Below are 71,742 nucleotides of genomic sequence, written 5' to 3' on the forward strand. Positions count from 1 at the left end.
AAAACATTAAAATACTTTGAAAGCAAACAAAAGAGTAGCGTGTTGCTACAGCACATCACGGGGCCAGACCCGGTGAGCACAGCAGTCTGTCCTTCCGACCCTGAGAGGCTTGAGAGGCAGGAAGAGAGAGAAAGAAGAGAGGGAGCCCTTGAAAAGATTTTTTTTTTTTTTTTCACTTTTTCCACCCGAACTCTCAGTTTTCAGCACTAAAATACTGCTTCACTCGCCCTCATCCTCTCGCCGCCCCTCAGGCGATCGGCAGCTGCCGGGGCGGGGAAGAACCCTCCCGCCCGCTTCACTTCGCGCCGCCTCGTAGGGGCGCGGCCGCGAGATCGGACGTCAGGCGAGGGCTGGGGTTTGTCGCGCCCGCCCTCGCCGCCGCGCGCAGGGAGGGGCGGGTCAGCCATCTTGGGCTCGCCGGGCCGTGCCTGCGAGCGGAGCGAAGCGGGCGGGGGAGGCAGCGCCCGCCCTGCGGAAGTGCCCTCGCTCCCTCCCTCCCTCGCCGCCGCCGAGCCCAGCCCCGCCGGAGCGCGCCCAGGGCTGCCCGCCGTCCCCAGCACCGCCGCTACCGAGGAGCATGGCAGGGCGGCTTCCCGCCTGTGTGGTGGACTGCGGCACGGGGTGAGCGACGGCCGGGCCGGCCGCTGACAGCTCGGTGCCGCCCGGGGCGGGGCCGGGCGGGTTCCGTTTGCCGCAGATGGCGGCGGGGGTCGCGCTGCCCGCGGCGGGGCCGGGCGGCCGCGCCCGAGGCGCCGCGGTGCCGGTAGCGGGTGGGCCGGGCCGGTCCGGGCTGGGCTGGGCTGGGCTGGTCTGGGCTGAGGGGAGCAGACGGCTTCCATCCCTTCCTCTCGCCGCCGCCGAGCCCTGGGGCCACCCCGCCGGGCCGGGGCCGCTCGGAGCAGCCGCCTGCGGCTCCTCGGCTGGTGGCTGCCGGGGTGCGGGGCAGCCGGTGCGGCTGCCGGAGCCGGGGGTGGCCAGTGGGGACAACGACTCTGCCACCCCCCGAGATGCCCTGGCTCGGAGGAGTCACCGCGCCGTCGGGGGGTGGGGTGGGGGGCCTCTTATGTGCTTATTTAATGTGGATAATGTCATTTATTCTGTGTTAACTTCTCACTGTGGAAGGGGAAAAAGAACCCCTCCCCCTCCAGCGAGCAAGCGCAGAGGAACTTCCTTAGTTTTGTCAAAGCCTCTTCCTGCTTTCGGGCTTTTCTACCTTATAAGGCAGTTTTCAGTGTCAAACCTGAACCAAATCCGTTTTAGAAACTCTTCTTTTTTGTTTAGCAGCCACCAGCTGATGAAGAGGACGCGGTGCCCGTGCTCTGTAGCATAAGCGGTGGTTGGGGAGAAGGCCCTCGGGATCCAGGCTGCCTTCCCCGCCGTGGCCTGGCTACTGGAGGCCGGGGCTGGGGAGCCGGCCCGCAGAGAGGGGTTACACCGACCTGGAGGGGTTACACCTGGAGGGGTTACCTGGTGCCGCTTGCAGGAGCGCCCTCGGGAAGTGAAAACTGCTCCCTGACCTGCCCTCTGGGGTGTGATCATTATTATTATTATTACTTTTTTAAAGATGAAATATTTCATTTTAGGCGTTATGCATCAGGCTTCTACTGGGAAGTACTGATGTACTTTCAAGGCTCTTCCTCTTTAGCTAGCGCTGATGGCATGATGATTCTTTAACTTGTCGTTTTTCTTTCCCCTCTCATCCATCTTGCTAAACATAGTCAAAGAAATTTCTCGGTGACTGCAGTGTAGGTACAAGTATTGACAATACTCTGAAAGGGCAAGTTCTTTTGAAATCCAGGCACTTGCTTTTTGAAAGCACATGCTCATCTTCCCTTCAAGAGAATCTGTTTGGTGTAGGACATGAATAAATTGGTCATTAAGAAGAACAGGCATATATATATATATATATCTGTAATACATGCATGTTTAACAGTTGTATGAGGAAGTCATACCTGTAGTTAGAGCAAGAACTAAAATCTTGAAATTTGTGGGATGAAGGAAGGTTAACACAGCGGGAATAAGAGTCTGTAGCTGAGTGTAATGGAAGTGTGAGTTGAACATGATGTCTACATGCACTGTTTATCATTCAAGATCTGTAATGTACTCTGCTGCATGCCACTAGAGGCTTTTTCCCATCCCATGTGTTTGTACGTTGCAGGTAGTCCCATTAAAGTCAGTAATTATGTCTTTATAGGTTTGCAAAATACAGGTTGTGACCACTGGAGTAGAGAGATTGACTTAAAGCTTTCAGTGATACCAAGCAAGAACAACGTGCTAGCCTATAGCTGTGTGAGAAATGACTTTGTCTTTTTAATGTGAGAGGTATAGTGAGGGACCCGAGCGTTAAAGCAGACGTTCTTGGGGAAGATCTGTAAGTACTCCATTAATCCACTTCAGTGCACAGGGCATACTCTGTGATGGTCTAGTATATAATGTTCACTAAGTCTTGCTCCTGTTTTATTTATTTATTTCCCTCCCAGTCTTCAAAGATCTCTCTAAGATGCTGTTCCATTGTGTATCTGTTTTGTTTTTTTTTTTTTTTAACATAGACCAACCTATTCTGCTCTCTAGGCTTTTCCCTTCTGGTGCTCTTCATAGTTCAAAGTTGTTTTTCCTTGAAGTTCTGCTTCAGGAAACTGTGTGGGCAAAGATTTTTAGCACTGGAAACATTACAGAGCGTTGGGGTTGTTGGAATTAATTGACTTCAGTACTCAAAGGTATAAAGTGGTGAATTTACAAAGGAGAAATCTAATACTTGAGGCAAATAGGGGAATAGGTGGGTACTAGCGCAGTGGGACGTGATAGCGTAATCGTGCTCATAGCTTTTTTTTTTTTTTTTAATTGGTGAAGCCCTCCCTAACCCCATCTCATTTTTTGTGTATAAGCAAGAACATGACATGTAAATTCTGTCAGCCTTGTGTTCTGTGCAGATCAGTTGAGGTCTCACCTAGGGTACTGTCTTATCTACCAAAATGGAAGAAAGCAGGCAATTTAAAGATAGCCCCTGAAAACAGGAAAAGAAAGAGGTTTTGAAAATACAGCCAAAGCAGAAAGTTGGAAAGGAACTGCCTTTAGAACAGGGAAAGCCTTAAAAGTGCACAAATTTTCCAATAAGTAGGGTTTTTCTAGAGGGAGGGGATGATAATTAATTTACAGTCCAAGCAGAATTTACCTTAATCAGCAAAAGGGCAGACGTAGGAGAGGTATTAAGGGTGTCTTCCTACGTGTCTTGTGCGTGTAGCCACAGGTTCAGTTTGTTCATCTGAGTGATTTATTTTATTTTATTTTTTATTTTTGGTGTGTGTGTGTGTTCATTTTTGCCAGGTAAGATCGAGGGGAAGGGGATGGATAAGAGGTGGCAGAGTTGTACTTTTCAGCATCAGCCTGCACAGATCAGACAAATTTTAAGAACCCTTTTTAAAGCATAAAGAGACCAAAGCACAGCAGAGCTTGGGTAGATCATGTGGTCCCCGTTGTTTGAGGTTTTAACAGGTTAATCAAACTTTTTAGGGATCATCCAAGTACGTGTCACACAGCTGGAGCTAGCAAATGAGTAAAGTCAGTGACATGGCAATCAGATTATGGGCGCAGCAAAAATTCTTTCAGTGTTACATTTGTTATCTTGAAATTTGCATTCTTTGCTTAAGCAAACCTGATATCTAGAAAATAAGATAATGGTTACCTGGTAAGAGCGGGTAAATATGTGAATGGGACTGACTTCAGATTGGCGTATCTAAGGATTACATGCCTTTTAAAATAAAAATACAAAAAAACCCAAGGAAAAATTACATGGAATTCTTTCCATAAACTGTATGAACAGCCCACCAAAGAAAGAAAAAGGCTCTTACTGATATTTTAATCTCAGTAGGCTGCAGCCTTTTGCTCTGTGGCTTTTTGGGTATTTGAATAGTTCTTGCTGCTTGTTCTACAGACAAACACAGTGCAGCCTGCGAGTCATGATTAAAAGCTCTTCCTACGCCACTTCAGAACTTAGCTTGATTAGGTTGACAAGTAGATTTTAACTGTGTCTTTCTGTGTGAATGCATTTTTTTTTTCCTTAGTATAAACTTGTATAACACTGAACCCAGCTCATTTGAGTTGGCAGATAATTGCAAGTGTTCAAATTAATGACTCTTCAGCTGAGCTGAAGTAAGTGGCTGTGCAACCTACTGCAGTTCCAAAATGAGAGCTTAATTTTAGCAATGAAAGTGATTTAAAGAAAAGTATTTGTATATTCTGTACCTAAACTTTCCCTTTTCTATAGGCTTGTGTACAGTTTTTCTGTGGCTGTCAGGTGGATCCTTTACCAACCAATACTTGAGTGTCGTAGGTGACCAGCTTCTCCAATGTGCCCCAGAGTCTTTTGTCGGTAGGGTCAGTATGTTGGTTCTCTTGAGTAAATTGGTTATGTGATTCTGTGTGGAAAAAAAAATAAATAAAAAATCTGTTGCCTCACATCCTACTTTCTTACATCTCTTCTCGTGTGCCGAGCTAGGCCCCTTTTTCACTTCCCTTACACAGTTTACAAGAATGGGTGTGTTTGGGTTTTTCTCTTCCTTCTTTCCTGAAGACTAGGTGGGGATGAAAGGTTTCAGAGTTGACTGGAGAAAGTTTGTGGTAGGAGCATGAGAGTCCCTCGATACCTCACGGCTGTCTGGGTTCCCTCGGAGCTGAGAGCCTGGAAAATTGAGTCCGCTCAGGATTTTTTTGCGTTAGGGAACTTCTCTAGTCAATCTTCATACAACACCTGTATAGCTTCATGTTCTGAAGTCGAGTGAAGTATTATGGGTTGAGTGTCCTATGATGTGAGAAGTTATGACAGGATTATGTCGTTCTCTTTCTCTTCTGGGTTTTGACCTGGTAGTGTAAATGAGTACAAGAACCATGAAAACTAATAATCTTCAATAATGAACAGCAAAGATACATTAGGTGAGAAATGCAGTGCTATAAAAAGAAGGAAAGGGGAAGCAAGAGCCTGGTTTGTGTGTTGTTTTTTTTTTTTTCTCTGCAACTTTTTTGGTCTTATACTGGACCTTGAAATGATTTTTCTTTCCTAATATTCCAGACATGGGTTACTTCCACAGATTTTCAAATCATAACCTCTATTTAGTATAAATATATCAGCACCGTGGTGTTCTCGCAGTTAATATTTCAGTTGGATATCTTGTCATGACCTTTGACGGTTTCCAGTCTTCATGAAAATGTTCTCTTTTGGGATGAATTTTCTCTATGTTGTGTCATCCCAGAAGTAACTTTTCAGTATGGAAAGCATGAACAAAATAATTCCTTAATCGAATATGGAAAAAAATACTCTTCCAGGATTTAAGAGTATCTTTTGCTTGCCAGTAGCTGAACTGGTTAGGGAGGGAGAGGGAAATGCTTCATCCTTAACATGGAAAAAGGAGTTGTGCTAGATTGAGAGTTGTGGTTTAATATATGTATTTTTAATAATTGCAAACAGGTTCTGAAGTCCTATGATGACCTGTGGTGTCTCTTAAATGATTCTGGTACATCACAGTCCATGTTGTAACACTAAGTGCGCAGAGGTTACAATATAATTAGGAATAATAAGAATTCAGTTAGGAATATATATATATATTTTTTTCAAAACACACATGTTTTGGAATTCCATTATAGGAATCAGTTTATATTTTATTGGAATGCATGTCAGAAGCAATCCAAGATGCACAGCACCTTCCAGTCCTTTTGTTTCTGCTTTTCTTTTCCTGTGTCTTTGTTAGGCTTGATACATATATATTAAAAAAGAAGGGAGAGGTGGCATTTCCAAGTTGAGGACAAATCCACTTGCATCCATGGGCTGGCTCTGTAAAGTTAAAGATAAATGAGCCACCTTCTGCGTACATCAGAGCTCACGTGTGCGTGGGAAGCTTGCGCAGTCGCTGGGACCGGAGTATGGCTCTGGTTATAAGGAAGGGTTTGAGGGAGGGTAGGGCTGTGGGTGGGACAGGGCAGGTTCTCTTCTTGTTTCTTGGTCGTTTATTACCTGGCTTGAACGTTCTGCCCAGAAAGCATGTTGATTGCAAGAGAGTGATCATGCAATTTTGCACATTTGCTCATCTGAACTCCTAGAAGCTGTATATTCAACTAATCTAGAACTACTGCACTAGTTCCTGAGTAGTTATCCAGCCTCTATATTATTTTATAGCACGTATAAGAAACTTTGCACTTGGTCTTTTAGTTCATGCAATTTAAAAGTTTCAACATAATGTTTCAACATTTAATTTTGTCACCGCAGGCTTTCTCGGGGAAATGCAAAAAGGCTTTGACAATTTCAAACGAACTTTTTTTTAAAACTAATTTTGGGCAAACATTCTTTGTTTAAAGACTTTAATGAGGAAACATTAAATTTGGAAGTAAATAAGTGAAATACTGTTTTAGTTTGTTCCAAATAAAACTGATAAGATCTGTTCTGCTTAGGAAAACAAATTTTTATTGCTTTACTTTTTAATTTTTGGTTTGTTTTAGTCACTGAGCTAAAATATATTTAGGTCTGCCAATCTAACAAAAATCATCCTTGGGTAGGTGCTTAAAAATACCAGTTTGATTGCAAACTTGTTAGTGTCCATAGCCGGATTAATTTTAACCATCAAAATGAGGCATCTGTCCTTTCCAAGTGCTAGTGCTGATATATTGCTTTCTTTTTATATATTTTTTTTTTAATCGGTTACAAGGAGTATTATATCCAAAATTGAAAAAGTCATCATTTCATCCACTGACTTAATGTAGGGTATAACATAATTAAATTTTTTTTTTTTTTCATTTTTGTTCTGATCATGAGTTTGCATTTTTAAGACTAGACATGGAAAAACTCTAGATAAATTTAGCTATTTTTTTTTCTGGGGTTTCCTTTTTGTCTTTATTATTCTCTTGTGGTCATTTTGAGTGTTTGCAGCTGTGCACAGGATGTGTTTTGGCATACTCCATCTGTAGAGAGCAAGATGCAGACAGGAGGTTGTCTGTTGATACTTTATTTTGATTGTACCCTGCTATCAATGAATGAATCCAAATTTTAATTCTTTAGTTGATGCAGCATCTCTTATTTACCTATTTTTTCAGTATTAACGTTTTATTTGTCATGTCTTGTCTTAGATTTATCATGCTGTTTATAATCTACAAGAGCCTTTACGATATAACTGGTTGCATATTTGTAGTCAGACTTCAGAATCTCTGTGATCTTGTTAAATGAGACCTGCTTTTTATATTAAACAAAATCCAGTGGTATGGTTTTTTTGTCCACAGCTTAGTGGGGCATTTTTTTTTCTACAAGGCAACCGTTTGTAATTGGAAGCTGTCTTATATTAGAAGCACGGGGTAACATGATAAGTATGTAAACTGGTGTTTTAATGCAAGCCTCTTCTTGATGGAAAACATTTGGTTGCCTGCTGAAGTGGTGACCAGTGGGCAGACGGGAGGTGTGCTGGGAGTCTCCTGCAGCGCTCGCTGTGCGCTCCTTCTCTCTCTCCATGCTGTAGCTGTCTGTCCGGATCATCTGACCCTCTGCTCAGACTGGTGTGACTGGGGCAATAGCATAGTAGCTGTTGGTTCAAAGCTGGAGCTCTCAAGTGCTGAAATTGTGCAAATAGCAAGCACAAATGCTCAGCTTTTTAAAACGTGGAATAACTTTACAAGTTTTAGTCACCGTATTGCATTTGTTTGGAAAAACTTCCAAGTTAAGTCAGATTTGTATCAGCTGTGGCTCTTCCTGCATCATATGACTCAAATTTTGCCTGTTTAATTTCTTCAAGTGCAAGATTTTATTTACTTGTCAATTATGTATTTGATTTAATTGATCCCTCCCTGTTTCATCTGCTGAAAAGTATGTATAGTTAATCTATTCTTTTGGGTTTTTTTTCTTCTGACAAACATCCATGCAATGTTCAGCTTATTTGGGGCAAATGATGTAGACAGTTGCCAAATTAATCTCCCCCTCATAATAAGCTAATAAGTAACTTATGCTATTAAGTAATTAGTCATGCAGACTTCCAAACTTTTGGGGCCTTCCTTCTTTGTTATTTGCAAATATCACATGGAGTAGTCAGGCTGTGGAAAATGCTCAGACAACTTCCATGGAAATGAAATATAAATTTATTAAGAAACCTAGCAGTATAGGTTAGTATTGTGTGGGTGTGGTGTAACACAGAGGCACTGTTAAGACACTTGTTAAAATGAATTAGTCTAGAAGTCTCAAAGGAAGCAGTAAGTAAAAAGAGAGCATTCTGCTTTTGCCAACACAAACTACTTTCATTATACAAAGATAATATCCAAAGCCGTTTGCTCTTCTTACTTTGAGAAAAATGTAGTCAAAGGAAAGCTGACTTCTTCTGTGTTAAAGTACATGTCAGCATTAAATATTTGAAATGGATTTTACAAATGTAAATAAAACTGACTAGGATTACAAATTTAGATGGTAATATCATCAGAATGGCTGAATTGGATTTTCTTAAACACTTAAACACGGGCTGGTTTTCAAGCACGCTTTTCATGACTCAATCATAAGCTGGAGTTATTTGGTAATAAATACATCTTATCTTCCTGTTTACTTTTAGGATAAGAGAACTTTTCCAGAGTCAAGCTATCAATGCTTGTTTATTTTTTTTTCTAAGATTTTGATGCAAGTAAATATGGAGCAAATTTGAAAGTAGATTGCAGGATCATAGAATTGCCCGGTTTGGAAGGGACCTCTTAGATCATCTAGTCCAACCATCTACCTAACCCTGACAAAAACCATCACTAAACCATATCTCTAAGCACTATGTCTACCTGTTTTTTGAATCCCTCCAGGGATGGTGACTCAACCGTTTCCCTGAGCAGCCCATTCCAATGCTTAATGACCCTTTTAGTGTAAAAATTTTTCCTGATGTCCAGTCTAAACCTCCCCTGGCGCAGCTTCTACTCCATCCAAACGTTAGTAAAATTAGAAGCTGCACAATGTGGTAGCTTTCTCTGTCCTCCAGACTGGTATAAAAATTGTCACCTGGAGACTCCTGTTACAATGCATGTGAATTTATTCTGACTGCTGTGTAGCACAGGCTGCTGTTGCCTCTGTGTCCTTCTTAGTCACGCACCTGGAGGGTTCAGCTCTTGCTGTTTGTGGCCGTGACTTCTTGTTTTCTCACTACACCTTTTAGCTAGATTTTTACAGCAAGCAAGCAAAGCAATGCTTTTAGCGAGCATTACAGTCACATCTGTGCTTTGGGTTAAGATGCAGCTGCTGATAAAAAGCAGCACTGGATAAATATTCTATACAAAAGTATGGATGCTTTTAAAGATAAATTAACTATTTTTAGAGGTGTATTTTTTCCTATTTAGGAAAAAAAATGTTTGTTAGAAGCATTTCTCTTTCAAGCTGCTTTTGAGCTTACTTTTTAAATTGCACACCACTTCCATCCGCTTATGGTCTGTTTTACTGTGGCAGGTAGATATGTGGTGAAGAAGTATTTGTTGTCAAGGTGAAAGTTCTTGTTCGAGTGGACTGATATTTTGGGGGGGAAATATTTTAAGAAAATAGTTTCAGATACGCAGTAATGCAGTTAATTTCAAGGCCAAGGTTGCAGACTGATGGATTTGTAACATCTGTGCTGTCTAGGGGTCCCATATGTCCTTGAAATATCCCCTTTTACCATCCCTTCACGTGTCTCATCTACAGCTTATCAAGATTCTTCATCTGAGAACACTTCTAATTTTGAGGGCTTTTTCCATTTATAGAGCTAATTCTTTGGCTTTCACTATTGATTACTTAAAACATTTTTTGATCAACAGGTGTTTTAAAACTTGACAGGAGCAGTTGCTATTTAAAAATGCAAGCTAGTGATGTGTAAAAGTAATATATATTTTAGCTAAAGATAGAAAAATATGAAAGGCGTGACAGATTTAAAAGTCTTTTGCTATCTTGTGTTTTATCAAGGACATCTGAAGAGAGATAGTAAACTAATTTATTAATATAAGTCCCATTTTCCTAATATAATCAGTTCCTTCGGGGACTTCTGATCTGCTGCTGCTTAACCAATTTGCACCTGATGCTAGAGCTGGGACCTTTTTTAAAGGGACAGGATGGCTTTCCTCTTTCGCCATCATTTTCTCATTATTACTCTTTACAGGGATTTGAAAAGTAAATACTCGGTAGGCTTTTCAGTGTCATCTAGTGTACAAGAAGGATGGCAGAAGAAAAGCAACAAATAAAAGCAAAGACTTGTTCAGGCTTTTCAGTCACCTGAGGCTGTATGTATGAAGACTAATGCCTCATCCATGTTTCAGAAGTTTTCCACTTCTTTTTAAAGCATTTTTGTTATCTAAGACTTCAGGCAGTAAAAACAATGTAACTCTCTTATAAATTCTGTCTATGTAGAATATGTCCAGTTAAAACTGGAAAGTTTTAACTTAAGAAAGGATATTAAGCCCTTTTTGATGAAGTCTTTGATGGGCAGACTGTCTGTAAGGAGCTGGGAATTGAAGAGCAGAATCCTTTCCGTTCTGTTTAAAAACTTGGAATTTTTGCCATTTGATTTGTTTCATGCCCTTCTGAGTATATTACTACGTGTGTGTGTGTGTGTCCCTAGAATCTCCCTGCTTTCTGAGCTCTTCTGTAGTGCTTCCTACAACCTGCTCAATTACAATTTTCCTAGAGTTAAGGTAACTTAGTCAGCAATGACTGTTGCTGTTGTATGCACACCTGCAACGAAGAATTTACATGCTTCGGTGAAGTTAAGTTGCATCTGCACTATCTTGGTGTGCCTTCACACAGTGGCCTGCTATGAAACACTGAAATAGTGAAACCATAAAATAACCTTTCTTGGTGTTGTATCTTCTATCTTGATCCATTCATCATAATGTTATTTACTTAATAGTAATTTAAAGATATAAGTAATGCTTCAAATTTCATAAATAACTAAATGCAGTTTAAGTTTCTGTAAAGCCTAATCCCATCGCTGAATATCAGACTTGGCTTGGAGCATGACCCCTTGGATGGGTCCCTCATAGGACTTTGTAGAGGTGCGTGTAGTTAGAGAAGCCTTGCTGGGCTTGGTGTGCAGGCTGTGAATACACTGAAGCAGAATTTCAGGACTTACACACTCCAAGCTAACGTGTATGCTGTACAGGTTACTGTGCTTGGGAAGCCCATTGCATCTGCAAGGTAAGATACGAGGCAGTGAACGTGTTGCATTTTGAGTGAGAGCTTGCACAGAAGGTTTGCTGTGGCTCAGATGGTGGACAGTGGTACAAAGCCATCATGAAGAGACAGCAATTTGATGAACAGAAACAACCACAAAAGCTCTCTGGGGGAAAAAAATAAATAAATTTGTTCTTCTAACATTATGCACCTTGAAGGTAAACCAGAAGGAGACCATTCTGATTTCAGCCTAGTCCTGACTTTCTTTCCAGAGAGTTTCAGGTTTGTTACTCCTTCCTCCCTACAGAAAAGTGGTTCTTTTTGTTTGTTTGTGTTTGAAGTTGCATTGCACTTTTCTAATGAGGCCAGTGTTGGAGGTACATCTTATTCCTGTTTGTGCGTGCATTTAAAAAAAGTGTCCTATGCATGAAATTGCTTTTAGTCCAGGTCATTGGGAGTGGCTGAGGGGTCGGCTGTAACCTGGGTTTGCTCTACAAAAGTTGAAGACCAGGTGGCATTTGTCCTCTAGTGCTCATCTCTGCTTGTGCTTGGCTAACTCATGTCTTTGCATGGAGGTGTCAGCAAAATGACAAGGATACAACTCGTATTGGGCCACCCTGTTTCTGTTGTACTTCTTAGAGCAGCTGAGCAAAGGTGTTGTCTGTGAAGCAGTTGTCCCCCTATTCCTCAGCCCTTAGTTAAAACTGCAGTTGTGCTAGAACTAGGGTGTATAAATTGGGAGAATATTTACAGAATGACATCTATTGTGGACAGGAAAGAAGGGGAGCAAAGGCGCGTGGTCACGGTTTGTGGTTTGCAGATGGAGGTTCTGTTAATGATGTTCTCATTAGAAGTTCTTACCCTAAGCGCCGTTTCCTGTGTCTTTAAAATTATCTGCATGACTAATACGTAAGTAATTCTTCAAGTTACATTGCTTTCATGTCATAGCCTCAGAAATGTCTGTTCTAGGTGAGAGAGCACATATAAGAAATCCCATTAGTGCAGCTGAGAACATTGTGGAGAGCCTTTTGGCTGTCCTTCCAGAGATCTCTCGGGCACGTCAGTCCAGAGCTTTGCAATATCAGGGTGTGAGTTTGAGGTGGATGTGACTCTGGAGTTCTCTAGAGATATTTCTCCACAGATAGTTGAGATGTGGGTTAGTAGAGTTAACTTAGAAGGAACCTTCATTACTTGCTACCCCCACCCCATTTGTGGTATGAATGTCCACTACAAAAAGTCATATTTTGTTTGTTGCAGCGTTGCATCCGCATAGGCCAGAGGACGGTGTATGAGACCCCACTGCCTTTTGGAGAAGACGTTGCAAGGAAGTCACTGGGGAATATCAGCACCATATATGAGTCTATCGATAGATAGTATAGAGGGGTGTGTATATGGTGTATGTGTATATGATTCTCTATATACCTACACGTACATATGTATGGAGACTTTGTGGATTGCTATTGGATGCTTTACAGCTTAGCTTCTAAAGTAAATGTGAAGGTCATGATTATCAACAAATTTTTTTGTGGTGTGTTTTTTTGTTTGGTTTTTTTTTTTGTTTTCTCCTGAAATGAGCTACTAGGCTTGCAGAAACACTTCAGGTAACTAAACATGGAGAAATAAAGGAAAACATTTGAATGATCAAGGTTGAATTCAGGTTTTCACCTTTGGGATTTTGTAAATCAGTTCTGTGTTACAGATTTTTTTTTTTTTTTAATAGAAATCCGCTTATACTTTTATACTCATCTGTACAGTGCATTGCTCTCTTACTGCTGAGTGCCCCAAATTCAGTGTGGGAAAGCTGAGTTCATGTCTCATTAAATGGCATGTGCCTGCCTGTCTCCATGGAAGTCCCTCCTGCTACTCTCAGTGCCGTGTAGCAAGCACTGATGTGGAAATCATGTGCTGATATGCAGCAAGCTATGATTTATTGGAAAACTCTGATCAAGTATTGGTACTGCCTTATGATATCTTTAATATCAAGGGTTTTATTTCGTGTAGTGGTAGTGATTGCTGCCCTGAAGAAGACAGGGTGTGCCTCATTCCCCTGTGAATCATCCATTAGTCAGAGACTTTGCTCTGTATGAACTGCTTGTGGAAACTGTATACTTGTGAAATGTAGCTTGCCCGTGGTGTCCTTTTTCATGTCAATTAAATGTTTACTTCAAGTGACAGAATAGATCTGATCGGTCTGAATAAAGCCTCATCTTTACAAAAGTTAGTTTTTAAGAAGTTAATTTTTTAAAAAGCCCGCTGTTACTAGATTGATGAAAATCTTCAGTTCTTCAAATGCACAATTTTTACTCATTTTTTAATTCACCTTATTTGTCTCACCTATTGCATTTTTAAACTCCACTTTACTTTTAATTATGAAGAACAAGCTTACTGTTTGGTATGTGTATTCCCATAGTGCCTGGCAGCCTGAGCTCCTGTCCAGAGCCCCATAGTACTAGTATATATATATATAGTACTATGCCGAAGGCTGGCCGTGCCTGCGAGCGTGGAGCTGCAAGGGCAGGGGGTAGGGGGGAGTCCTTCCCCTGACCCATGGGTAAGCCGCGGTGGCATTCCTGACGCAGAAAGGAGAGTGTGGCAAGGAAGTCTGGGCACACTAGAGATGTGAAGCCTTGCATTGGAGACTCGCAGCTATAATCCTTTAGTATTCAGAGACCAGAAACCATGTGGGTTTGTGTTTTTTTTTTTTTTCCTTTTTTTTTTTGAAACCTAAAAATGTGACTTTTTTTTTTTTTTCATGAGTCAGGAGACTTCTTGCTGAGTAGGCCATAGTATTTTTAGATATGCTGATTTTTATGTCTGAATATGGTCTTCTTATGTAAAATGCATCTTTCATTTGACTGTTTTCCTTTCAGTCTGCTGGCTGTGTGTGCGCTGGGCAGCCTCCCACACCACAAGCGGCTAACAGCCCCTTACCTGCAACAGTTTAGCGTTTGTTTTCTTTGAAATACTGAGTTTAGTAATCAAATAGTTTTAACTTTTTTGCTTAAGGCGCTTCTGATCTAGTTGTAGGTTTATGTAGACTTCAGGCTCCAAAGTTCCTCTGTAGATTTAGCTTTAAAATCCATGTACCACAGTTCCAGATTTACAGGGGAAGGTAGAAGGGAGTGAGTCAGTATTTGCTGGTTTTCTTATTAGTTTTCTTGTGGAACTAAAGAACTAAAAGCCTTTTAATGTAGATACAGCAAACAGCTTTATTCTGCGTGACAGGCTATAGAAGCATCAGATTGTGGAAGTCTTGATACTTAAGAAAAAAATTTAAAAAAACTTTTAAGTCTGCAAAGTCTGAGTTGCGTATCATGAGCTCAGGCACATACAGTATATAAGGCTGATCTCTTCATAAGGTGTGAATTTCTTTCTGGTATTTAGTTTCTGGTTTTTGTTTTGTTTTTTTCATTATTCATATTATTTCACCTGTGAAGTTTTTTTTTTTCAGTAAACATTCCCATTGATCAATAAGAAGTCAAGCTTTTTGCATGGTTACTCCCAACTGTTGCAGTGTGTTACGGACAAGATCAGGTTTACAGCTTTAAAATCACTTGTTTTGCAAGGCGTTTTTGGTGTTAGATGAGGTCCCGTGGTAACAACTTCATTATTTAGAGAGAAATATACCTTCCTGTTGAGGATACCGTTTCTCCTGGCCCGGCACTAATGCACACAACCAATGTCAGCGATAGAAATTGTGTAGGTGTTAGCAGACACGTGCGCAAATTGCCAACCCCTGCATCGGTAGCATCGCAGCAAAACCTGCGGCAGCACCACCCCTCTTCTGTCCTCCGAAAACCAACCTCTTGCTGTACTCATTGCCCCTCGTTTTGCTGTCTTATTGACGTAGATTTCTGGCTTGGTAAAGTTAACTACTGCTTTATACAGCCTAAGATCTTCCAGGTTTATATGTAAGTGCTGAAAATTGTAGGGGTGCTGCTACAGCGTTCCATGCTTTAGCTGATGCTGCTTATTTAGTCAGTGCAGCTGTCGGGCTGTGTAAAGAAAACAAGAACTTTCTCGTGTCTGTCTTTATTAAAAACTTGTGCATAGGCTGTAACTCTTGAATGCAGCGTGCATTTTGGTCTGCACGTTTTAGAATTTGCCAACGCTGTTAACTCTCTTGTGACAACATTTCTAGCAGCTGGATTGTTTTGTTACTGTGAGTTTTGTAGTCATTTTTGTGAATACAATGGTAATTTCTTCAGTTTTCTTGCATCATGACAGTGAAAGTGATGCATGGATCTGTAGCACATGCTGAAAATCGGGTGGGCGAAGGTGTGTAGTTCTTTTCCTCTTGCTTTCCTTTGTCTCTTAAGCACATTTTCAAGGCTGTTTTCTGTTTGTTGAGTGGAATTTCCTTTGCTGTCACGGTCATTATCATCTGTCAGTACTTGCCACCTACAGTAGTATATCTTGGAATGATGGCCAGCCCTGCTGCATGCCCAGCTGGCAGTATTTTTTTTTTTTTTTTTTTTTTTTTAAGGAAACTCTGGATCTTTTTGATATGGGAAGAAAAGTATGTCATCAGAAAAGGGAGATATCTTTGGTATTTGTGGCATTATATATTATAACCCAACCTTTTTTTTTTTTGCCTCAATAGGTACACAAAGCTCGGATATGCCGGTAATACTGAACCCCAGTTCATTATTCCTTCATGTAAGTATTTGTTACTCATGTATGAGTGCTGAAGTTCCACTTAGAGTTTCTGTAATGTGCTATGTAAAAAAAAAAAAAAAAAAAAAAGTTAAAATGAGCAACTTGAAAAGATCTCTGAGTGATGACACAGAGTGATAGCATGGCTCTGTTCTTTTTTGCTATGGATACTCAATTTAGAAAGATACATTCATTAAAATGGTATGTTAATATTTGAAGTTAATGGCTTGGAAACTGAAACCATACTGAAATAGCCACAGGAGTGTGGCTATATGTACTTTTTAGAAGGTTTTTCCCTGATTAGGGACTTCTCAGGTTCGTTTAGTTGATTGTAACTAGAAAAAAAAATCAAATTGGGTGTTTTAATATCTTTAGGGTATAAAAATGTTATACTTCCTAGATATTTTTCAGTACTTCAGCTGTGTTACTTAATTTACTACGTTTTGTAAATAGAACAGGGAAACAATTTATTTATTCTACATGTAAAATTGCTTATTTGCTCCCTGTCTTCTGAACTGTTTCTCCCCTTGAAGTAATACAGCTCTACTCTAGAGTGGAATTCTATCAGCTTCCTTTAGAAGTGCTTCACCTTTTGACCTCGTACACCACTTGGCATTTTGTCATTGTTCATCCGTGCCAAAGTAATCACGTATTACATCCTGGTAAAAAGGAATAATTAGTACACCCAGTTTTCCTTGTAAACGCAACAGGAAAAGAGCTAGAACTAATAATACTTAAGCATAGTTGCAGTAAAATAGAACTTGATAGTTCAGGCTCTATGTTAATTTTTCTAGAAAATATGCTTCAAAAAGCAATGTTCATGGAAAGCTAAAGTTAATTCACTCAATGCGTTCTCCAATTTTCATACAAGTGAGAGAATCCTTTCAATCTCTTCTATATGTAGTTCTTCATTCATTTGAATTTCATTTGGTTCACCTCAGTGGCATATAAAATATACTCTACAGTTTTTTGTTTTTCACACAAAACATAGTTTTACCATTACATTTTAAAAAAGCTAACAAACCACTGGAAAAAATAACGCACTTATATTTCCCTTTAAGCTTAATAGCAATCTTTAATTTAAAAATGGGCATATCATTATTTTATTTACTTTCAGATAAATAGGGTTTATATACTTTTTTCTGCATCTTCAGATTTGGTTTCTTTAATTTTAAAATTGCTTTCTTGCTCCAAAAAAAGGAGAAGAAAGATAATGACACTTTAAACAAATTCTGGGAATGAAATGACCTGTCATATCGTTAAGCAGAGAAATTTATACAACATGGATGCTATTAAAGTAGAAGAGAAAGGGGGGAAATGAGATTTTTTTGACAGCTTTTTGATACATTGTGGTGTATTTTAAAAAAAACAAAACCAAACGTGTGCTCTACTGTAGATGCTCCTACAGCTGAAATGGTCCTTGACTGCATTTCTCTTCTTGAAAAAGGCATTTTTCTCACGTCTACTGGACTTCAAGCTAAATAATTACACTGTGCATGAGTTTGCCTTAATCCTCTGCCTCAAATGAAATCAAACAGCACTGGTGTAATCCACATTAAAAGAGTATAGCAGTACCTAGTTTCAAAGTAAAATGTTAAGGAAAACTGTGGATCATTCCAAAACTCTTTGCTGTCTTTAATTTCCTTAATATTATCCACAGAGGAAAAATGGATTGGTTTCTCCTTTGACTTCCAGCAATGGTAGCTGCATGTTATCAATTTGGTTGTCTAAAAAATGTTTGCTGTGAAACAGGTTTGAGCAGCATTCCTTCTGCCTTGTTCAATTGCTGCTTATCTTATTCACTTCTGCTCTTAACAAATTTTTATCTCCCACTCCTCTCCTGTTGTGTTCTTGATTTAATTCTCAATATGCTTCTGTAGAGATGACAAATGCTTGTTTGAAAAGTGAAGTAAATGGGAATATATTGGGCCGATTTTTTTGGAAAAGACTTGGGTTCACTGCTTTCCTTCCGGGCTGCTTTTTAGATCCTAGCAGATGATTAATTTTGCTTGATTTTTATTCACTTAATCCTTTTTTTCCTCTGTATGTTAAAGTAGGAGTCAGCTTCTTTCTATGACCTGGTAGTTCTCTTGATGTGTCACCTATTTTAGTTTATCTGTAATAGTTTACATATTAGATGGCCTTTCCTTTACCTTTAAAAGAGAAAAAAAAAAAAGGCTTAAGTAGTGATTAAGCACAAAAATTGATTTGATGCAAGTATGTCCTCTTTTTTTGTAAAAGCTCTTAATTCTTGTGCCAAGCAAACCAAAGGCAAATAGGCTCTGAAATACCACTGGAGCGCTGCCCATCTTTAGACACCGCAGTAGCCTAGCTCTGGTTTCAGCAAGATTTATTTTCCTGTTTGTATTTTCAGGATATGAGTCTTGATTCAGGTTGTTCCATGGTCATTTCAGACTTTCAAACCCAGGGCCTCAAGGTCAGCAAAATATTGAGAGGTCCCGTCTTGTTTTAGGCTTGTAACAGGGTGAAACCACTTCATAGAATCATAGAATCGTCTAGGTTGGAAGAGACCCTTGGGATCATCGAGTCCAACCATCTACCCTACTCTACAAAGTTCTCTGCTATACCGTATCCCCCAACACCACACCTAAACGTCTCTTAAACACAGCCAGGGATGGTGACTCAACCACCTCCCTGGGCAGCCTATTCCAATGCCCGACCACTCTTTCTGTGAAAAATTCTTTCCTAATGTTCAGTCTAAACCTACCCTGTTGGAGCTTGAAGCCATTCCCTCTCGTTCTGTCATTAATTACCTGTGAGAAGAGACCAGCACCAACCTCTCTACAGTGTCCTTTCAAGTAGTTGTAGAGAGTGATGAGGTCTCCCCTCAGCCTCCTCTTCCTCATACTAAACAGTCCCAGCTCTTTCAACCGCTCTTCATATGAAAGTTTCTATAATCCTGTGGCAAGCGATGGAAGTTTACTTGAAACTTCTTGAAGATAACACACATCTGGACAGAATTTCCCAAAATGTGTGAGCTTTGTAATGATGACCTGAAAAAATATTTGGCAAGATTCTTCTTTTCACTTGCAGCAGATGCTGGCCTTGCGACATCTCCTTCCCCACGATTTTAGTTTCTACTTCTTATCTGCCCCCCACCCCCATCCTTTCAGCTTCCTCCAGCCTTTTGCTTCCTCTCTGCTTTCCTGCAAGCTGCTACAGAAGTTACAGGATGATTCAGTTTTCTTCCTGAAGAGCTCAAAATAATGTTTTCTGTTTTATCCTGTTCAGTCTTTCACAATATTTTGGCTGCGCAGCTCTGCTTTTGTTGCTCTTTATGGGATGAGAAAGGAGAAGGATGGGGAGCATCAATGAACTAACAGTGCTTTACCTTAGCATGCTATTAATTTCCAAATCCTAAAGCTGTCCCATCTGGTGGGCTTGAAGCTGCAGCAGCTTTTTTCGTAACTTTTTTTTTTTTAAATTTTAGTTGTGAGCAAATAGAACTTCTTACTGAAGGTGAGAATTAGAAAAATAATTCTGCCTGTGAGCTTTTGGAGCAAGACCTTTGAATAACTGAGGCTGATATTAATGCTTCTTATATATATGAATTTCTTCATTTGTGTAAAGGATTGTGTTTAAAGGCAATTAGGAAGAGTTGAAAACATACAGCAGGTATTGCTGGCACTGCAGCCCTGTTAGCCAGGGGGCTGATGCAAGAGATGAGGAAAGGGAACATCTGTGTTCCCATGATAATCTAATCACTGATCCATCTTTCCAGGATCCTGTGTTTAGCCTTAGCCAGTATTTTTCTGATAAAACCTTTTTGCTTTATTTATGATGAGTAATTAGCATGGAAGGAATAAATTGCCAAGGCACGAACTCTTAACTTCTGCCAGTTATTCCTTGAAGTGAAGGAGAGATTTATAGTCTGTCTTAAATGAAATTCTCCATCCTGTTCTTAATGATAAGATAGGAGTAGGGTTTAAAGAAAGAAATTAAACAAAGACTTTGTGAAAATCTGTTTGAAAGCATCTAAAGATGCATCATGGGTCCATTTGTCCTGGAAATGCTCTTTCTATTCCTGTCCAGTTTTCTTTTTCTGTATGCTTTACATTTTCTCCTACTTCTTCCTTCCTGGCTTTTTCTACGTGTTTTTGCTTATTTAGTTGCTATTCAGTCCCTTTTTTGTGTGCCATATCTCACTTTCATAATATGTCCAGAAATCAAATTGGTGCAAGTGAAGTAGAACGTCTGTTTGTATAACGGCAACATGTTTTCTTTCTTGCTCTTTATAAAACTTTTTAAAAAATTATTACTACTAGTGCGGAAAATTAGCACACTTGTTGAATAAAATGAGATCTGTAGAGATACCCTATCTTCGTGATTCTTTTTATATTTTATCTCCCTGATTGCACTTTGAGTGTCTAACAATTAAATCTGTTTTGGATCTGTATTGTGTTACTTTATAAATCCTAATTATGTTTACCTGTGATTGGAATTAAAATTTATGTGTGTTTTATTTAGCTTTTCAGTGCTTATGCCTGAAACAGGATGAATGCAATTACAATGTGTTCCTATTTTTGAATGTTGGGTTGTTTTTTTTCTTTTTTTTACTGTGCAGGATATGTACTTATTGTTTGTATTTTCTGTTAAAGGTATTGCTATCAAAGAATCGGCAAAAGTGGTCGATCAAGCACAAAGGAGGGTTTTGAAAGGTGTCGATGATTTAGACTTCTTTATCGGGGATGAAGCAATAGAAAAACCAACTTATGCAACCAAGGTATTAAGAGAAATGTTTAATTTTCCAGTACTCCTAGAAAGCATCAGCTATATAGTAAACAGCTGCTTAAGAGTGTTTTCTGGTTAACTTTAATCTTACTTTCTTATTAGTTCTGTTCTAATGGAAAATAAGGTTTGGTATTAGTTTTGTTGACCTCCAGGAGCCTGTGGGAATTTGCAGAAATGTATGTGCAGAAATATAATGTGTATATTTCTTTTGAAGTGGAGGGAGGCTGGGAGAGTGTTTAGCGGAAATGTCACATTCTTTCATGTTCCTTGGCATCTTTTATCAGCAACATGAGAGTCAGGATACTGGGTTAAGGGGGGGCCTCTGGTTTATCCTAGTGCCACCATACTGTTGCACTGACAAAAGCGCAATATATTGTCTCTGCCATTAAAGGCTGGAATCTGAATTTCAAACAGGTGTCAGACCCAGATAGGGAAAACCTAATGCAACTTTTCTTGCATATGTAGATCATATGCTTTTACTGCAGTTGAAAACACTGATTATTTTTTTCTTTTTTGTTTCCAATTATATTTCGATATTCTTGTGCAACAGTGGCCCATCCGCCATGGTATAGTTGAAGACTGGGACTTGATGGAGAGGTTTATGGAGCAAGTAATCTTTAAGTATCTAAGGGCAGAACCTGAGGATCATTATTTTCTTTTGGTAGGTAAAATTATCTCCTACTTAACAAATTGCATGTGACTGGTAAGAATGTTTGTGTTGATTTATGTAGTAATTCTTAAATAAGAATATGCTTATCTTGAAAACTAAAGTAAATATAAATTACTTGAAACTTTCCTGACCTGGCTTATCCCATCCGGGTTCTATAATCTGCTAGAGATGTCAGAGTGTCTGAACTGCAAACTTTTTTTCTTTTCTCATTTCCATCCAAATCGTGTCTGTTCTATCCCTTTTTTCTATTACTTACCCACTGAATTCAGTAATCATGTTGACGTTTTTGAGACAAAAAAGTATCTCTGTGTTTTGACTTGACATAATTACAATTATTTTGTTTTTACAATGCTGCCACCTGGATAGCATGTCTAGACAGTGATTTTTTTTTTTTTTTTTCTTTTTCGTGAAATCAGAAGAATTGATTGTCATGTTTGGGTTAGACCTGAATTAAGGTTAATGTTAATCCTTAGTATTTTTTATTTAAAGCCATTGAAATAGGCAATTTGTTTTAGTGTGATGTTTATAGAGCAAGTTTGGAATTAGAGGCGTTGGCCATACTTGTTAAAGAACATGTCATCTAATGCAGCCTCTTCTCGAAGCAGGTCCACTTACGTCCAGCTGCTCAAGGCTGAAGTCAGCCAAGCTTTGAATACCTCCAAGGATCAAGATGCCATAACAACTCTGGGCCCCTTTTCCAATATTTGACCACCCTCATGTTTCCTTTTTTCCTCCTAACACCTACCTAGGATGTCCCGTGTTGCAGTTTATCTCTGTGGCCCCTTGTCCTGTCACCTTGGTGAAAAGTCAGGCTCCCTCCTCTTTCTAGCCTCCTATTACATGGTTATTGCAGTGGAAGAGTGATTTTTTTTGTTTGGTTTTTTTGTTTTCCCCCACAAATATTCTGTAACACTATTAAAAATAATCTTTCAGAGGAGAGACTTAATTATGTGCGGTACTTTAATGAAAATTATACCATACTATCATAATGTATTGTATGTTGTTGGTAGCTTCTCAGTTGAGTACGTTTCTGCAGCTCATCGTATTAACTTGTTTTATAGTGATTGCCTTCTGAAGAAAAACAGCTTTTTTCTTTAATGAGTCACTGAGATTTTTTTTAAAAATGCTGTTCTTTAAGTGTGCTAAACTGCATCCTTTGACATTTTTTGGTTGATAGTTCTTGATTCTTTCAAGTGAAATCTAAAGGTATAATGAGCTAACCAACCCACAAAGGGGGCCTTCGATGTAAATTCTTAAGCAGTAATTACTATCATGTTTTTATTGCACCACTTGTTTTTGCAATGCAGATTGCATAAATTCTGTTATTGTCAGAGGAGTTTCTAGATTTTCTTAATTGCACCGTTTGCTTTTAAAAGCACCTTTTGCACATTACTATTTTTACGTGCTATTGTTGAGTAGAGCTCATCTTTCAAAACTTAGGATTTGGTGATTTTTTTTTTTTTTAATTATTTTTTATTTTTAAAGTTAAGTGTTTGATTTGAATGTAACACTTGGGTTTTTTTTTGTCTCACAGACTGAGCCTCCATTAAATACTCCAGAAAATAGAGAATATACTGCTGAAATCATGTTCGAGTCTTTCAACGTTCCAGGGCTATATATTGCTGTTCAGGTAAGGGCAGGGCTGTTGAAAGTTAGAGCTACAGTGTTTTTCTTTGAGCTATAACTGATTCCTCTATGAAAACTGTATGCGTGGTGTTTGAAATACTTTTATGTACTTTTGGTTAGCAGTTTCACCACTAGGTGTTTGAAATGCATTGATTCTGTGGTCTGTTGGCTGGGTACTGTTCCCCTGTTACCTGTGTAGAAGGTGACCTCCAAGCAGTAGAGAATCTGTTGTATCACAAGTAAATTAAAAAAAAAAAAAAAAACCAACAAAAAACAAAACCAAAAAAACATGACAAACCACTTCATAATAATGGTATTAGGCCAAGAATTAAATTCCCCTCCATATGAAATAGCAAAAAAGGTGTTTGTTTGAACATGGCTAAAGAAGCATTAGGAGTCAAAAACTCCATTTGTGCAGTCTGTTTTTCATAAGCTGTTGTGTACACGTATATACTATTACTGAACAAGTTTCCACGCTGTAAATTACCACAAGGGTGTCAGTCTGGGTATTACTGGGAGGGGTAGTGGAAGGTGGGATCTGCAATGCAGTGCTTTTATTAAGATTTGGGTTTTGTGTGTATTCTTTTACAAGGCTGTCCTTGCCTTAGCTGCATCTTGGACGTCAAGACAAGTAGGAGAACGAACGCTGACCGGCACGGTTATAGACAGTGGTGATGGTGTCACCCACGTTATTCCTGTTGTAAGTATACATCAAAGCTATAGAAACAATTTAACCGGAGAACAGTTTGTCCTGTAACTTCTCTGAAGTTCACACTTTACACAGACTGAAGTTTAGCTAGGAATCTTAAAAACTGTCAGAAAATTTCCAGGCTTGTGGCTGTGGGTTTATTTTGTAGTGCGGAAACTCCTGAAGAACTTCTCTGCACCCTGAGTTTGTCAGGGTATATTGTATTTCAGTGACTCATCTTAAAAGGTGATTTGCCAAGGTCATGCTAAGTGATCGATGCAGTTGGATTGCTTTATCATATTTCCTGTTTATTGTGCTGTTGAGAGGAATATGGGTTTTACAATAGTGCAAAAAATTTTGGAAACTTGTTTAATTCGGTCAATTCATATATAAAATAGAAATAATACAAAATATTTGAGGACAGATGTAGTATTGTTTACAATTTTTCTCCCTCTGTTGACCAATGTTTAATAGCGTGCTATCATGCATCAGTGATACAAGCAAAAAGAAAAAAGTTCCTACCTGGCTGGAGAATAAAACCCAACCCTTAAGGTTAATTAATGTTGAATATCTGTTCCAATATATCAAGTTGCTAAAAGCAAAAATTAGTATGATCGTGTGATTTTTTATTAAATAATTAACACTTACAGCTGCAGTTTCTTAACTGTTAAATTATTGTTTTTGCTGTGGGTATGTATTTCCTTTTACAAAGCTACATATTTGAAATTTTATGATTGGAATATTTAATAGTGTTCTTTATTTCAAGTGGCTGGTAATATGTCTCTCTGCCCATCTTTCCTTGGGAAGTTAAATGCATGTCTAGGCATCAGGTGCATTTTTCTTTTCAAAATGAAGTTAAATTACAATTTTTAAGATTAAACTCTATACAAAGCTTTATCATGCCACAGTAACCTCAATTTTTAAAAATTATCTGTTACACCAAATAGTAGTATTGGTGGTGATCAAACATATGCTGTCATGTAACAACTTGTTATTAATCTTGGTGGAATCTAGTGGCTAGATCCTTGTTCAGACTGTTCATCCAACATGGCATATTTTTATTAAGATGTAGGAAACAATTGACATTACCTTTTATAGGTAAACTTTTTAAAAGTAGTAGTTCAAATTGCTGTTTAAAACAGTTAAATTTTTCCTCATTTGTGGGTTTGTTTTTTGCGGTGTTTTTTTTTTTAATTGAAATAAGAGTGGGTATTTGATATAATTTGAAACAGTAAGCTCCTTTGTAGAGTGACGTTCACTTAATTTCTGGAATTTTTAAACACATTCAACAAATTGACAGCAATAGTATACCACTTTTACTACAAAATAAAGAGGAATGAAACGCTTATCTCTAGTGAAGTTAATGATAACTGTATTATTTTCTATGTGAGAAAATTCATTTTATATGGATGTATGCTATATATAGGAAATTTTAAGCATTTAACATTAGTGTGATACCTGGATACATCTGTTTGGATGTAGCAGGTCTGGTGAGGTTGAAGGCCTTGAACGTTTTTGGTTTCTGTGTTTGGGCCTGATACTTTTAATGCCCTGACAATGGCCCCCAGCACACGTGTGACTTACAAGGATAGACTGATGGATGACTATGGGCCAGGCTGATGTTCTAAGCAGTCTCAATTATTCTGCTGAAATGATGCATTTTCTCCCTATTTTCAGAAAATTAATTTTGATTCATGTGGATTGTAACGTCTTACATCAGTGGCTGTGACTGCAGAGCCACATCATTTATTCTAAAATAATATTTCACGATACAAGGTTCCTTGACCTTTTTGGTAAGAGTAACCTCATTTTGAAGAGAAAATAAAGGCCAAGGAGTAGTGAGTATAGCTATTTGTCTGCCTTATGTATTAGTGACCTTTCTGTTCCTCCCAACCTTGTGAGAATTATGAACCAATGCAAAACGAAACACTTTAACAAGTGAAATAAGGCTACTGAAGAATTGAATTTCTGGTAATTAATCGAGTCGGTCTTAAAGAGTATCCATCTCACAATCTCAGGCAGGGAATGGGAGTTCAGACTCTGTGTCTTTTCCTGTCTCTCCTAAGCTTTGTTGAAAGGAGTTCTTGTCAATGTCTTTCTCCCAATTAATTTTATGTACAGGCTGAAGGATACGTGATTGGCAGCTGTATCAAACACATTCCCATTGCCGGGCGAGATATAACATACTTCATTCAGCAGTTGCTGAGGGAGCGAGAAGTAGGAATTCCTCCTGAGCAATCCTTGGAAACAGCTAAAGCAGTGAAGGTAACGTGTGCGTTGCAGGCCTTAAGGTTACTTTTAGATCAGGGCTTGAGACCTATTTTAAAAACACAATAATCTCTTAATCATTATCCTTCCAATTAATGGTGCTCTGTTTCTAAATAATACAAAAATGTCTAAATAATATAATAACGTGAAATACCTTAAACTTAAGGTATATAGTTGGGTTATACTCAATTTGGCCTAGAATTTCCCTCTTCACTTGTAGTCTCCCCTTTCTCCCCGCTTCCCTTATTATTATCATTGCAATACTCAGTAGGAAGCGTTCTTGGTGGGATGCGTAATGTAAAGAGCTGTAATTATTCTCTTATTCTATCTGAATATTGATGTGTTCTTTTTTGTAGTACAAAGCTATTCCAAAAGACATTTGGCTTAAAGTACACTTCAACCTTGTTTCTATGGCAATCCTTCAATATACTTTAGAACTCATTTCTCACTGTTGTAGAAGTTTAGAGAAAAAAATAAAGATAAGTAATTTAGCTCAGCAAGATGTGCTGTTTTCAGTGCCACACGGAAATGATTTGTAGTAGCAGAGCCATTATCTAACTGTATACAGTAAATGGCAGTTCACCCGTTTTTTGATGCCTATTCTGTATCTGCCAATTTAAAACTCTTATTCTTAAAAGCTTAAATTACTACACTTTTTTTGAAGTTCATACCATCTTCTCTGCAGTACTTAAGAAGATACTTCTAACTGTACATATTCAATTTTCAGGAACGCTTTAGTTATGTTTGCCCTGACTTAGTAAAAGAATTTAACAAGTATGACACAGATGGTACAAAATGGATTAAACAGTATACTGGAATTAATGCTATCTCAAAGAAAGAATTTACCATTGATGTTGGCTATGAAAGATTCCTGGGGCCAGAGATTTTCTTCCATCCTGAGGTAAGTTAATTTGAATCGTCTATATTTTTTGTTTTAGGTGCATTTTAGATGATAGCATATAAATAGTATTTTAAGGAAGTGTTTATCTTGACTTATGTTTCTCCTTACTTGTAAATAGATACCAGCTTTTGCTGTAAGTCAATGTGGTTTTGATTCTTGATTGCTAGTAATCTTCATACAAATTTGGATTGATGTCTAAGCAAAGCACTGTATTTGAAACTTTTAAAGCAAATGGAATACTAAACCCATATTTTCTTCTTGCAATTTTCAGTAGAATTTCCTGGTCTCACCACATAGTACCCTGTTTTCCTACCTGTCTGTTGAAAAGTCAAGTTTCTGAATATTCTTTCATCTTGCATTTTTACCTTCGGTTTCTCTTCCAGTGTTGGGAAAAATTAAATGGGAATAAAGCCCCCTCCTTCTCCCCAGTCCCTCTCCATATTCTCCTCTTGCAGCTCTTTTCATGTCACAGTGTTTTGCTTTGCACAGCATCTGTCAAAGACATGTATTCGTTGACCTTTTGTGGTTGAGAAAAACGAAGAGAATAGCTGGCAAAATAGATATTTCAGGTTTATTATTCTTTCAAAGCTTTTATAAATGGCAGCAAAAATAGCTAAAATAATTTTCCACTATTAGTTTTCATGACATCTCTAGTATAATCATAGGGTGGTTCTTTCTTTTCCCTTTTTCTCTTTGCCCCCTTCCCTTTGCGATACGTGGTCCTACGTGTTGACTCGTCTGTTTTTATTCTTGATTGTAGTTTGCTAATCCTGACTTCACGCAACCAATCTCAGAAGTAGTAGATGAAGTTATTCAGAATTGTCCCATTGATGTTAGACGTCCTCTGTATAAGGTCAGTAGCTATAATGAATTTTTTTTAGTACTTATTTTGGAAGGATTGTGCTTTATATTGAAATATGTATTTGAAACTTAAAAAAAAAAGGGGGGGGGGGCAAAACAACAAACCAACAAAAAAATTAACTGTTTTTCCAGAAACGAGTCCAATATGCAGAAGGCTTTATGTTATTCATTTACACTTTTTCAGAACATCATGTCTCATTACTCAAACTCTTATTTAAAAGAAAAAGAAATAAGGGAAACATAAATCTGGGCAAAAGAAGAGAGATGCACTAAGATATAAATGGATTTTAAAGCACAGCCAATTATGATGTGACAACCTCTTTGTGAATTCATATTCTGTCATGCTTAAGTGTTGGATAATTTAAAACTCAAAGTAAAAGCATACCTGTTAACTGTAATTTTAAAAGCTATATTTAGAATTTAAGAACGGGCTAAAGTTGGAGATGTATGTTTTCATGAGTAGTTAATGATTTTTGTTACTCAAAACAGAATATTGTCCTCTCTGGAGGCTCAACCATGTTCAGGGACTTCGGCCGCCGTTTACAGCGAGACTTGAAAAGGACTGTTGATGCCAGACTGAAACTTAGTGAAGAACTTAGTGGTGGCAGACTGAAGGTTAGTTTTTGCAGCTAACGCATTTAACCAGCATCTTTCTCTCCCTTATTACCTGGAAAATGCAAAAATAACTTACTGCAATGATGCTCTTGTTTGTTGAAATGTCTTTTCACTTAAAGTTCTTATAGAAGTTTTTCAGAGACTCGTATATTGTAGAAAATTGTAGACTGGTATTGGAGAATATTTATATAATCCTTTAATGGTAGGAAGCTGTAGTACTATTTCCTAGGTGTGCACTTGTGCTGCCTGTCCTATATTATTGAACAATGAGTCTCTACTAATGAAAGGATGGGGCTTATGCCTGTTGTAAAAGCATTTGGTCACTCCGCAGCTTTTTTTGCACTTAGTGCTTATTGATTAGTTGCAAATCATTATCCTCAGTCTTTTGAACTTAAATAAGAGAGATGGAGCAAGCCTGTTGTCGAGCCAACCCAGTAGTCAGAGGACTCAAGCACTTGTCCTGTGGAGAAAGGCTGAGGAAACTAGCTTGTTTAGAGAAGAGAAGGCTTTGGGAGTCTTAATAGCAGCCCCGCAGTATATGTGGAAAGGTAATCGAGGAAGTGGGACCGGGTCCTTGACGGTGGTGAGTGCCTGAGAGACTACAGATACAAATTGAAACGAAAGAGGTTCAACTTGGATAAAAGGAAGAACTTTTTTATCATGGGGATAATTGGGCATTGGAACAGGCTGCCCAGAGAGGTTGTGCAATCTCCATCCTTAAAGGTTTTTGAGATTTAGCTGGAAAAAACTCAAATAACTTCCTCTGACCTTGTAGTCAGCTCTGCTTTGAGCAGGAGGCTGAACTAGAGACATTGAGTTTGCTTCCCACCCAAACTATCCTATGAAATGACTTAATGTCTTCACTAAACTGCATGATCCTTTATGCTTTTCCCACTTTTAACCTCTGATACAACCTTTGCATTTTTTCTGTTCACGTTGACTCTGCATACATAAAAGATACCAGCAGAGAAATAAATTATTATATGTTTTTTCGTTTTAAGGCAAGACTGAAGTGACTTTCCTCATTTATTTTTTAGTAGTAATCTAGCTAGACGAGCTCAAACAATACTTAAAACTCCCAGTGTGGCTTCATAATATGCCATGTAGACAACTCTAAATTCAGTTATATACAGTCCTCTGGTTCAGGTAACCCATTTTATTCTTAGTTCTCCTTACTAGACTTTTACCACTTAGTAAGGAAGCGGGATATGAATAAGGAAATCTGATGTGATTCTTCCTTCTTCAGAGTACTGGGCATTTCAAGTAGTCAGTGGCTTGAATTTTGCTAATGTATTGCAAATGATTTTTAGATACTGTTTTGAACTGTTCAACTTTCAGCAGACTGTACTAAAAAAAACAAATGACTTCCTTCTGAAACTGTTCTATACACTGCTGGTTTTGGTAAGAACAAGTAAGGAATGAAGGTTTGTGTGGGTATGGAGGGAAAGGGCTAACTGGAATGACTGTTGTAGTTCTGAAAAGCATGATTGTGACTGTGTTAGTCCTGGATAAACTTTGAATCAATCTGCAACTGATGCTGTGTTAAAATAATGACATGAAACTTAAAAATTAACTTTCTGAAGTGTTTTTTTGAAAGGGGTAAGTAGTATGGATCTAACAGCTGCATAAATAAACAGTCCATCAAGAAATTCAGCAGAAAATAGAAGGTGGATAATTGGAGAGGAACACTGTATTGAAGCTCTTGGGAGAAAATTGGTGTGAATGCAAGTATCTCTTAATGTTTGGTAAAGTCGGTAACTAGTGATGTATAAGCAAGAACTATTTCTTAGTCTGGGTTGTACAAGAGAATCTGATGCTATAATTGTAAACTTACCCAGCATTTAAGAAAATACTAATTTGTGAAAAGTAAGCTTGTAATATACACTCCTTTTAAAAAAAGATTGAATTTTTACCAGCATAAGTGACTTCTAATGTATTCCTTTTTTCTCTCTTTTCTTTTATAGCCTAAGCCCATTGATGTACAAGTCATTACACACCATATGCAAAGATACGCCGTTTGGTTTGGAGGATCAATGCTGGCTTCCACAGTAAGTTAGCAATAAAGCTGAGTGTGTTTTAGTCATTCTGGGTACGCTTTTGGAGTTCTCATCTCTCCTTCACTTCATATTAAATGCAGTTGGGGGGATTTCTGATAGGCTTTGGGTAGCAAATATACCCTTCCCGCCCCCTTTGAAGTTTTTGCATTAGACTTTAAAGATTTGAAAGAGCAAATGAAAGCTCAGTTACAGCTGTGAGCTGTTAAATAGTGCATTTTAGGTTTGTGGCAAAATACATTTTTTGCATTGGTGTTTATCCGTGCATGATGTAATATTAATTTCAGGACTTCTAAGTTACCTGTATTTTGTTTTTTCCCATTTGCTGCATAAATGTTACTATTTTTCAGATAAGGTGTACATACCACTGACTAATTTTTTTCTCCTTCTGTTTACAGCCTGAATTCTACCAAGTATGCCATACCAAAAAAGATTATGAAGAGATTGGTCCTAGCATCTGTCGTCACAACCCTGTGTTTGGAGTCATGTCTTAAAACTGACCTCGGGGGGGTCAGGGACAGGGAGGTGGGGAGGAGGAGTCTTTCTGATTACTTGTTTGTCTGATGGCTGGTATTAAGATAACAAACATGACTTGACAATAAGAAAAAGACCAAACACAATTAAGCAGGATTATTTTAATAAGTGTCTCAACATGCGGATGTAGTGGAAAGCCAAAATGATCACGTTTTTTCTTTAGATTGATTATTTGAACCTGTGCGTAACAAAAGAAAAAAAGTGGATTTTAGTTCTTTCTGTGCCCTGATATTTTGTATATTAATGGATTATCCAAGATTTGGTGGGATTTGACGGTGTGTAGATAGTCAGCTCTCTAATGCTTCCGTTGTATCCTTTCATGGGTGCAATGCAGGAGCTTGTTTATATTTCATACTTTTTTATACTTTGAGGAAAAATATGAATTAAAGAAACTGTAATATTTGAGGAAAAAATTTTACCAGTGACCAACTTGAAAGTAAATTAAAACAAAAAAGTCATGACTCGTGCAACTAGTTCTTGCAAATCATGACCAGTCTAAATCCTGGGTTCCATACAATGCGACTGCTTTTGGAACTAAGAAGCTACTATCTTGGATTAACCGATGCCTGCTAGTGCTTTCTGATTACTTGGTGCATTTTCATACTATCTCTTGCTTTAAAAAAAAAAAAAAAAAAGTAAAGACAAGACTGTTGGACCAGTATTGCAGTTCTGTAGTGTCATTTCTAATTAAAAACCAAATAATCAGGTTATCAAAATTGGTGTATTTAAAGCCTAACACCATTCCAATAAAGGCACAAAATTTCTTTTTATGTTTGTGTCAGACTTGTTAATCTCATTACGTGGGAAGTTGTGAGCATGGGTTCCTACATATCCGCTGTGGTTTTTGAAGAGTAAGATTGGTCTGTAAGGTAGAGATCATTATGTGCATTGTGTAAAATTGAAGTGTGAGCATCTTAGAACTGCAGTTTATATGTTCATCTAGATAGCACTTATCCATATAAACCTAACATCTCCATTGTTAGGTTTGTTCATCTACTATGTTCTGTAACATTTTTTCCCCCCGCTTTCTTTCAAGTGGTGGTATACGGGAGACAGCACTGCGTTTTAAATCTCTGTGGTTTTTCTGCAAGAAAATACCATGTAGATAAAAATAAAGTGAAAACAATCTCTTTCTCATTCTTTCTAGGAAGAACGCTTCGTATATTGAATGGAATTACTTACAATTTCGGTTAATATTTGATGAAAGGCACTTCTGAATTCCAAATGTAGTTAAGGTTGTTTACATAGAAGACCACAAGAGGGAGTTCTCTTGGTTTCGTGAGTTGTAAAGATTCCTCAGATTTTTTTTTCCCTGAGAAGCTTATAAATTGCCAGAGCTTCTAGTTGCTTCAAAGCATGATAAATGAGACTCCAAAATGAGGAAAAATACGGGAAAGTATCTTTACAGCAAGCATTATAACACTTCACATGCTGGAATCAAGTAGAACCTTGGTGCAAACACAAAAATGTTAAATAGTTGTAATACGAATACAAAACTGTATTTTTAACATCTCCCTGTCAATGCTACAACTTCTGAGATTTTTTTCAAATAGTCACTTTTCAAGTCATAACTGCTGACTGATCCGTGTGGTAAGAAAGACCGATAGGCAAATATGTGAAAAATAAAGAAGTTAATTTAAGCTGTGCCTTTTCCAACAGTCCTCTGGTTCTGCAACTGTATCATGCTCCCGAGACCGTGTTTCCTGATGACACTGTAATGGCCTGAAGGTAAGGCCAGGCTGTGGGTTTTCCCCTTTATAAAGTAGAGTCGTAAAAATTCACTTGAAAACCTCAAAAATTCCCGATACGTAGTGTAGTGAGGAAGTGCAAAGAAAAGGAATGAATTCCGGTTCTTGTCTTACACAGCTATATGTATATCTCTAGGATTACATGCAAAGATGCATAGAATGTATAGATAGGGAGACGCTCTGAGCTGAAGGTCAGGCTTGGTGTATATTAGCTGCAATTTGTACTGCAGCTACTCCTTGATGTAGTTGCAGCTCTGGTTTGTGGAGCTTTTGGGATTGGACACGTTTTTCTCCCATTTCCTTTCATTGCCATGTTGAGGCCTCTGTTGCTGGGGCTGCTGGTGAAAAGGCAGCAGCAGAAGAGCCTGAGGGCTGGGAGTTGAGGTGCAGGAGCTGAGTGAGTGGTCATGGGTGATTTGGCGAGGCTCCGAGGGGCAGCATGAGTGACACTCTTAAGCAAATCTCTATTTGTACAGATCCTTTACAGTCTGGAAGTTACTGAGGTGCCCTGGGCTTGGGTGGACCTGGAAAGAGCTGGCTGGATTAGACAGTGGTGGCCTCCAGATGTTCAGAACTTGGCCATTCTTGGTGATGGTGGGTAACAAGGAGAGATGGGTGATTCTCATGTAGTGTGTTTCAGCAGCTGGGCTTTTGCAGGAAAGGGGGGAATAGGGAAAAAGCAGGCTGCAGCAGGAGGGAAGGGTGTGGGATGGACTCGCTGCTTCAGGCAGGTCTCTTAGGTTGGCATTTTACAGAAAGGGGCACTGCCTGGTGGTGGGGAGCCCTCTAGAGCTGGGCTGTGCGTCCGGCGTGGTCATAACTGGATTAGCAAATCGCTTGTGTGTCAAGGAAACAAGCCAGCTCTTAAATGAGCACTTTGATGGGAGGAAGAGTTGACATTTGAGCGTGAAAGCTGTCAGGTTGAGAGTAGGAATTGCTGCCAAGTGTAAAATAAGATGGGGTTTGCATTCCAGCTGTACTCAACGGGGAAAGCGTAGGCACTATTGGAGTTTTCATCATTAATCTGGTATGTTTAGGAGCAAGGCCAGGATTTCTTTTCCTAGGCTGTGAGGGGATCCCTGCTGCCAAAATGGAGTAAATGGTGTGGTTTTAGGCACTTCCCGCACTAAAATCTTGCTCCTGTGTACAGAACTAGAAATGTAATGCTCCGAAGAGAAGCTTTGCTGTCTTGGTGTTGTCTCACCGACGGACCTCAGCTCTCAGAAGAGGAGGTGGCACGTGTGTCCTGAGAGCTGCTGCACAGCCCATACAGTGCCTGGCTTGCTTGGGTGAGGTGTGTACAGTTTTATCTGGCTACCTGAACATTACTTACAAAATCAGGGATGTAGGAGCTCAGTCTTTCATTATACTTACTTGTTCACAGCTCCAAGAAAGTTTCTTTAAACTTCTATTAGTTATTTGTGTGGAAGAGAGAGGAGGGGAGAGTACCCATAGCCTTACACAACACTCATTTTCTTGTAGCTGTAACGTAAAATTATGTTAAGATGCTCACAGAGTGAAATAAGTGGGAGTTTTTTTACAATGTCTTTTCTATTTTTTTTTATACTGTAAAGATCATTTTGGAGAAGGTATAGAGCTGTGGCTGATCTCTGGTGCGTTAGGGAACTCTAAAATCTGTGAGTAGCTCCCATTAATGACTTGGACTGAACAGAGAGTCAGCAATACTTAAGCACACAAGATACAATACTCAATTACAGTCTCGTATGCTGGGAATATCTCTGGGAATGGTTCAAATCGGTGTTCTGCATCTGTAACACCAGTTCCCAGTCTGAGGTGTGGTTGCTGGTGAGGTGGCATTAAAAAAAAGTTAGAATTGAATTATATTTTTTTCTCTTCAGACTCATGGGGGAGATTACATAAAGAAGGCAATTCCAATTAGTACAAGTGTACAAATTTAGCTTTTTTTTTTTCTCTCTTGGTTTCAAAATCCTGTCGTGTTGGTAATTAACATCCCAAAACTATACAAAATCCTTTCCCTAATCTCTCCACGTTTCTTTGATAAAGTGTAAATGGATAACCTGGCTGGGGCTGGATGCAGCTGGAATTCCTGTCCCTTCCCGGCGCAGAGCTGCAGCCGTGGGATGCAGTGGGAGACCAAGGTGGCCTGGCTGGAAGCATACAAAATGCAGGTGTAGAAATATGAGGTGGCAAAAAACCCACACTCATGTTTCTTCTTAATCATCAAGTGTATCCCAAAGACACTGTGCTTATTGTATAATGGAGGATTTAATGGGACTGATGTTACGGACCAGCATAAAAGAGATTCATACTTTTATTGTCCTGGTGACTGCCGGGTGACCCGGGGCAGTGCTGTTTCTGCACAGAAAATTGCAGGAGCACTGAAAACCCGCAGACTGGTCTGTCCCAATTTGTTTCGCTTTTCTGGTCTGCAGGAGCTTGATTCATTCCGTTAGACAAAGTGGGACTCCAGGTTTAATTTGGCTCTGTGGGTAAAAGCTTGTGTTTCCACACAGCTGAATGCGGACTAAATCCCAAGGTCACTGCCAAGTCAGTTTAGGCTCATCTCTTCATTTTGTGAAAACACTTGTGACCAGACATGACATTATTTTGGGGATGAAGCATTATTACTTGCAAAGCTGACTGCGGGTGACTGCTGGGTGCCCTGAGTTGAGCTGAGCCTGCTCCCGCCAGCTGGCAGGACGGTGCTGCTTAACCTTGCTGCCCGATAGACCTGTCCTTACTTGGGCAGGATGAAAATACTCTTGCAAAATTTTTGGGGCAGTAAAACAGAGGCAAATATGTTAGTTGTTATCATCCCTTAGTTGTTTTGAGTTTGGTTTTGGTTTTTTTGGTTTGTTTTTTTTTTTCTTTCCCTGAAGTAGCAATTGATGCAGGTTAGTAATTCATAGATTCATAGATTGGTCCAGGCCGGAAGGGACCTCCAAAGGTCATCTAGTCCGACCTCCCCACAGTCAGCAGGGACACCCCCAACTAGACCAGGTTGCCCAGGGCCTCGTCGAGCTTCACCTTGAATATCTCAAGGGAAGGGGCCTCAACCACCTCCCTGGGCAACCTGTTCCAGTGTTCCACCACCCTCATGGTAAAGAATTTTTTCCTAATATCCAATCTAAATCTCCCCTTCTCCAGCTTAAAACCATTGCCCCTTGTCCTGTCACTGCAGGCCTTTGTAAACAGACCCTCCCCAGCCTTCCTGTAGGCCCCCCTCAGGTACTGGAAGGCCGCTATGAGGTCTCCCCGGAGCCTCCTTTTCTCCAAGCTGAACAACCCCAGCTCCCTCAGTCTGTCTTCATAGGAGAGGTGCTCCAGCCCCCTTATCATTTTGGTGGCCCTCCTCTGGACCCGCTCCATCAGGTCCATGTCCTTTCTATATTGAGGGCTCCAGACCTGCACACAGTACTCCAGGTGAGGTCTCACCAGAGCAGAGTAAAGTGGCAGAATCACCTCTCTGGATCTGCTGGCAACACTTCTTTTGATGCAGCCCAGGATGTGATTGGCCTTTTGGGCTGCGAGAGCACATTGCCTGCTCATGGCCAGCTTCTCGTCCATCAGCACCCCCAAGTCCCTTTCCTCAGGGCTGCTTTCTAATACCTCATCCCCCGGTCTGTATTTATACTGAGGATTGTTTCTTCCCAGGTGCAGAATCCTGCACTTGCTTTTGTTGAACCTCATGAGGTTCATCTGGGCCCACCTCTCCAGCCTGTCCAGGTCCCTCTGAATGACATCCCGTCCCTCTGGTGTATCGACAACACCACACAGCTTGGTGTCATCTGCAAACTTGCTGATGGTGCTCTCAATCCCTCTGTCTATGTCTTTGATAAAAATGTTAAACAGTACTGGTCCCAGCACGGACCCTTGAGGGACACCAGTTGTCACTGCAAATTCTGTAGTCCAGATCTCATTTCAGATTGAACTGCCCATCAAAGCTCAAATAATCAGCTCCGAAAGCCGGTCCCCCTCCCCATTTTAGTATAAGCCTTCACGTTTTCAACAGGAGCTGGGCAGCTCTGCGTTATGTGGATGTTGCAGATGTCTCTTTCATCCCTTAAAATTTTTATCAAAAACTCAATCACCAAAGGGAAGGCACAGCCTGAGCTGCGCTGGGTGTGGGTTTGCCTCACTCGCACAAGCAGCCATGCCCTGTGCGTTCGGGTGTACTGCTCAGTTCTGAATCCCCGTGCCAGCAGAGAGATGGCAATTACCAATATTTTGCTCTCAAAAAGTGTGGTCTGCTTTTTCCCATGTTATATAAATTGTATAAATTTTATGGTAATTGTGGAAAGACCCAGTGAATGCGATAGCCCTGAGTTTATAGGAACTAAAGATGTAGTGCTTGTAGAGCTTAGAGCATGTAACACCGATACTGTTGAGAAAAGAAAAAATCAAGTAATTATTTTTTTCTTCTCTTCATTAAAGAATTAAAAGAAACATCAGGAAAGGTGTAATGTTTGAAAAGACCAGCACAGAAGAAGGAATTTGTACTTCCGTAAAGCCCAGAGACACCCTGCTTCATGGACGTCCAGGAAATTTTTTTTTTTTAACATCTTGAATTTGTTCCAGTTTTTATAAATAAACATTAACTGGAGCAGGGGCTTAAACGCACCTCTCGTTCCCAGCTAAATGCCCTGGCTACTCAGTTATATGTAAGTTTTCTCCATCTTGTTGTTTGGGTGACTGATCCTGGGAGAAAATTTATGCCTCCCAATTCAAAGCCCAGGCTTGGATCTCCCTCGGTTTTGATTTGGACGATTAACCCCTTTTCACCACCAAACTGGAGGACCGGCTGCTCCTCCTGCCCTTCCCCAGCTGGCTGTGGTTGAGCGGCTCCCTGCTCTGCTTGCTGCTGTTGGGTCCCTCAGTCTGGTACTGCTGGTGGGGGTGGATGAACCTGGGCAGGTCCTTGGGGGGCCAAATTCTCCCGCAGGGCAGCATTTGAAAGCTCGGGAGTACAAAAGCAGTAACAACCCACAGCTACTCCGCTCGCTGCTGCAGTTGCTCCTCTGCTCCAGGCATGAAACGTGGGAATGGTGGGAGCAGATCTGCAGCCCTCCCGTGCCTGCTGCTGGTACCCCAGCCTGCACTGCCATCCCTGAGCTGCAGAGCCTCAGGTAGACCTCCTTCTGCTGGACCCTGCTTCTCCTGTACCCTCCCACCCTCTTTGGGTCACATATGCTGGATGCTGCCCCTCTCCTGTAAAGTGTTGCTGGAAATTTGGTGTTTTAGCAAGTCCTTCCAGCCTCTGATGGAGACTTTGCTGAATCCTCGACTTTTTTTTTTTCTGTGCTGTCTGTTGGTGGGATGGTTTAGTGCGTTTTATCATAGAATCATTGAATGGTTTGGGTTGGAAGGAACCTTAAGGATCATCTCATGGTCAGGGACACCTCCCACTAGACCAGGTTGCTCAAAGCCCCATCAGCCTGGTCTTGAACACCTCCAGGGATGGGGCATCCACAGCTTCTTTGGGCAACCTGTTCCAGTGAAAAATAGTGAAATACTGAAAAATTTCTTCCTGATACCTAATTTAAATCTACCTTCTTTCGGTTTAAAACGGTTACCCCTTGTCCTATCACTATATGCCCTTGTAAAAAGTCCCTCTTCAGCTTTCTTGTAGGCCTCCTTCAGATACTGGAAGGCTGCTATAAGGTCTCTCCGGAGCCTTCTTTTCTCCAGGCTGAACTCATTGAAATGTTCCAAGCGTAGGTAGGTTCAAGGCTTAAATAAACATGGAGGTCAAATTAAAGTAGGACACCCTCCTGACCTCCTTTCAGATGGGAATTCCCGTAGATACGGGCTCAATACTGTGCAGCAGTGCAGAGGTATCGAGTCTTATGAGAGGTACGTTTGATGTACCGATGTCTAAAATTTAGTGATTCAGGGCAATGTGTTTCCTGAGCTGTACTCGGGGTAGGAAGAGTTTCTGGCTTGGCTTGAGTTGGGAAGAAAATGTGTCCGGGTGTCCAGCTTTGTCTATCGGGTAGGCTACCAGAAGAGACTTCTCTCTACCAGAAGTCTCCCCATTCCATCCCTCGTAGCAGAGCACCAATGCTGGGCATTGCTGGCAAGGGGTCTGTCAGCAGTAGCTCTGGCTTGAGATGAGAAATCCTGAAATTCTCCATCCGGCAGGGTAGTAATTAGTTTTGGTTTGTTATTGTTGTTTCTAACTTCCGGACCTCGGGATTTAGTCAGACCTTGTTAATGGTGAAAAATAACAAAAGTTGTGCCCCAAGGAATAATAACAGGTAACAAATAGCAAGTGCCCATGTAAAACTCCAAGGAAGCCAGAAAACAAGGAAGGCGTGAGAGTGTATTATAATGCAGATTATATATATGCATATTATAATGCGTATTATATATATGCAACACTGTGGGGACAGGAGGTGGGCAATTGGCTTTACTGCAGCAAGACTGTGCTTATGGATGTATTTACTAATTATATTGTAGTTGTCGGAGGTGGCTTTTGAGTTTGCAGGCGCGATGCAGTCAAGATTTCACACTTGGCCACGGGATGGCACTTTCCCACAAGAAATCTGGCTTCGCCGCAGCCTGGAAAGCCTTTTGGTACAGCCTGCCTGGAAAAAAGCATCTAATAGAGGGAGCCCATCGGCAAACCTTCACTGAAAGGCTGATGATTCCTCACACGGAGGAGGATTTGAGCATTGTCTTCCTATTTGGAGGCAATAAATCAGCATCTCCCTGCAGATGTGGGTGCTCAGACACCTGCAAGATGCTCCAGCCACCAAAAGTGGTGCAAGATGACCTATGGATGCCCAGCTGGACCAAGTCCCTCAGTGCAGGGGGTGTCAGAGATGTGTTGGAAGGGAATCGATGTATGGGGAGATGTCACACACAGTATGTGAAGCCACTTCAGGAGATAACTACAAAGAGGTTTTTGTACTCTCATTACAATTCACCTCCTAATTAATTGAACCTTTCCTTGCACCTGGCCATTGGGAGGACACAGGAGGCAACCCGGGGGTGCTGTGGGCAATGCTGATGTCAGACCTGATGCACTCACAAGCAGAGATAAAGCCAGGCAGAACTCTGAGTCTTGATAGAGTTTTGTTGTAACTAGCTTCGTTACCATGTTGTACTTGTCATCCACAAAGCGTAGATAATGATAATGTTACCCTGATGTGATGATACTTGCCGCACAGATGTCACAGCATTGTTGTCACTATAGCTCATCAGACATTTCTGAGCAAAAGGTGCTTTTACCTGGTTGGTAAAAGTAGAAAGTTTTTGTGGAAGTTTACCATCACCATGATTTTTTCATCAGGAAGGTTTCTCTGGTCCTTGATCAAATTTCCTGCCAGCAGCCACCCCTGGTTAGGGCACTCCTGGGCCTAGATCCTGACCCCATGTTCCCTAATTCAGGCTGATGAGCAACGGTAGGCAAACAGCCATTTCTACTTTTGTCCTGTTTCTGACTAAATATCTTCTCTGAATGCCTGAGAAGTTTTGTGAGGCAGCTGTGAGGCTTTGCACAGTCTGGAGAGAGCCTCTGGTGGGCTGGGAAGCACCAGCCCGCCTGCCTGCACCTTATTCCGCATCCTCCAAATGCAAACGGCACGGTGCGGTGTAAATGTGTCCAAACCGTGCCTACGCCTAAGCCAGCTCAGTTATTTTTGCTGGGAAGGACGTTGTGAGCGTGATGGGTAGGTGTCTCCCTGCCCATTGCTTTCAAACCTGTTCTCTTCTCTCGCAAAACCACGGCCATTGCAAACCCACAGCCACGCTTCGTGTTCCTGGTGGGTGCAGGGAGGAGACGTGGCCAGGGGGAGCTGGAGCTGGTGGCCCCCGTGCAGCTGAGCTTGCCCGGCTACGGTCACACGAGCCTGGGAGCCGGCCTGAAGCCAAGGCACTGGAGTCACGGGGGAGGGCAGGGGGGTCAGAGGTCTATAAAAATGTGTTAGGACTCACTCAACAAGAATTGTGGCCTTAAGGAGCCACGTGCCAAGACAGTTCTCACCCCGCAGCCCTCCTTTGGGTAGCAGAGCCACCACCATGCTGTTTCCGTGTAGTTGTGACTCTTTGCCCGAGCAGATGCCATGGAGATGGTCCTGGGCTGAGGCTGTCTGCGCCTCTTGCCTTTAATGGACCTGTGAGTATTTAGAACTCCTCCTCTAATTATTGCCTAATGCGTTTCGATTTTGATCAAAGTTGCGACCTGACAGCCTTCAGCTCCTCTCCCACCTCAGTTAGCTCATCTGACTTACAAAATGTCAAACGCGGTTCATTTGCCAAACTGTGCAAGCTGACAGCAAGGTCCCAAACTGCAGAAGACACCATCCCTCAGCTGTGAAGCACCTTTGGGTGGGGGATGATTTTGCTACGTCTGTGCCATCGCATCCAACTGGTGGCCCTCCCACTCCCCTTTCCCCTGCTCGCCCCGCAGGTCACCCTGCAGGGGACAGCTTGCTGCAGGACCCTGAAAGATGCTGAAATCTGTCAACATCATATGGACGGGGGCCTGTCTCTGAGGTTAAAGCCTCAGGAGCTGAGAGTTAGAAGGTGGATTAGGGAGCTGGCGAATGGGAGCTGCAGGGACGTGTTGACGACCAAGCTGCAGCCCGAGTTTCTCCAGGTAACGCCAGACGTGCTGCAGCGGCACAGGCTACTGCGCTTGTGCATTGGGAAACTGGGGCAACAGCATCTCCCTGCTGGCACAAATACTGCCTGTCAAATACCTACAGTCCCTCGCTCCCGCTCCTTCTCCTGTTGTACCTGGGGAAAGGGTTTCTCATTTATCGTCTTTGCCCTACAGAGCTAAATAGGTTAAAGCTAACGATTGAAGGGGTGACAGGAGGTGATGCTCCACAACCTGTGGGGTCGATGTTTCACTTTGTAGCGCTCTGCAAATGCCTTCCTCTCTGTTTTCCTTTCTTTTTTCCTTTTTCCCATATGCTCATCAGTCCCTTAATGAGGGGGGTGGGTTTGCTGTGGAAATGGCACCTGGCTGAGAAACTGGAGACAGTGCCAGGGGCTGGGGGGCTCTGTGGCATCTGTGGTGAGGTCCAGGCCCTGGTCACCAGCCAGGTCCCCTTGCTGTATGCAGCATTCCTCTTCATGCCTGCTTCCTGCCTCTTGTCCCAGCTGAAAATCCCGCTGGACACCAGAGCTATTGAAATACTTTCTCCAGGTAACGGCTCTCAGAGACCACATGCTGTGACCCAAGTCCAACCTTAATGACAAATGCAGCGGAGGCTTTTCCAGCCTCGAAAAGACAGGGAAACCAAATGACACGCTATTTTCCAGCGCCCTGAAAGTTTACACACTTTCAGGTGTAAACGGGTGCGTTAGAAGGAGAGTTAAAATGTACCCAGAGCTTGTGTAGACAGAGAGCTTGGTATGCAGTAAAGTGGGGTTTGAATCGACAGCCCCGCTCCCTGTTTTGCTGTGCCAGCCGGGGTTTCCACAGTTTTCCCGGCCGCAGCCTCTTGTGGTGTGTGCTCTCCTGGTTTCCCCCCCCTCCCCCGGCTCCTGCTCGGGCCATGGCCACCATGGCCATCACATCAGTTGTGATAACTTGCACCTGGACTTTGGGGGATGGCTGGCAACACAGCCAAAACACTGTCTGGAGTGGGGACCTAGAAATTTTTTTCCCATGAGAATATGACCATAGGTCAATTATCTTACTGTATAAATAGTGGACAGCCCAAGAGCCCTTTGAGCTCTCCTGCACGGCAGCGGGCTGCGTGCCAGGATCTCCCCTTTTGTGAGGACGCTCGCTTAAGGTTCTACTCCTCGAGGTTGAGAGATTCCTTGCTGGAACGGATTCTCGGTAAGTGACTAACAGCATGCTAAACTTTGAAATCTTAGCTACGTAATATAAAGGGTTGGTTGCGCATATGTAATCCTTTAGACATAAACCGTTGACCAACTCTGGGACTAGGATTGGATCCAGCTGCACCCAGACTCCTCTCTGAGAAGGAGTTTAGAAAGCAAGGGGGTCCTTTCTGAACCTCGTGACTCAACGGGAGGGTCTCCCTGAGAGCTTGTCTGACCCTGTCCTCTATGCGGTAAATAACACAGTGCACCTTGACATCGAATTTCGTAAAACACTATCACATTTACTACTGGTTTTATCGCACTTACTACTGATTTTGTTAAATCACTGTTTCACCTTAATAAATATTTCACTACTTCACTCTAACTAGTGAAGTTGATCACTCCGTCCGCGACGCCCCTGTGCAGCCTGGACCCCTGGCTTTCACCCGAAAGGTTAATTATCCTTTAAATGCGAAATCTGTTTGGCCCCGGGAGTCAGAGCGAGGTTAAGAAGTTGCATGGGGTGGAATCCTTTGGATCAATGAAGGCAGGCGCCCGGGGCCAGCCCAGAAGAAGGGAGCAGCTTCACTCGCTCGCTCCTCAGCCCATCCGAGCATCTCACCAGCCAGCTTTCGTGATTCAATACCTGCTTTCTGCTACGCGTGCAGGCTGCTGGTCCTCAGGAGTGGAATTTAATTTAGGTAAATAAATAGCTGAGTAACGATTTATAAAATTTCACGCAATTCTCATTCCTTATGACAGGTTGATATTAGGAGCTCACTTAAGTGAGTTGGAGTAGCTTAAATAAAAAACTGAGGGAATACTCACTGGAAAAAAAAAATTCTGTTAAATGTTTCATACAAAACATACTGGAAACCTGACATTTTTGGGGGAGAAAACACTTGCATCCCTCTGATTATAATATCTGCGGGATTTTTCTCTCTCTGGCGGGCAGTGCTGGCTGCTCCTGGCAGCCTCGGCCCTGAAGCGTGCGGAGGAGGTGCTGATGCTGTAGCAGGACCACGGGCCATACGTCTGCCATGAGACCCCTCAGCCTCCACGTAAGCATAACCCCTGCCCAACTGCTCACGCGCCTAATGCAAGAAAGTCATCAAAGTCACTTTCCTGCTTTGTTTGCTTCCCCCGAGTGAAAAATTATTTTACTGTCTTTATAGTTGGAAAACTTCAGGGGAATTAATGAAAGCGCAGGATATTTTTTTCTCCATTGTGGAAACTTTTTTTTAGGGATGCATAATGTTTGAAATCAGAGAATTTCCTTCTCCAGGAGCAAGGTTTGTACATTTGCGTGTATTGTATTTGTCATATAGCTGTCAAAACGTGGTATCTATGCAAACAAAGCTAAGGAAGGAGGACTTGAAAGGATTTTAAAGCTGCCAGCTGAGCAATCACTTTGGGTTTGGTTGGAAGGGCAGCAGCTCAGACCAGGAGCTGGAGACTTTCTGTGGGTGACCTACTCCCTGAAGAGGGACAGAGACACCCCCTCTCTCTTTTGGCAGAGTTGATGGAAGCTCCCGGGATCGTCTCTCTTCAACCTTTAAGCCCTGATTCATATCAGGTATTGGTTAACTAGTTGGTTTTTTGGTTCTGTTTCCTTGCTCAGCTCAGGGATAACTTCATGTATCTTGTTTTGGGTGTATTTGAGCAGCGCAGGAGAGAAGAGGGGGACTGGAAATTCCCAGAGACTGTCCTGAGCCGGGGGAACAAGTGCCCATAAAGACATAAAGAGGAAGGTAATAATGATACAGAGGCCCTGACTGGGATGGTAGATCAAGAAAGGCATCTTACTGCCCAAGAAACGATCAATAACTGCTGAGCAAGCAGAAGGCAGGGGCTGCGCAGTCGGGAGACTCCTCGCTCCCAACCACATGTGCCAAGCTTTTGGACAGCACATTGGCATGCCACCACCAGCCCCTCCACCCTGGTGACTTCTGTCACCTTCCACCCTCTTGGCCTCTGCTTCGCTAATGAGGTCCCCAGACCACGAGGTCCCCTTTTCTGCTGCAGTGAGGTTATCACTAGAGGCGTCAGTATTTCAGCAGGGGAATGGGGCTCGACACTTCACACAGGGAATAAAAAAGGAGCAGGAGAGTATAAAAAAGAGGCAACTGCACAGACATAAAAACTGAATTAAGTATTTCTATAGTACTTGTATTCATCTTAATAACAGCTTTGGCTTGCCTGTGAAGTAGCGTGCTGGCTTAAGTGAGCATATAAAATGTGTGTGTTAACTAGGTAAACAAAACTGACTTTTCAATATTGTCTTTATATTGACATAAAACCAAAATTTTCTTCAGGCAGCATTGAAGTGAAAGGACAGTTTACTCATTCATGGCTGATCACCCACCACAAAGCTCATCAGGTATATCTGCACTTTTAAATTAAAAAACTAAGATTTGATGGAAAAGACCATTAAACAGCCAGGTCTTTATGTGATGAGTACAATTCTTCTGTGACTTGCTGCATGATGTTTATTTATATGGCGCCTCTCTACCATGACTTTTTAGGTATTGCATAGAAATAAGGTGATGATTAAAATCCAGTATGGTTTTTGACTAAGATAGAGGACTGGGTCATTTATGGTACTAACATGTGTTAAGCTCCTTATACACGAGTGGGGATGCTAACCCTGCAGGGTGGACAGCCCCAGGGGTTACAGCCTGCATGGACGGATGCTGCACACCTTCATCTTCCTCCCCTCACCCAGCCCGTGGCTCCAGCAGGGTCTGCCCAAGGACCTTCTGCTTCCCTGCCTCTGCACAGGGGCCGGGTGGGGGGAACACCCAGAGGGTCTACGGGAGCTTTGTCACGCATGAGTGGCTGCGGAGACCTGCTCCCCGCTTTGGCCTGTGCCCCGGCCCTGGTGTCAAACAGCACCTTGAGGTCTTTTGGGAGGAAATGCTGGGAAAACCCCAAACCAGGTCTTTGGTTCCTTCTAAGTTTTTTCCAAGTGGAATATTTGGTTAACTTTTTCTTGTTTTGTTTTACTTTTTGGTAGTTCAGTGCAGAGGTTGGATAGTGGCCCTGCGTGTCTTCAGGGGTCCCAAGAAATTCATATTTCTCCAATAATAGCAGCACATTTGCCTGTGTCCCAGCAGCACTGCTGGGAATTTCTGAAATCTCTCTTATGCTGCATCACAACTGGGTTTTGGATTTTTACAAAGCAGATCTGTCCAAGGAGAATGCATCACCGGCACCAGCACTTCATCTGTTTTCACATTACTGTTTTCCATGAAATTTTTAACTGAAAAACTAGGGAACATTGCCAGTGACAGGTGCCGGTGATAAAGGAGAACTCTCCTAGGTCCCCTGTGCTCTGCACTCCGCTCTCCCACCAGTGGCACAGCTTCCCAAGAGTAACTCACCCGAGGAACCAGAGCAGCCCAAGGGCTTCCAGGTCATCTGAATTGCAGATGGAGTTTCAGATAAGCAGCTCCACAATAAAATTGTGAGGGCAATCAGGAGCAAAGGAGGGGAGGGAACTGGCTGTTGTTGTTCTTAGTGGCTGTAAAATAGTAACAATAAATAGAAATGTAAATTAAATTGCTCCCCAAGATTACCACGCAATAATTGGTCAAGGAGCCACATAACTCACAGAGATCTAATTTTTACCTTTTATTTCTATAAAATGTCTATTGATTCATCTTTTCTCTACTCTTACCTTGCAGGAGCACAGACTATTTTATCTGTTAAGTCTTATGTCAGATACAGACACTAACACTGCTTGGGCCGTAGGCAGTCATCGGGCAACACTATTTTGGGGAAGACCACAAAACCTTCAGAATATAATGTGCTTCAATGGCAAAACTTCCTCATCCCTTCCTTGGCCCACCTGAGTTTAAAATACAATCTTCTCTTAAAACAACCCTGTAGACAGCTGGGTGTAATTCAGCCCACAGCTTGTACTGCTGTAATTCACAAAGATCAATTTACAGAGCCGAAGCCTACAGGTAACCTATTTCAGGTGGTGGCTTCCTGAGGGGAGTGCGTGTGTGGGGGGTGACAAATACAAGTGGCCTGAGACAAATCAGAGGATAATGCTGTGCCACAGAACAATATCGGATGCCTTCTGTCTGCGGGTATCTAATACTGCTAATAAGCAACTAACATAACTGCCTAATCTGGCAGGAATTATTACCTGCTGAATAACTTAATAGATTTCTAGTCCCTATGTGTGTAATTTCCACTAGTCCCCAAAGGAAAGCTATATAAATCTTCCCATAGTTGTTTGTAGAATTGTGATGCACCACAGGTGTACTTTGAACTTCATAAACTGCACTAGATTACGTCCCATTACGCCTCTTGTGGGGCTGTAATTACCGTGAGCTCTTCTGGGGCAGCGGCTGCTGCTTGCGATGTGATTTTCCAAAGCAGGACCTTAACCTGCCTGGTCTCTCTTGGTCACTGCGCCATTCGCGCTGATTAGCTGTAATGCATGGATGTTGTTAAATCCGCCCAAATAACTCTTGGACAGCTTTGAAATATGGTTAGTGTTTTTATAAGGGCTATGCTTTTAAATGAAGCAGGATCTTGAAAAATGGTCTTGAAGAGATGTGGACCTTTTTCAATAGCTTTTAAAAATAATACATTTAAATAAGCAACATGGTCACAGGCTTAATCATTTAGGTAGCCTCCCTTATAGGAAAATAATTCACTATTTCAGATTCTAGTTCAAGAGGAAGAAATAAATTCTAGCAGTTCTCAGAAATAATAAATTAGATTCTGACAAAATGCTGTGTATATCTGTCCCTGTATTAAAGGGGGAATGGTGTGATGTGAGTGTGAAATGAAAAGAAGGACCCAGTCGTTGAACAAGGAGGGGTCCTGCTCATATTCATTAATCAAGATGGTCACAGCAGCCAAATATTTGATTAAAAGGATGTATAAAAATAGCCACTGAAGAAAGTAAGCCTGCACGGGTCTTTGGCTGTGGTGGCTGGAAATGGCATAATCCTGGAACTGCAGCGTGCAAAGCGAGTGAAGACTTTTAAGCGCCCACCTAAGGGACCAGTGAAAATTAACGGCACGGCAGAAAGGCTCTCTAAAGGTCAGCCAGAATTATATGCGGAGGCCTGCATTTGAAAGTAGTCAATTAGCACCAGACTGCCTATTGCAGTTGTTTTTCAGCAGAGGGGTTTTAATTACAGTAACACTTTGCACGTCTGATAGCGCTTTTTGTCTGAGGAGCTCAAGGAACTCTCCACCTGAAGAATTATCCCCACTCACTGCCCGCTCGAGGTTGGTGAGTTGCTGCTACTTACTGGTGGTTAAATGAAGTCTTGTTGGGAGGAACTGACCCTTGTAGAAGGAGAACACAATGGGAGGGATTTTTCTGCTCCAGTGTCACCTTCTGCAGTGGGGCTGGGACATCAGGGTGCCCTGTGGCAATTCCATTTGCAGCCAAGGGAAAGAAATGGGACATAACTCATCTGATCCTAAAGGACCCAACTTACCACTGTGGCTGCAAAGTGACTGCAAGGGAGGATGAGGGGCTTGGTTTGTGAGGGAACCTTGGCTTCTGAGGGATGACGATGGCACACATGAATCCTACATCTCACATACAACCGTCCGACCAGGCTGTGATCCCTGTGACCTCAGGGTGCTCCAGGGTATCACCAGGTACAGCCAAAACTATGCTTGTGCAAAAAGCGTACTGCCCGTGACCTGGGGATGTTGCTTGTGAAACGTCTCCTTGAAAATATACCAGAAATAGTCCTGAAAAATGCTGCCTTGAAAAAACAAATGAGCAAAAACTTTGATGCTCTAAGGTGGAAATGAGGAAAATCAAAGAGCTGTAACAGGTCTTTCAAAGCTCCGTTTTCATTACTACTGCTACTGTCATTGCATTTAACAGCAAGGACAATCACTGTTTCTTGTAAGGAAAAGCATGTTTTCTTGCTATGGACATAAACTAGAAATTGCCTGAAAAGAATTCATTTCTGTAAGGATTTTTGATGTTGAAACTTCACCAAAACTGAGGAAAAGGGTAAACAAGAACATTCAGAGGGAAACTACCGGAGCAATGTTGCCTTGGTGGGGTGGGAGGTTATCTCTGCAGCAGCTCGGAGGAGCCAGCTGGGCCGGGGCTGTGGCTGTGCCCATGTGCCAACACGCGTGAGGAGACACCTCATGCTGATCCAACATGGGTGCATGATGCTCCCATCCCACCTCTTGGAAGCTGCAGAACTTCACAGACAAATTGATCTGGCTGTCAGGGAGATTTCCATGGTCTTCCAGCTGGAGATTTCACATTCCCTCCACATGCAGCGATATTGAAACCTGATGGCATTTCTTTGGATACTCCCATCTTGCAAAATCTTCAAGCGTGTAGCTGTCATGTCTCCTGCGTAGCCCCTCCAAGGCTGTTCTTGCTGTTCCTCAGCAGTCCTTGCCATCTTCCTCCCTGATCCTGCCAGCATGCCCATCCAGCGTTGGTGCTGCCCGCCTGTATTCCCAACAGGGCAGCAGAGCCTGTGGCTATTCCAAGGAACAGCCCTGAGGCGTGGTCACATTTTGGTGACATCTACTAGTTTCTGCTTACAGTTACTTTATTTATTGTCTGTTCTTGTTCTGGGATTACTTCTGTGTTACTGCTTTCCAACCCTCACTTTCTTTCTGAATAAAAATCTCACATTTTGGATTATATTTCATTTCCTGTATATACAAGGTGGCCTTTTCCCCCTCTCATTTAGCTGATATCTGTCTAACTTCATTATCCTCTCTGGACTTCTCAGCCTCTGAATTAGTCTCTTCTACAAATGTCTTGAATCGGCCACTAACTGCCCTAGCTACCTGGTGAGGGAATGTGTTAAATGGTGCTGGTCCTAAGCTGTCCCTCTGGTGCCCCGCTAACGCTTTAGCCAGTGATATTGCATTAAATGTGAGGCAAGGAAACAACACGGGGATGTCTTGCCCACTGCGGGAACTCATCAGATGCTGGAGATGTGATGAGAGCAGCAAGTCAGCAAGTCTTTCTTTTTGAAGCCGGGGAGAGGAGGCAGCATATTGCTGTAGTTCATCCTGCCAGTTCTTTTCCTTTTTTTTAAACTGAGGTCTAAAACCCTGCTGCCCTGGACCACGTATACAGCACAGCTTCACAAAACCCGGTGTGCTGCACGCTGCCTCGTGGCTCCATCCTCACCGCCGGATGATGCTCCCTCTGAGCATTGCTGCCGGACGGGAACGCCAGTTTGTATTTGCATCTTTAACCTCTAGGTCATTGTTTCTTGTTTTTCTCTGACCATTTCTGAAGATGCTTTCATTTAGCCCAGGTGAAAACAACAGGAGCTCCTGAAGCCTCATTAATTCCCTTGGAGGAAAATGCCAAATCTGTCCTGCCAGGGAGAGAGGATGTGAAGGGGAGATTATAACGTTAGGATGAGGTTAAGAGATGGGATATCTGAGGCTCATGGGGGGTGGACTGCTCTTCCCTACATCTATTAATTTGGTGCATTTCACATGCAGTTGAGCTAGAGGAGAAAGCTTGAGTCTAAACAATAATAATAATAATAAAAAAAATAATAATTCAACAAGGAATACAAATCATGGGAGCATGAATAAACTGTAAAGCCTTTTTGGTAGATGGACTGCAGAGCCTCAGTGTGTCCTGGAGAATTTCATAAATCTAATGAAGCTTTCACACCTTCGGGTACAGGGCTTAAGCTGCCAGGCTTCCTATCCATCTTGGGATCAATAGCGCAGTTAAGTAAAAATCACCTGCAAATAAAGAACACAGAGTTGGGAGTGCAGCTCATCTCTCACAGAGGAAACAGAATAGTAATCAAAAAGCCCAAGCCAGTGGTTTTCAAACTTGCAGCTTTATCTGCGATGGTGCTTTTTCTGGGATGACCCAACAGTAAATCAGGAAAATGATTGTAGCGGTGCAGGTAAATTCACATGGGGTAGGACCCTCTACTGACACATGAGAAAAACAAGTGTGAAAGATGGGTATGACACACAAAGGCAGTTTGCAAACTTCTCCCCTCTTCCCTGCCCCTCACTGCAGCGTTGCTGGTCCTTCACTCTGTGTAACTGCTTTTGGGCTGTCTTGGAAATCAGCTCCTGAAATTGCTTAGATGAAGAGCAATCCTGGCTTTCTCATTTTGGGAAAATGGGGAGTCAGAGATCTCCACCACTGTGGCCTTGCCCATCTGGTGGCTGCCTGCTCTGGGAAGCCCAGGGGAAGCTCAAGTTTAGGGGGATTTGGCTCACATGTCATGTTTACTTGGTCCCAGGTGTGCCTGCAAAAAGGTGTTAAGGTGTTTTCATGGTGGACCTGCTTAAGCCCTGGCTTTCAGACTCAGCTGCTTTTCCTTGAGGCCGTGAGCCCCGTCCACCCACCCGGCCAGGCAGAGCTGGCAGCTGCAGTCACATCCCCAAAGGAGGGCAGAGGGAGAGGCTGTAAAAGAGTTGGACCATGCAAACCATCTGAGATGGGACATGGCAGCAAAGGGATGGCTGGTGGGTGCTTAGGGACAAGTTTCCTTCCACTCGCTCATCTCCTTGTTGGCACCTCAACTTTGGGGGCTCAGGCTTCAAGGTAAGGAGCAAGATCTGAACTGAGTCCCCAAGCCTGGCAGAGCCAGTTGGGAGGTGAGAGACACAGGCTTGTGTTTGTTGTTGCCTGTGTAGGTGCTAGGTGTGACCCTTAATGGTGACATGTCCAAGGGCAGCCCATCTGGGGTATACAAACATTCAGCTCTTATTGAGGTAGGACTCATTCTTCCATTCCAGCCCAAACACCAAAATAACTTAGATTAATTACCTAATGACCGAGGTACTTTACAGCACAAATTATTTTATTTCCTGTGACTGTGAAATTGCTTTTCTTCCTTTCACACTGCGCAGTGTGGCCCTGATGGTGGGTAAGTGCTAACGTAACGGAGGGGGAAGAGTCCTGATTTAGGAAACCAAATTAAAGTGTAGCTTTTGCCTTTGCAGGGGTGCGAGAGCTATAAATTCACTCATCTCTAAGAGGTCATTGCACGGCAATGCTCTGCCTTCTGCTGAAAAGGAAAAAATAAAATAAAAGTTATGGTCTAGAGGATAAAAAGTAAGGGAGCTGAGTGTAGTAGTTAGATAAATCACACGTCCCTGGGTTATCTAGTTGACATGAATCTGTGTGATGCCCAAAAACGAAGCCAGGAGATCCTGGTAAGGGAGAAAGCAGCAGAAAAAGAGACAGCAAAGTAGAGGACAAGTCCTGGGGGTGGTCAAGTTCAGGGATGTCCTCATGGGGAGGACATCAGCTGGGATGCAGGGACCTACCATCTTCCTCTGGGCCACTTGGTTTTATGCTCTGGGCTCGCAGCCCCCATGAAAGGGGATGTTAAGCCTCAACCTTGCTGGTGCTGGGGAAGAGGGAGGGAGACCTGGTTGTCAGCCCACTCATGAAGGCTTTTGGGGATGCAGACATGCTGCAGGAATGATGGTCCTGTGTCTCCTGGCCAGAGGCAAGAGCTACCCAGGATGGGGAGGGCGCAGACAGCTCGAGAATGAGACGGAGGTGTGAAAGAGGTCTGCTCAGAGACTTTGGAGGTCTCACTCTTTCCTCTGCATGCTTTACACCTCAGAGGGAATGAATATCCTCGTACTTTCTGCCTGAGTAATAATCCCGTGTTGTTTTAATCACCTCTCAGGTCCTGAATCTCTGCAGAAAGAGTGGATGGGTAAAAAATTGGCTTTTTTTTTTTATGTTAACTCAGGCTTTGTTTCTGTTTGCTAGCTGCAAAACCTGTCCTTTATGAATTATGTCTGTCTGGAACTGGAGTGAAGGATGGGAAATTACATGTATCATTGATACAGGTTCAAATTTCATGGACCATCGGTGTCCCTTGGTGCGTAGGGCTGCATGTCTAAGGTTGTCAGTGAAGTGGCTGTTCACAGAAGGAAATGGGGCTTAGACATCACTCCTGCCAGGCGGGGTCTCTCTGCAGGCAGGATTTTATCTTAAGACACACAGATTTAAAGATAACTTTTTCTCCCTTCTTTTTTTTTTTTTCTTCTTTTGCTTTGGTTTTCAGTCTGGCACCAAAGCTAGAACATCTACAGCTTGTCAAAACATACCGGGAGATCTTCTAGAAGACTAATGACCGAAAAGCACAAGATATGCCGGTAACTGCTTAATAACAAAGTGTTTTAAAATGCTTCTCTGACACTACCATTTTTTATTTATAGAATGCTGAGTACATGCAAATAGAGTGTCTTTGGGATTGCGTGCTGAGCCCTGGGGCATTCACAGATCCCAGTTATAAATCTGGAATAAGGCAACGAATACTGACTGTGATATTACTACTGCTTTAATAAACATGTTTGCTCTTTTCATTCTTTTCCTTATTCAAGATACTACAGATATCTACTGCCCAGTCCAGTATGAGCAGCCTTTAAAGACTCCCAAACTGGCAGGTCAACCCTGGGCTGCTTGTTTCCTCTTAAAACTGGCAGAAATTAGGGCTCAGGTTCTCAAAAGTATGTACTCACCTAACCCATGTTAATAGCAGGTGGTGGCAGCAAGATTTATTTGGTGAATTGACACCAAAATCTTGCCAATAAAATACATTAAAATGTTGAAAAATATAAGAACTGGGGAAAGCAGAAGGTGAAATGTAGTGAGTAGGATGATCATATAGTCAAGTCAGGAGGATAATGTAAAACAACGGGACTAACAAGAATTGCAACTGCCTGGAAATATAAAATAAATTATGTGAAATAAAATGACAATATAGTACAAGAAGAGATGTGTAGGACCATGTAAGGCATGATGAAGTCCTGCGTAGCAAACTTAGAGATACAATAATATGTAGGCTGGTGTAGTACATGACAGAGAAGAGTGACGGCGGAAGGTTTAACGCAACGATTTCTTGGGTTGCAGTGATAATGAAGAGAGATGCTGTAGCTGACAGAATGAGATAGAAAAATTATATTATGTAGAATTATATGGTAAGCGGTATATTATTCTGCCCTCTCCCAACTATGAAACAGACTCATACTTCATGCCTCCAGAATCTGGAAAAGTTGTTCCTGAACTCTGCTCTCTACAGCCAGATGAAACAACATCCAGAAAATCCCAAGAAGCATTTGATACCACTGCTCGTGCCACGGGCTGACTCAGGGGCAGGTGCTAGCAATAGGCAGAGTGTGGCATTTTTAGCAATTCCTATTCTTCCTCCAGGTTTTTCTCTAAGCAGTTTCATTGGCCTTTCCCACTTATTTGAAAAGGTGAGCTGGAAAGCAATGCATGAAGAGAAATCTTTGCTCAAGGAAGGCCTCAAACTGGGAACACGTGTCTCAGTTAAGTCCCCTTTTCTTTATTATCTGCCTCTTTCCTAGCGCTACACCGACCAAGTGCAGTGTACTCACCAGACAGCTGGTGAAAGCTTTTGGCTTTCACTCCCTCAGACACATCCTTTTACAGGTATCTCCTCACCTTTACAGAAGGAGGAACTTGATCCATGTTACAGAGAAGCTGCGTGTACTTTACAGCAGCAGAGAAGAGTTGACAAGGCTTCTATGCCATTTATCCATGCTAAGCAAATGGATATCAAGCAAGTTAAAAGTGAAATTAATTTGGAATTTAAATAACTAGGAAAAACCCCACAATTCAACATGCAGATTTTCTTAAGTAGTGAAAATGATTCCAGCTAATAAAAAACTTCAGGAGACAGAATATGTTCAGGGCCCTATATAAATAAAATGTCCAAAAATTATTAGCAATAAAATATATATCTCATTGCAGTTCTTGCTGTTTTTCTTAGAAACGAACAAACTGCCAACAACACTTCAGAGAAAAGCAGGGTTGTGTCTTTGAATGGACTACTGTTCCTACCTTCACAGGGTGGCTTGGATCATCACAGAATGCCTCAGCTTAAAGAAAAAAGTGCTCAGAAATGTCACTTGGCAGCCAGGTCCATCGCTGAAATCCTAAAAGAAATGACTTCCAGGCAGTAACCAGACTGGGCCTTAATTGGTGTGGCTGAAAGGTCCTGCCTGGGAATAGTGACAGGCAAAGTCATTACTTGGACCTGTGATTTGTATCCCAACGTGACTCTTGAATGATGTTAGAGTACAAAATGTGCATTTTTGGGAAGTGCGTTCCCACGTTACAGTCCAGTGGGGCAAACATGTCTGCAAAGTGGCTGCTCAGGTCAACTGCTTTGACATGGGTATCTGATTCCATTTGAGATGCCCATGGAGAACCCTGCTAGGCCTTCAGATGGGGGAGTATCCCTGGGTCCTGTGCCACATCTGCCTTGAGGATGTCTCAGGTGCCCTCAGATCACCCCTCAGGTGGCACTAGCCCTTCAGGCAGCTGAAGGGAGCCCTTGATACCGTTGCTGCATGGGGCAGCCTCCTAAGATGAGAAGACACCAGGGCATCATACGCCAAACTTGTTCACACTGAAATGAGAACAGTGAACTACTGGCAGAACTGAAGAAAACACGTTCAGGCCTCTCTGCACCACCTCCCCTGGATGCTCCCTGTCTGACATCGCTCCGGCTGTCCCCAGCGCTGGGTGTTGAGCCTTTGTGGTCAGCCTCTTCTCCCTTGCCACACCATCCTGCTATCAGCCTGGGAAGTGTTAAACCTGCCTCTGCCCCTTCCCTCGAGGGACAAAAAAGAGGAGAAGGACAGTTTGAAATGGAAACGTCACATGTTGCTCTCTTGCCTGCTGTAAGCTGTACATTATTAAAGGCCCAAGTCATGTTTTTCCCAGGGCTCTTAGCTGGAGCTGCAACATGGATAGAGACAGGAACAAGGGCACAAGAAACCCTTCCCTGAGGCAGCCCCAGGGTTGTGCGTCATCTTCTCAGTCAGCCTGTGCCTCAGCACTGACAGGATGTTGAATTTCTCTAGTGCTTTCCACGCAAGTTTTTCAAAATAGTTATTTGAACCTTGCAAACGCGCCCGTGGTGGTGAGGAAACCCCCCCCATTTCCCAATGCTGTGCGACAGACGTGTCCGAGGAGCAGGGAAGGCAGCAGGGGGGGAAACACGAGGGCAAAGCATCATTGCTGCTCTCTGCTTGCTGCTCTCTTCTTACTGCTCTCAGCAGTTCTCAACGGCCAAAACCACTTTTTCACACGATTTCTGAACACTTAGAGAAAAACCCTTAAGTGGGAAGAAGCTGCTGTCTGTGTATCTGCTAGCCTGGGGCCTCTCCTTCCTGTGCTCTGGCCCTCGAGAATAGGTCTGGGAAGTGTAACTGAGGGGAGGAGGGGAAGATATTTACACCTTTCAAATGTAGATACCTGCCCATGGCTCTAAGTTAGACTGAATGTCCTGGGGCTCTGGGGCTTGTAGTTGGAGGCACATTTTGGAGCCGGGACCCTCCAGGTGATCATTCAGAGCCTCCCATTTTGTTTCAGCTTGGAAGTGCTCACCTGCCTAGAAACCTATAGGAAGCTCAAGCACAAACCTCTATTTAATGATAAAAGACAATTAAGGCACTGTGCCCTATAGCCTACCCAAAATGTTCCACTTGAGTCAAGGACAATGTGGAGCTCAAGGGCAGCAAAATGGGACCATAAATGAAGAAACTGCCATGCCAAAGCTGAGCTGTGCTTACGGTTTGTGCACATGGTCTGAGCCCACCAGAAATCCCAGATAGTTGGACTTTGCTCATCTTTCCCTCTTGAAGACAAAACTAAATCAATATCTTCCTGTTTGACTCATGCTAAAAGCAGGGACATAGACAGTTCCCGCAGCCCAGCTGCTCCTTGTAAACTTTCCAAGCCAGGGTAACTTGTTTTTGTGTCTGAATCTCTATTTAAAGTCCGATGTTTTGTGCTTACTTCTCCTTCTCCAAATCTCAGCATGCTGTGTGAAAGGAATAAATCTACTAATCTATAACTGAGGTCTACAGAGTGAACTAAAAGTGCTGTGTACTGGTTGGTGATCTTGCTTAAAGAAACAGCAGAAAAACATAGAGAGGATAAAGAATGGTTAGACTTGGTATTTTAAGCAATTAGCATTTTGAGGCCCTTTAAAATGGCAGTGAACATCTGTTGATGAAAGAAGAAAATGAGAAAACAACCCCTCTAAAAACAATTATGTGAATCAGTGGCAAAGGCTCAGATCTGTCATATGTTACTTTGAATTTTCTAGTAACTTTTAAAATCCTGAGTGCAGAGCCACAACTGGATTTATTAGCACCTAAGGCAATTTCCAAAATGTGAAAGATGACCAGCACGCACAGAGGCAGAAGAATAAGCGGGAGCTAGACAGCAAAAAGCAAGCAGCATTTGGAGAGGCAGAGCTCTGGCCACACTGAAAAAAAAAAAACAAAAAACAAAAAAAAGGGAGAAACTCCTTGTTCATCAGTTCAGCAGAACTGGTGGAAAATGGAAATTTCCACCCCAAACGGAAATCAGATTTTCATGGAAAATCTGAACTGGACTGGATTAAAAAAAAGCAAAAATAAAAGCTAAGTAGAACTACCTGCCTAAACACATCAAAGTAATGATCTGATCATTGCATCCAAAGGGAAATCACAGCAAATCTCTGCAATGTGGCTGCACCTTTGCAGACCTGTTTTCCCCTCACTACAGCCATCTTCTCCCATCCCAGGGAGCTCCCCAAGTTTTGGCTCGATAAGCTACAAATAAATGAACCTCCCCAAAACACAGCAGTGGGGCACAGGTGGACTGCCCAGGCTTTCTGCCAGGGCTTCACTTAATGCCACTTTTTGTTTTCCTTCTGCTCAAGATGTGCATTTCTTGTAACCGCTGCTCTTCTGGGAGCAAAGAGAGTGAATTTCTATAGCTGCAAAATGAAAAATATGTTCCAAACTTGAGAAGGCAGAAATGTAATGGCTGCACCTCTCAACCTGACAGGATGACCTAGAGATGGAGTAATTTGAATTAAAAATCAATTCCAGTAAATACCAGACAGAAGAAGAGTCCTTGTCCGGGAAAGAGAATAAAACCAGAAAGAAGTTTCCAAACCTTGAAAAAAATATGTTTCATTGGTATTTGAAAGACTAAAACTGTCCAGGCTTTTAGTGCAAAGTGATAGGGAAAAGGAAAATATATTATCTGTCAGCCCACACGTTTCTAGCCGAGGATGTCAAGTTCGATGTCAAGTTTGCTGCACAGGTACTTTACAGAAAGCCTGAGCTACTTTCAGCGCTCCTCCGCGCTGTTTCACACACTTGGTGCTCCAGGGGAGGTGCGTTTCATCGAGCATTAAAGCTGCTGCTCTCGGTTGCTCTGACTCCATTAGCAAATAAAACAGTAAAATTACTACAGATGTGTGGTTGGAGGGGGAGGGAAGGAAAGAAAGAGAGTTAAAATGTGTTAATTCTGAAGGGTACTTCAGACCATCTGCTTTAAAATCGCTTGCTGCACTGAGGGCTGAGTTGGCTGTACTGTGTATCCTCCGGTGCTGTATCAGTGCTTTCCCCACACGGTGGGAGCGATGGACGCTGCACCTGCTGTGCCGCACAGAAATCACACCAGCCAGCGAAGAGGCAATGAAGAAAACTTGGCATTTGCTGATGGTTTCCCTGATATTAAGTTTGCCCCCCAAAAAATCCTCTTAAAGTATTAACTCCCTCCCTCCTAGAAGGTGAGGTGTGGCTCTTCTACAATCTTTAGTTATAAAAACCTAAACATTAACTTGGGCTTTGCTTAGTGTTGACCCTTGTGTACCACAAAGGAGGGTGTGGGCGGCCAGAAACCAGCCACCACCGCCCATTTTCACACTGGCTGTTATCTGCTTCTCTGCCAGCCACTCGGCTCCGCGCACACACGATCCTTTATTTGCAAAACTATAAACTATGGCAGGTCCCTGAATAACGTCTGCCCTAACTTAAGACAACACAAGAAACAAGGGACTGTAGAGAGCTGTTTCCCAGATGATTTCAGTGATGGAAAGATGCTGTCCTGTTTTTTCCCCACGGATGCCCAGCAGGCTCTGCCTGACATTCCCATTTACAGGAGCTGCCTTCTGCTCAGAATGGCAATAGTGTCTTTCTGGCACTTGTTTTATTTTTATTATTTATTTTGGCTCTGGTTTCTAATTCTGCAGCTGCAGATCCCATAAAATGTAGAAGCTAAAATGCGTTCCTGACTCGAGGAATGCAGAAAGGTGAATCCTGGGGAGGCATTTCTCAAGGCCCACAGAAAATACAAACAGAACTTTCATTGTAACCCTGTTCTCTTCAGTTCCCCCCAGAGACAATCAAAACTCCATTGAGTTATAAATACAAAGCACAGCAGGATTGTGTCTGCAGCCCTGGAGACATCAAGGCATGGAATCTGTATTTCCTCTTTTACATAGTTGAAGTCCAGAAGGTCGGGCTTGTAGCCACGGCCATCACTGGGTCTTGCAAAAAACATGGCCCAGGTGCAGAAAGTGGAATTGCACGAGGTGGTGGGGCTGAAGGAGAGATGGTAGCGGCAGAGAGCAGCACTTTTGCTGCCACCTCTCTGCCATCCCCCAGCCTTCACTTTCTTGGTATCAGTCTTGTGTTGTAAATAGCAATTTTAGCTAAGCTATTAAAATTAATCAAGGAGCTATTTCTGAGCTTTTTATCTTGAACGAGCTGGACACACCAACGCTACTGGAAAGAAGAGAAGATAAGGCACCTGTAGAAGTACTGTGATGAAAAAATATGACACCTACGGCATTTCAAATAGGAGATCTGCAAAATCTTGAACAGCTGAAGTTGGTCTCAGCTTTACAATGGCTCCTTTCTTATCTCCTCGTGGGTGAAGTGGTATTGGTATACAGCAATGGGAGCTCCAACTGCACCAGACACATCAACAAACCCCCTCTGTTGCGTGTTTTGCTTGTTTTATTTGTTATGCTGCCTGCATAGGAAATACCTCAACAAATGTAGAGGAGTGTAAACACCACTGAACTACATTCACCTAAGGGCTCTTGTGAGGCAGAAGGGATGGTTGGAGCTGATCCAGAGGGGTGCAGAGGGCCACAGCTCACCTGGCCCAGCTGTCTGCACTCTGCAGGGTCGGGTCCCTCAGCTCGCTGTCATGGAGGGGATAGGTCACAGCTTCACAGCATCAGGCTGGGAAAAAAGCAGATGTAAAGTGGGATTCTATTAGGTGTGTAAGGCCACAGTGCTGCATGCAGAGCTGCTGCCTGCCCCAGGGGGCTCTGGGGTCGGTGGAGAGGAGCCCCCCCCACCGCTGCCCCCAGCACCCCTGCACTCCATCAAAGCAAATATAACAACATGGGTTACAAACCTGTGGCTGGTGCACAGTGAGAACTAACACGAGGAAGGGGAAATCTATTAAAGTCATGCAGATCACTTGGGAGGCAGGGCTTATTTGGGCAAAACGCATTTTAATCTGATTTTAATGAGACTGATATTTTAAAAAGGATGTTGAAGAATGCTGTTGGGGATACAGAAAAAAACCAAGCTGTACACAGAGTTTCAGGCTGCAGAATTGTTTAGGTTCCATCTGAAAGTGGCAGCCTTAACGAGTTTAAAGTGTTTAGATTATCAAAAAGGAGATGGAGAGGTAACTTAATTACGGTGAAAATCCACAGGGAAAAAGTAATAGTTACTATAGAGTTAAGTGGCTCAGGGAAAAAAAAGGTATAAAAAGAATGAATAGCTGAAAGCTGAAGCCAAATAAATTCAAATGAGAAATCCAGCACAGTTTTTAGCAGTGAGGATGATTAATCACTGGAACAAATTACCAAGTGAAGCAGCTGATTCACAGTCTCTTAAATGCTTTCAAATCACAACCAGTTGTCTTAAGCCCAGAGTGGACATCTTTGGTTAAACAAAAAATATTGGGCTTAATAGAGAGGTGACAGACTGGTATTTAATTACAGCATGAGTGGCCAGGCTGAACCTACAGATAAGATGAGAGGCCACTCTTGCCTCCCTCCTTCCTCCCAGCACTGAAATCTCCATGCAGCCAACCCCACTGCTGACCAGGGATGGCAGGACTGGGCTGCCCTCCCTGTTCCTGCGAGGGGTGCAGGGATGGGGGCTGGCACTGAGACCAGCAGTGCTGGAAGCAGGAGAAGAGGCTGCCAAATCTCCCCTTAAACCTTACCTCTTGCAGTTCCTGGCCTTGCCAGGGCCCCATGCACCACCCACAGACACCCCACAGCTCCCTGTGACACCCCATCCTGCCGGACATGTCCTTGGTCACAGCTCTTGAGAGCCGCCTGGCTCAATTAGCCCAGGGCTTGTTTGGAAACACGTCTGGGTTTTACCTCACTGTTCCATTGCTTGCCATGTTTTACTGGGTTTGTTAAACACAATTATGTTTTAAACATTACACAGATATTTGGACGGGAGCTCTCTCTGGCAGGAAACCTACCCAAATGCACTGAAAAAGAGAGATTCCCACGTGGAAGGCAATAACTGACAACTTCCATCTTTCCTCAGCTGCAGTGCTACATTTATAACGTTAGGTGAAGCTATGTGAGGAAAAAAATGCCAGAGCCTTCCTCCCACAGACCGGCACAGAGTCCATTAAGAAATCCCGTTGGCTCTCTGGAGAACACTCAAAGCTCAGGCGCTAAGATGCTGCTTTTGGAAAGATAATGGATAAAGATGAAATCAGTTTTTCAGATGGGTCTTTCCTTTCCATTGGGGCCGTCTTTATGGTCTCAATGATGTCGAATAAAAAGAAAGAGCATTCACTTCCTAATGAAATGAAAAATTTCATTAATTTTGGGATATTCATTTCTTTAAGAGCTTCACTCCTTGAGCTCATTAACTCTGCGGCTGTGGCTTGCGCTGATGCTGCCCTGCAGTCCTTGCCAGGATTTGCTTTCTGTTCTCTGGTCTGGGCCAAGATGTAGAGAGTTTGCCAAGCCCCAGTGTAATGCCTGCTGTTACCAAGCAGATACGCAAAGATATTTCCTATTGAATGATGAGAGAAAAATCCTCTGATATTCTCAGCTGCTGTCAATCCCAACAGTTGATCTGGCTGACTTCTGCAGCAATTACAGAGCTCATCCTGCTCCTGCAAACCGTCCAGAGCTTGGTAATTCGTAAAACTTTCAAGGAAAGTTTTGCAAGCTCATTTGCTGTGACCCATGCAAGATGTGGCAGCAGTATCAGCCGGACGGCCGGGGAAGCCTGTGAGAAGTGCCCTCCAGAGTTGGGGAGCAGATCCATGGGGCTCCTGGGCTTCTGGAGAGTCTCAGTCATGTAGAGCCCCTTTAGCAACACTGAGCGTTGGCTTTTGGGTAATTTGATGTAACTAGCCTTCAGTGTGTGTAAGGATTCAGCAACAGCATGAGATTTGGAGAGTTTTTCTGTTAACAGCATCAGGCGTGGGCCATAGGACGAGCATAAACATTTCAATTGCAAAAAATGTTTTGTGAAACTGTTTTCTATACAGTTGAAATGATGAATAAAAAAACTGGGGAAGAAGAAGGTATTACAAAGGCTTAAGAGCAAACTTCTGATCGTCACCTTCCTCTCTCTTTTCTGTCCCATTTCTCTTAAAACAGTCAGCATTCTTGGGGCTTCATTGGTTATAGAATCATGGAATCATAGAATGGTTTGGGTTGGAAGGGACCTTAAAGATCATCTAGTTCCAACCCCCCTGCCATGGGCAGGGACACCTCCCACTATGGAATCAGATTCTTTCTTAGCATTGGTTAAACAATTTTTTTCTTAGTCACCTTCAAGGGATAACAGATTTTCTGTGATAGAGATGTGTCCACTTGTAAGTTGATTAACAGGCTCGCTTAGCTTTGCGTTGTGGAAATCATGTTCACTGCAAAATTGGGCAGAAAACAAACTCTAAAAATTAAAACCAATAAAATCCTGAACCGAAACCTGCTATTCTTCCCTAAGCAAAAATGTAATTTCATTGAGTGGGCGTTCTACTGCCGCAAGATCAGCAGCATTTGGTCTTTTGTATTCAAAGTAAGCATCATGTGAAATGTATGTGAAATTTTGCAGTATTTTTGGATTTTGTTTTCTAAAACTAATAAATTATGAAAATGTGCTTCCAGGAAGCTTGTCTTTGAGCTAAAGAAAGGCCATCTATAATGAAGCCAAAGGAAAATGCATTAAAGGGAATAGATTCTGACGATGAACAAATTTTTTATTTCTAAATTTATAACTCTCTGTTTGTCCCTATCTATACATACACAGAAATCTTTCTATATACATATAGATGTTTTCTGTTCTTGTTCCATCAATGTTCAAAACACAGGAATTAATAAAGTACTTTCTTCTGGTTCCAAAACACTGTGATTATTTGCTTGCTAAACAACAATTTTATGAGAACCTGCCCTCTTAACATCAAATATCTAGAGTGATCCAGCCTATGGAAAAAAATGGTCTAAAATCTAAATGCTGGGAAGAGTAAGTTTAGTTGTAAAGTTGCTAACTAGTAAATGAGATTTGGAACCGACAAGCTGATCCTTGGGCAAAGTACATGAGAGGAAGAGGGATGGGGATGTGAATTTGCATAGTCAAGGTAGAGCTTTGGGAAGGGCAAGAAGAAAAACTGAAGTTCATTTTTACAAATACCTCAGGTATGTGCACACTACCCTGGGGGATGAGGAATGAGGAAGAAACAAGAAAGGAGCTGTACAACATTCTTCACAGTAAGAGTGATCAGACACTGGAACAGACTGCCCAGGGAGGTAGTTGAGTCACCATCCTTGGATGAGTTTAAGAGTCACTTAGATGTGGTGTTGGGGGATATGGTGTAGGGAAGAACTTTGTAGAGTAGAGTAGATGGTTGGACTCGATGATCCCAAGGGTCTTTTCCAACCTAGATGATTCTATGATTCTATGAACTACTTTGAGGTCCAGAAAGTAGTAGGCTATAAAGCCTTTTGAAGTCCCTACTTAAATGTGAAAGGAACGAAAGAGAAGTGTGGCAGTGGTAGGGACCAAGGTAAGCACATCAGGTGGACAGGACCTCATGTAATAACAAATAGCATCATCTGCAAGGAGGACTGGGACTGATGGGGCACTTTATGGTAGGGAACAGTGCCCAGGGACATAGGCCCAAGTTGAAGTAAGCTGGAGACAATGTTGGACAGAGAAGGAGAGAAAACAGAGAGAGGACTTGTCCAGCTTTGATCTGATCAGCACAAGGGACTCGTTGAGAATGACAGTGAAAGGCACTTTCTTGATCATGAAATGATAGTGATAGCATTCTTGGGAAGGCAAAGAGGGAGAAGAGAAAAAAGTGGATGGATTCAAGACAGCACACTTTTCTTCCCTCCAATAATTGGTAAGATTTCCCCCTGGGAAACAAATTGACAATGTTTATAAAAAGGGTCTTTGGGCCACACTGAGTTATCCTCCAGCTGTTCTGCTGTCAGCGAAATCATACTCTTGCACCTCTCCTTCCCCCCAAAAATAGCAAATAATGCAATATTTAAGGAGGAATGTGGCATTTAAAATGTTTGAAGTGGTGTATACACAGTGCTCTGGGAATGTCTCACGCCACTGTACACAGTGCTGCCCTTAGTAATCAGAAGTGGACCTGTCCAAGGAAGTTCAGAGCTACCAAAAGTGAGATGTATGAGCAAAGGCTGAGGTGCTGCATCTGCAGCCTGTAGAGGAGAAAGGATTGATAGAAGATCTCAGCCCTGAAATACAGCTGAGAAAAATGTTGCAAAGAGAAAGAAACTGTTTCCAGGGGTATGAAAGGTAAGGGAAGAAGTAGTGGACCTAAATTGCAGCAAGGGAGACCTAGGCATTAGGAAGACATTTGTACTTCTGGGCTAGCTAAGCATGAGGGCACTCCTGTTCTATGAGGATGCTCAAAATACACCATGATGAGCTAAAATATAGCCCAAATCAACACTTCTCAGGCTGGCAGTTGGCTAGTCTGTCACTTTCCCTTAGCGAAATGGTCATGGGCAAGGATTTTCTTCTTCCTTCGTGCCTCATTTTCATTTGAGCCACAGTGAAAAAGGCTGTAGGATTTCTACTGCTGAAGTTTAAAGGACAGATTAGGCAGAGATTTGCCAGGATTCTTCCTGCCCATGTGGGCAGTTTGATATGTAGTTTAAATCCCAAGTGAAGGAAACCTGCAAACTTCCAAAATTTCTTACAAACCAGAAATTCTAGGAAGAAACCCAAACACCCAAATAAAGGAGGCTCCTTTGCAGCCACAGTCCCACCTCTGCAGTAAGGATTTGGAAGCTGTCAGAGCCCAACTCCATTCAGCACTCGTGGGGCTTTCTAACTTGCAGAGCTGGAAGGCCATTTTCCTGAGTGTACGGCAGAAATGAAAGAGTCTTGGAAAGAGTGACAGGACTTGGAGATAACATCCATTTTCAGAGCAAATCTGCCTTGTGGCAGATCTGCCTTAGATCTAAGGGTTCTGGCAGGGTCTGCCTGAAAATCAGCCCGGCTCTGGGAGCCAGCCTGAAGACTCAGCAAAAGTCTGCTGAGCTCAAGATGTTTGGAGAGAAATATTCCAGCCTCTATGGCTGTAGCTGTCTTCTGATGACTGTTTCTGATTAGATTTCACCAGTTTATGGCATGAGCTGTTTCTCGCCTCTGATCTCACAAGTGTGTTCTCTAACAGCATTGAATTCCCTAGAAATCTGCCGGGGTTTTTGATAGGAGGAAAGACTCCTACCCCCCCCCAGAGCACTACAACGTGTGTACTCCTGGGAGGTTTGCCATACAAACACGGTCTGAGCTGACTCCTCTCCGTTGTGAATCCTGCCAGAACTGCAGCCTATGGTGCAGTGAATAAAGGCCCACTGTAGAGACAGAAGGGCCAATAATCCTAAATAGCGTGCCACTAGCAGCGAGGGGAGGGGGGAGGGCGGGGGGGGGGGCGGTGTATGAAAGAAATCGTGCTGTAAATAATTCAGTCAATGAACGGAAGTAAGATATCCACCATCTTGACATGTTGAAGATGTGCTTTGCACACATGGGGGGTTGCAGTCAGTCCGTGACAGCTCCTCTCCGCCCTTCCGTCTTCCTGACACGTTTTCCTTGCTCCAGCGTGGGCTCTCCACGGCCATAGCTCCTTCTGCGAATGTTCCCCTGCTCCGGCGTGGGGTTCTCCATGGGCTGCAGTGTGGGGGCCTGCTCCCCTGTGGTCCCTTCACGGGCTGCAGGGAAATACCCGTCCCCTCCTCATCTTCCTCCTCCTTCTCAGACCCAGGCACTCACAGGACGGTTTCTCACACTTTTTTCCTCACTCCTCACTGCCTCTGCGGTGTCTTGCCCTTTCTTAAGGGCTGCTGGTGTCGCTGATGGGCCCTGCTGTGTCCTGTGGTGGGGCTGTGGCAGAGCTGGCTGGAACCGGCTGGAACCGGCTGGAACTGGCTGTGGGCACCACAGGGCGGCCCCGGCCTCTCCTCACAGAGGAGCCCCCGCAGCCAGCGCCTGGACACACACCCCGCCGGTGCATCGCTTGGCTAAAAACACTCCAACTTTTAGTCACAAGTGTGAAAAGAGAGGGTGACAGGCAAGCATGTGAGTGCTGGCAGCCCAGGTGTCACCAGGAGCAGCCCCCAGCTGATCTCCATCTCCCCATTCTCTGCTGTAAGTTGGTTTTTTGCCTTTTTTTTTTTTTCACTTTCCCTTCCTTTTCAGTTTTTTGATGATTGTCAGACATCTCCTTTATTTGGGAACTAAGTTCAGGAAAGCAACGTTTCTTTCGCAGCCATGCCTGTGGCTGTGACTAGCTTGGGGCTCTTCTTCCCCGGTTATGCCTAAAGGGCTTCTCCCATCAAACACCCTGGTGGGGTGATGGCCGCCCCCTCAGGCCTGACCCCAGCTGGGACGTTGCCCATCTCCAGCAGCAGTGGGGCACGTCAGGGTGGCACCAGTGAGGGGACCGTGGGGACAGAGAGGGGAGGTTTGTGAGCTGCTCTCAGGCAGCTTTGTGCAGCCACGCCTTGGTAGGTCGGCAGCAGAGGCTGAGCCAAGCCTGGCACGGCACCGCGACCTCAAAATGGAGAGATGAAGGTAGGTGTGTGTGCTTTGGGTGCTTCTCATCCCCCTCAAAGCCTCTGAATAAACGTTGAACCGTGCCGCCCCCGAGTTTTCTGTTGACGGTTGTCAGTGGCCTTCTGGTATCAGTAAGGTTTTGGAAGAGAGAGAGATATCTGCAGCCAACTGCATGGTGGACAGTCAGTTGTACCCCTTCCTTCAAGTGTATCAAGTGTATTATAGCAAAGGGAAAGAGCTTGCAAGTCATTAAAGAGGCAACTATTTCAAGGTTGCTCAGCTTATTTCAAACTTGTGTGCACCGCAGCATTTTTCACTGATGCTAATGCCATATTCCCACCAAAAAAAGGCCACAAAAATGATTAGAGAATATCTTCGTGAATCAAATATGCTTGTCCGTAATTACAAAAGATACACAGTTAAAATGACTGTGGAGAAAATATGGCTGAAAGGTAGCAATTAAGATTTTTAAACTTTAAATTTGTATTAAAAAATTCTCTGTGGAAAAATTTGGACCTTTGTTTATTTCATTAGCTCTATAGAATCAAAACTTTCAGGTATTTCCTATTCTATAGTGGGGAAGATGGTACTGTTGAGTGCAAGGAGCTGGCATGATGTCACAGCTAGTCTAATTAAACTCGTCATTTCTTCTAATGTTGGATGTGGTCTAGCATCCAGACAGGATAGTGTAACAATTTATCACCAGTGTGGGCATTTCCAGTAAAATAGCAAATCTAATAAACCATAATTACTTCTTGGCATTGGAACTACTATACTGAAACTCATTATAGTCATTGATTTCTGCCTTTAAAAACCTTGTAGTATTTGTTTAAAAAAATAAAAACATTGACAAAACAATTTACCTGAAAAATGTTAATTTTTTTTTCTATGGTAGGGTGGCAATTGTGGTACAAAAAGTTGTGGGGCTGAGTGTCTGCAGTGTGGCTCCAGTTCTGCATAGGCCAAAACAGTAATCTATTTCATAAAGCTGAAAAAACCAGGATGCTCTTCAAATAGAAAATACTCTAACTGGTAACAACTTTCTAGCTTATAGTTTTTTGTTTTCTTTAATTGGGTAACTTTATTCTTTCTTAGATGTTTTAATTCTCTCAATGTTCTTGTCATTGTCTACAAAATAACTTCAGCTTTGATCAAGCATTTGCTCTAGCTTCAGTTGTGATCTTATGCAGTGGGGCGGTAAATAAGCAGTTTTAAACAAAAGCCGGTGTGAAGAAGCATAATAATAAAACCGAGTTTCAGAATGCATGAATCTAAATATGCAAGCTATAAATTACATTTTCACTGGCTGAAGGGAAGCAGAAATTTTATGTTCAACATATCAGAATTTTTTGTATATGTTATCCTAAAATGAATAGATGTGTTTAAGGTCTGCTACCATTTGAATGCTATTATACCGAGGACCTCAATTCAGCCAATACTTATCTGCCACTGAGTACTGCAGGATTTAAGCACATACTGATAGCTAGCAGGTCTCTGGCACCTGCTCTGAGCCTTAACAGCCTGGGATTGCCTTTCTATCAGTATCATGGTGATTAAGTTAACCATACCAAAATTCACTCTTGAGTGTATCTTAACAGATAAAAGTGTATTATGTACTAGCCAGGTGTGATAGCAAAAGTACTCTTTCCTGTAAGACTCTTCTTCCTTCAATGAAAATGGTCTATTCATCCAAAAGCAGTTCTGGAGAGAAAAGCTTCTGACATTTCCTCTTTGTGCTTTCAGAGACTGCTGATAAATGTAGCTGTAAATGCTTTTATTTTGTGATTTCTAATGAAGGTGATGGCTTAGGTATCTATACTCTCTGACAAGCTCTGTAGCTCCTTCTGGCTGGTGAAGCAGTTAGCTTTTCCCTGGCAGTGCAGAAGTCCTGGGAAGGTAGGACGCTAATGGGATTGCAATGGGAAAAGGGGTTAACCAGATTGCTGCAGAGAAACACTTTTCCTTCTGAAATTATTCACCAAGTGCCACAGCAGAAAGTGAGAGAACCCTGCTTATCCAGCGGGGACATGGGCATCAGCTCTTCTATTTTCCAGTTGTGTGTGGGTGTGTGTGTGGATTGGCTTCTCAGTCTGGCTGGATGCAGCAGCGAGGAGCGCTGAGTCATCTGAAGACACTTTCTCTGAGCTTCTTTAAAAATAGAAAGGGAGAGGGAGAAAAATATTGTTCCTAAGTGGTTCCTTGGAATTACTTCTGGTAGGGGCCAGATTGCAATTACAGATGTGCTGAACGCAGTGTTAGCTCTCTTGACAAACTCACTATTTGTGCTGCTGTCCACAGTATCTATTTCAGACAGCTTGAGCCATAAAGTGTTCTGCCTGTAAGATTGAGAGCGTGAGTAGAGCTTGCAGATGCTGACAGAGCCCCAGGTTTGTGTTCCTCACATACATTAACACTGATTGCTTTAACGAGGAGACCAAGTGATTTTAAAATCAGGGCACCACCAATTTGTACTTTTTTTTTTCTGCAAGGTCTGTGCCTTTCTGTAGTCTGAGTAAAAACTGAAGTTAAAAACTTTACCTTTCTTTGCAGCTAGGCTGTTCACTCTTTCTTGATATTCTAAAAGAGTCTTTATATTCTGAGAGAGATTGAGCTGAGGGCATTATTTTAATTTCAGTATTTTCTATCACATTTTCTAGGCATCCAATTGCTTGATTAGATTTTTTTTGACCATTGCTGTGCCTGGAGCAGAGATTTTTATTGAGCTACTCTGGAAGATGCTTTGTGAATTTAGAGTTGTGCAGCAAGTACAGGTAGCTCTTGCAGAATGTATTGCTTGAATTAGTCAACACTGATACTTATCATCTGCCCTATGTGACCGAAAAGGGTAGCTAAAAACTTGAAACGTAGCTTCCTAACAGTGAATACTCCTAAGTGTAATATTTCCAAGTATTTTAGAGGTAAGGAAAGCTGATGCTTCATAAAAGCCACTTAGATAATTTTAACTAAACTTAACCCTGCCAACACCTCTTTTTTGATGTCTCCACTGCTTATTGCATTATAAGAACCTTGACTTGCAGTTATGGTTGATCCATCCATGGCAGAAAAAAATGGATGACTTCATGAAACTTTGCATGTGATATTTTTCCCCTGAAAGCCGATTTTAAATCTTAGTGTGCTTAGAACAGGAATTCTTTCTGAGACATTCCTCAACACTGAGTGGACTTTTCAGGCCTCCTGAAAACAATCCTCTAAGACCAATTCTCCTAGCTCTGAACTGGTTTCTTATGAGGAGCTATGCATTTGTGCTTGCCTTGATCATTGTTTCATTTCCAAGCATGAAGTAGATGAGAGTCAAGTTGCTCTGCCATGCAATTGCACCCTTTCTGCACTCCTTTCTGTGTTACTCTTGACACGGTTTAATGCAGGCTGCATGACTAACAGAAGAGGATGAGGCTGCATTTGGTGTCAGTCAATAATAAACAACTCACCTGTTGTCAAGTGAGTTGTTGTTGAGCAATAAATAACAGCTTAGACCAAAGGCAGCCTCAGTCGAATTGTGGTTGGAACAAGGGAATGATTGGAAGGGAAATATCCATCAGAGGTCAAATAGGCCTTTCATCAAAACATTTATTTTTCAATGCACTCAGAAACTCTAAGTGGACTGATGCTGCTTTGGATGTGAAGGGAAAGACGTGAAATATAAAGAAGTGTTTTATGTTCTGGGACATGGAGAAGGGTGAAAACCTTATCTTTCACTGCTTTGGGTTTCATGGGTGCAAAATGGATCTCAGGTTAGCTCAGTGCTGACTTGAAATACACTGTGCCTTGGGTGGGTGCAGGCCAGCTGCCTGAGAATACAGGTTCAAGACAGAGGAGGTGCAATGACACCACACCACCAGGAAGGGGGAGTTTGGCTTGTGGTTGTGCTCTTGTACCTACCTTGTACCTGCTCTGGTCCTCACTACATGACTTTCTGCAGAGAGGTGAACCCAGGGTAGTGGCCTCTTACTTTAATTTAGACAATTTGGTGAAGGGTGAAGCTCTGGAGCTGGCAAAGGGTGTGGCGGGACATCTGCACAACTGTCATGAAGGAGAGGGAGGTTAGAGAGGGTGGAGAGCAATGTTGCCCTACCACATTGGGGGTCATACACTAAATGAGCGCCACTGCCTTTGAAACCTTTGCTAAGCACCTAGTATGTGAGACTCAACAGGTCTGAAGAACATGGAGGAGCAAGGAAAATCTTCTTGTTTCGTTATTAAGTCCAGTCAAACAAGTGAAAATTAAAACCAATTAGCTGGATTTAGCTGGAAAGGTAATGCTGAATACAAAGGAGGTCAGTTTGTGTCTCTTCTGGAGGAGTTGGACTTGGTCTTGGTACCTAGTGGCAGCAGTTTGGAGCAAGGCAGTGGACTTCTTGCTGCTGGGATGGTTCCTGACAGTCTCAGGGCACTAAAGGGGCACTCTTTCCCTCCTGATCATTTTCAGTATTTACTTAACAATGCTATTGTTACAGAGAAGGAATTTTCTGCTAAGTTTGTGTTTGTTTTTTTTTATAATTATAAGAGATAATGGACATCCATCCCATTAGACATCAGCTCTCTGTGAAAAGCGACTTTTGGAGTTGTATGCATTACTTCTTTTTATGACTGTGTTGATGTCCTTCTCAGCCACCCGTACTTGACAAAGAAGTAAAAAGCAGTGCTGATTTAAAAATAAGTGTCTGTGAAGCTTGAAACTACTGAAATACTGTTTTTTTCCCACCTTTTTTGTTAAGGACCATTTGCAAGTTTCAGTTTCATTGCCCTGTTATCCTCAGGTTTGTCATGGCGTATAACCTGGATTGAGTTGAAATTTGCTATATGATAGAGCTGAAATTTCTAAGTCCTTCCTAAAGTACCTTACCTAATGAGTTGTACCTTTAAAGTGTCATATATACTAACATGTAGAGCAGAAGGACTTTAATGGAACGTCAGAGCATTGTTATTCGAGATATTTAGATATTTAGGATGTAATTAGAAATATGTGTTAAAGTGACTATTCAGTGACTAGTTATAATCATCTATTTGTTATATGGGTAAGGATCTGAAATGTAACATGCAGACCTAAAATTTTGGTTAAAAACTGCCTTACAAACAGCAGTTAGTTATGAGCATTTTGTCAATTCATCATTTTCCCATAAGGTTTCTTCACATCAATCTTGTCCTCTTCTGCTTTCCTATTGGCACAATGAAATGTCTTTCAGTCAAGTTGCCCTCAGCTTATACCAGTCAATATAGAAATGAACCACATTACTGAATTGTCCCTACATGGGTACCTTTTCTGCTTCTTTACCCCTTGTGTGATGTGGGTGTGAGGTTAGCCTTACAGAAACGCTTACAGTCCACTGTACGCAAAGGCTTGTCTAAAGAAAGGTGTGTTGATTGTAGGCATGTATACTGGGGACCTGCCTTTAGGAGTCGCAGTATATACTGGTAAGAAACACACAATCCTGTTTTGACATCAGAAAGCTTACACTGAAGTTTAATATGAGTAATTTCAAGTTGCTGAAGTAATCAGAAACTTGTAAATATCTGCTAAATCCTACGAGTGAAGATGCAGAACAAAATATTCATA

At 42.3% G+C, this 71,742-nt stretch overlaps 1 protein-coding gene across 1 annotated transcript; it reads left to right on the plus strand.

Annotated features, from left to right (window-relative positions):
* Positions 1-388: 388 nt before the first annotated feature.
* On the plus strand, positions 389-31,901 carry ACTR3 (actin related protein 3). The gene is made up of 12 exons (XM_074146023.1): positions 389-621; positions 15,732-15,787; positions 20,404-20,528; positions 21,087-21,197; positions 22,741-22,836; positions 23,425-23,532; positions 25,642-25,785; positions 26,516-26,689; positions 27,450-27,542; positions 28,040-28,165; positions 30,130-30,213; positions 30,618-31,901. The coding sequence occupies exons 1-12, from the start codon at positions 578-580 to the stop codon at positions 30,711-30,713; spliced, it is 1,257 nt and encodes a 418-aa protein (XP_074002124.1). The 5' UTR covers positions 389-577; the 3' UTR covers positions 30,714-31,901.
* Positions 31,902-71,742: the final 39,841 nt, after the last annotated feature.

This window comes from Numenius arquata, chromosome 3 (genome assembly GCF_964106895.1).
Source record: "Numenius arquata chromosome 3, bNumArq3.hap1.1, whole genome shotgun sequence".
NCBI lineage: Eukaryota > Metazoa > Chordata > Aves > Charadriiformes > Scolopacidae > Numenius > Numenius arquata.

Bases quoted from the DNA above. Each gene is read 5' to 3' on its own strand.
- ACTR3 (XM_074146023.1), top strand. From the start codon at position 578: ATGGCAGGGCGGCTTCCCGCCTGTGTGGTGGACTGCGGCACGGG. The intron at 21,198-22,740 runs GTAGGTAAAATT...TTTGTCTCACAG, and splicing joins AGGATCATTATTTTCTTTTG to ACTGAGCCTCCATTAAATAC. The intron at 30,214-30,617 runs GTAAGTTAGCAA...TTCTGTTTACAG, and splicing joins GATCAATGCTGGCTTCCACA to CCTGAATTCTACCAAGTATG.